We start from the raw sequence: 72,089 nt of genomic DNA, 5'->3' as shown, positions 1-72,089 counted from the left end.
GAAATATTTTGATCAAGGTTTCTATACGTTTTGTCTGTTGCTAGTATGTAAAGTTTTCATATTCTAAGACAAAGCTTTTTAAATGTGGCAAGTGAAGTACTTAGTTAATCCGTGAATATTGGAAACTAGTTTCCAGTCACCCATGCTTTTCTGGGCCCTTAGTATGTGGGGTGCCAGCCGTCAGCTCCCTCTCCCTGTTCTGGATTGTGAACAGCCTATGGAAAGGAAGTTGCTCCCCTTTGGAATTTTTTTCACACTAATCCCAACCATCCTATCCTGCAGATGCAGATCCTTTCCCCTAAACATACTCGGCGATTAGTTTTCAATTTCAGTCCCAACAAAAGACTAACACTGTCCGAAGTTCACAGCTAATCTGACACTTGAGTTAGATCCAAAAACCTTTCCATGGAAATGAACCATTCTGTAGGGAATAGCCCTGACCTGCGGCAAAAAAAGAGAAAAGCAATAAAAATTATTAGAGATTGTTGATTATAACAATGCTACAGAGTAGAAAGCAAGAAGTACAAAATCTAAAGAATAAGACGTTACCCTGATTCCAAATCCACCGATAAGTGCCAGTAACATCTCAAATACAGCTGATAAACCCCAGTTTTCCTGAATGATAGAAGAAAAACTGAAGTGGAATTGAGGAAAATATTAAGCGTCACACAGAGCCTTCTTCATGAGCCATATTAGTTCCCCCCAAAATACCCCTAAGTGAAAAGGAGGGTCTAAAAACACTAACAGACTAGGAATGTAAGAGGAAAATCTTTCGTTTGATTATGATCTGTGTGCTTTTGAAGTTTAAGTGTCCAGGTAGTGACATCTAGACTCCAGTCTTGTAAGAATTAGAGAATATTTCTAAACAGACGACAAGCCTATTTTTGAATAAATTTAAAAGAAGAACATTTAAAGCTATCTCCACTTTCAGGGAGATGCTCCGGAACATGTCCCTAGAGGTGTGGCCCTGGGCATGGCCCCTCCTGTAGAACTTCGTCCCTAACCTCTGATCACGGCCCTGTGGGTGCAAGTCTAGGAGAGAACCTGCTTTCATCCTACACAGCAAAAATGTGCAGGCCAGCATCTGTCCACACAGGGCAGCAGATGCAGAGCTGTGGTTCCAGATCCCAGGAAGTGGTGACCTAGCTCCTAGGGCCTTGGGAAGCCTGTGTCATGAAAAAGGCCAGTGAAAAGACTCTCCTCCCGAATCACCGATGTCAGAACTGCTGCAGCCCTCTGGGACCATTGATTCTAACTTGCACAGGGGAAGTCTGGGACCTGGGGACGTTTGAGCAGGGTAGGGAGAAAGCTGGTAGGAAAGCCAGAAGTCAAAGCACCAGGACCTTCCCATCTTTTTTTACATCTTTTTTTACAAGGATGTAGGAGATAGGGCTCAGGAGAGGAGAAGGTTCCACAGCTACTAGTTACAGACTGTCCTAGCCTCCGGAGTGCCACCTCCCAGATCCCATAAAATTACAGAACAACCACGAACACAGAAGCCCCGCTCCCCTCAGGCTTCCCTGTGGCCATAAATGTCACCACCACCCGCCCAGGCGCTCTGCTCAGTGACGGGCACGTCGTCCTTGACTCCTCTTTGCTCTCGTCCCCCATCCAGTCCACCTGCAGGCCCTGCTACCTCTGTGTCCAAACTTACCCGAACCTGGCGAGCCACGCGACAGGCTCACTGAACTCAGAATAAAGCCCAAACCCCTGCCCAGGGCCCACGAGGCCCCGCCCCCTCTCCTCACTCACCTCTTTCCCACAACAAGCTCAGCTAGTTATGCCTCAGGCCCCGGAACAGGTGTCCACAGCCCAGACCCTCTTCCCCAGACCTTTCCCTGCCTTTCCCCTCATCCGGTTTCAGCTCCAGGAACACCGCCTCAGAGAGACATTATCTTTAATGGGAATTTTCAATAATACACAAAAGTAGCAGAAATCGTATAATGCCCTTGAAGCAGTCTTCCCCTACTTTCAGGAATTACCAATCCTGGCCAATCTGGTTTTGCTGGTACTCTCACCATTGATTATTGTGAAGCAAATCCCACACATCCCATCATGTCCTGTATAAATATTTCATTTTCTCTTAAAGAGAAATTGAGTCTCTAAAGGACAGGACAGGTCACCTGCTCCTAAGCAGCTGTCTCTTCCCCTCCCTTCTCTATCCTGTCCCTTACTTATTGATGTCACTGCACTTTTCACTCCGGCACGAATTTTGTTCATTGTTTGTTACTTTATTGTCTGTCTCCCTCTCCAGTGCCAGAAATGTCAGGTCCTTGAGAGCAGGGCCTCTGCGTGCCTTGTTCCCACTAAACGCCAGAGCCCTGACAGTGCCTGGTGCACAGTAGGTGTCAGAAGAAGGCAGAGAAGAGAAGCTGCTTCTGCCAAAGTGGTAGCTCTGCTTCCAAGGGCAGGCAGAAGGGGAGGGGCGGATGGGTGGACAAGTCCACTGACATTCTTCTCATGTGATTGTCTTTCAGATATAAAAGCCAAGTCTGTGAAAGATAACAGGATAACATGCCCAGGAGTAAGGATAGAGAAGCCAGATCAGTAAGTGCCCAGCCCAGGGGCCAAGTGGGCAGTTTTTGCCACCATGAGGTGTAAAACATTTAGGAAGCCACCTCTACTGGGGCAGCACATGTCTGTCTCCAGGAGGACTGAGGGCATCCTTCACACCTGCCCTGGTTGGTGGTCCCCGGAGGTGCTCAGTGATCTGCTGTGGCCCAGGCTCTGCTGAGGAGCGTAGGATGCAGGAGATGATGTGCCCCAGGGATGGTACCTTTGCTCCAGGCAGCCTTTTGGAGCTAAATGCACATACTCTGTACATACAGAGGAGTCGGGATGGTGACATCATACCGCCATCCCCGGTCACTTCGCTCATGGCCACGAGAACATCTGACCCCGCACAGGGATCCTCACTGCCTGGTCAGCCTTCACTGCAGAAGCTGTCCTCGTAGTACTTTGTGATGAGCTCCCCTTACCCCTGCTATCTGCTCTGTGGTAGCCCTGTATACCTGAAGTTCAAAGTCATTACAGTCAGGAGATATTATAAGCTACAATTGGAGCCAAGTTTAAGAACTCTGTCTGTCTGGCCTGGTGGTCACTGTCTGCCCCTTCTGTGCCTTAGGGAGGTCTTTGCTGAAATTAGCCTGAACCATGGTGTCAGCTTCATCAGCAACAATGTTAGCATCACCAGCAGGAACTGTGCGAGTACCAGGGTAAGGCTCTAGCATCTAAGGCTGTCCTGACACCCTGCACCCTGGGGAGGCAAGTGAAGGGAACAACACCCCAGGCAGGCCCAAAAGGTAACCTGTGCACACAGGCCCCTGAGCAGCATCTCACAGGTAGCTCGGAGCCCTTAGCCCAACCTCCAGGAGCTGAACCCCCATGAGGCTTGGGTAGTGCCTTGAGAGTGCTACTAAAAAGAGCACCAGGGGGTCACCTTACTGTCCAGGCCTTGCAAACCTTTGCTCTCTCTGTGAACCAAGTGTCACTGAAGGCACATGGAAGAGACCAATTAGAGCCCTAAGCAGAGTCCAGGAACAGTGCTGAGGCTCTGCCCACACTGGACCCACCTTGCCACCTCCCCTGGCCCCAGCCTTGTGGTGGGGAGCTCAAGGCTCCATCCTGGATTCCAGCCAGGGTGAGCAGGAGAGGCTGGGGCACTGTATACTAGGGGAGAGGGTCCAGGGCCTCTAGGAACCCTGGGCCCTCCAAGTCGGTATCCCCGGCACAGCGGTCAGGAGGGTGGGAGCAGCTGTGACCGTGCTTAGTCAGCTTGGCCCGAGGATGCAGAGTGGGGAAGTAGGGGAGGGAGGCTACGGGGAGGTGAGCGGGGTGTCCTGCCTCTGCTCTTGCACCCACACCTCTGTGGGGCCCCAAAGCCCCTCCCTCACCCATCTGTGTGTCGTAGCATTTTGTGGTCCTTACAAAACCCCTGTATGTCATACTAGGCAGGGAGTGAGGGTTGGATTGTCACTGCATGGAGGATTGGGCTTCCTTGACAGGGCTCAGCGGAGAGTCTCTGATCAGGGCCAGCGGTGGGGTCTGTGGCCCAGGGCCCCACAGTGGCTCTCTGGGTACCAGTCCCGACCTCTTAGAATCTGTCTCCTCAGGTGGGGCAACCAAGTAGAAAGCGGACTGAGAGGACAGGGTGGGCTGGTATGGGATCCAAGTAGCAGGCGCCTGGTCCATGCCGGGACTCTGCTGTGTGTTTTTTCTGTAGGAAGCAGGACCAGATGGCAAGAATGCTCCACCAGCTGGCCCACTAGATGCCCAGCAGCCTCCCGAGGAGCCTCCCTCATCACCATCCCCACAGTTCACCCTCTATGTCAAACCTGTCTACTTATATGCCCTCATCCCAGCCCTGCTCCTGTTCCCCCTGATGCTCTGGTGCATCTGGTGTCTGTGCCGCAGGAAGGTGAGTGACCCCTGCCTGCACAGCCTGCATCCAGCCCTCAACAAGCCCCAAGGGACCATGCCCATGCCTGCCCCACGATCCTGCCTGCGGGCGGGTTCCCATCAGCCCCAGGGCCAACACACAAACAAACAAGTCACAGACTCTGTCCTCCTGTCCCGGGCATAGACACAGCCTGGGCTTCTAGGGGGCCACCGGCTTCATGCTTTCACCTTCACAGGGAGGTGGCCTATGGGCTGTCCTGGCCCCTGGGGCAAAAGGACCCCAGACCTCCTGAGACCAGGGCTGCCCCACAGCAGTCAGGCTTCTGAAGGACTCAGGTGGACCAAGGCCCCAAGGGTCTCTGCTGTTGGGGGACGAAGGGGGATCTGCAAGGGCACTGATGGCCCAAAGGGAGAAGGATGCTGGCCGGGAGGATGCTAACCCCGGGGGCAGCTGTGCCTTTGAAAACAGCATGGATCCCTGCCCATCTCTGGTGCCTTCGGTCATTCCTTCATCAGTCATCACTAAGTCACCAGAATGTGCAGGGCCCCGTGCTGGGCACAGAGGGGCAGAAATGAAGCAGCCGCCTCCCTTGCCCACAGGCATTCACCATCTGGTGTCTGGTATGGTATTGGTAGCTGGGGAGCATTGAGGGTAAATGTCACCTTCAGAGGGTGTGGCAGGTGCCCTGATAATGCTAAAGGACAGAGACTGGCCCTGGGTGGGAGGGAAGGCAGAGGTGCTGGCCGGCTAGGTTTGCAAGGACACAGGCCAGAGGTGGGTGAAGAGGAGGAACAAGCAGAGCTGAGAAAGGACAAGCAAAGCAGCATAGAAGCCAGCAGGTCAAATTTCTGCAAAGGGCGAGAAGTGAGGAGAGAAAGCCGGGTCGGGGAGAGGGAGGTGGACTGTCATCCCTGAGGGCTGGGAGGCAGGGAGGGCTGCAGGGGGAGGGAGGGAAGGGGAGAGGAGAAGGGGTGTGGCGAGTGTTCTCTTGTCTTCATAGGATGTCAGGGCTGCTGCTGAAAACTCGACCAGGGACCAGGGGCCTTAGTCTGCCTCTCTCCCCCTTGACCCTCCACCGAGATACCGATTCCCCTTTCATGACTGAGGAGCCTGAGGCTCAGGGAGGTGGAGCCTGTTGGCCACAGACCCTCAGCCTCTGGGCACCTAGGTTTACACCCCAAAGCCCATGTTTTGATTCCTTACTGTTTCCGAGCGGGGTCCCCTTCTGTCTGCATAGCTGAGCCAGAGCTCTCCATGCCCCTTCCAGCCTGTGTTTATGTCTCTTTAACATCCTAGATCGTCAAGGAGCCACCACCAGCCCAGAAACCAGAAAAAGTAAGTGGTGTGTTTCGTAGTGATATTGTCAGCATACTTGATGCCCACACTGACCTGCACAGAGAGGCCCTCTGACGTGTATGGGGAGATGCCGTCCCCCACCCCTCCCGCTCCCACCTACCTGGGCAGAGAGAGGTGGCAGAAAGAAGAGGGTGACAGAGGGCAGGGAGGGACCCCAGAGAGGACCTGAGACTCACAAAATGTCACCCAGACAACACGGTAACCCACCTCCGAAGACAGCCTGCACCAGGGCCTTTATCACTGAATCAGCAACATGGGGTAACCTATTTCAGAAACAGCTATGGTCCCTCCTGATATAAATGGGCCTTTGCTCAATTCCCAAAAGACTCTTTGTAGACTGATCCTTCCCAGGACTCGCGCGAGCATTTGGAAAAGGATCCTCAGGTTTCAGGGACCTGGTCTACCTCCCCGGGCTCTGAAGTATGCTGGGCTCCATTTACTTGGTCTTCATCCCTGGCTCTTGTCAGGATGAGGGTTAGCCTTTAGGGACTGGGGACTGGGGACGGTGGAGGGAGTCCTAACCTGAATTTGAGCTGCCGGGGCATAGCGCAGGTGAGCACAGGGAACAAGGGTCAGGTGAGGAGGCTGGGGCTGACCCGGGGTAGGGACCAAGCCAGGTCCCATAAGAAGTAGTTAGAAGAGGGGTGCTGTGTCCCGAGGCAGGGGGAGCTGGGCCTGAGATCTGGTGGGAAACAGGGTCACTGCCCGGGCTGACGTCTACACTGGCTGCAGTGTGGCCTGGGGAGGCTGGATCTGCCAGAGTCAGGTGAATACAGCCCTGTCACCTACTAATGCCCGCACCCCTGCCAGCCTCTGTCACATGGCACAGCCTCACGCCCAGCTTCTCCTGCAAGGGTGGCCGCCAGGAACCAAGGGGACAGGATAGAGTTTGTTGATATTTGGAAAAGAGCCATCTTTGTAAACCAAAAGGAGTTGGTGTGTTTTTCACATGGAGGCCACTCTCTTACGTGCCGGGTGCTTTTCATTTGTCCTTGATTCTCCAACAAACATTTGCTGAGTGGCCAGTACTTGACAGGTGCCGGGGCAACAGATGTCATTTATCTGCACCCAGGAGCTGCCAGACAAGGACGCAGACGATGTTTTCTCTTCCTCGGAGCCAGAGGAGACATGTGAAGTGTCATGCCCCACAGTGACTGTCCATGGTGGGTTCCAGGGAGACAGGATGGAACAAATGGAGGTGAGAAAGTCCCTTGGGAAGGAGTGATGACCCCAAGGCTGGGGAGCAGGAGGTGAGGGTAGCCGGTTCGTGCACAGGTCTGGACCCATAAGGCATGGCAATGAGCTCTGGGTACTGGACTACAGTCACTTGGTGCCAGAGAAAAGCCAAAGCCCTCCCGACCCTAGTGGCCCAGGGGAGGCCAAAAATTACGAGGGCTCATGTTCCCATCACCACCAGAGTTTCCCCTTGGGATGGGCCCAAGTTTCTGGATGTTGGCGGATGGCCCCAAAGGGTAGCTGCAGTGCTGTCTCAGGGAATTGGTGGGGACAGAGCCCTGACAGACCATCTCAAGTCAGAGGGGACACTACCCCTCTAGAGGCAGCATCTATGCCTGTAGCTTCCTCACAACCACATCTGCTTTTCAGAGAAAACTGGATACCACGTATGACTTTGTCCAGCGCTGCAACCAGATGTCATTGATGTGGTGTCCACACAGGGACATGGTAAGCAGGGCACAGGGATGCTCCCCATGTCTGGGGTCTTGCTTTTGCCCTTGACAGTTGCCCCCGGGACTGTGGGTCAGAGAGCCCTCTCCGGGCATCTGCCGAGAGGAACGCCCAAGGTGTGGAGACCTGGAGCTCATGAGCTTCCAGACGATACTCAACATGGTGTCCGTGCATTTCCCCTGAGTCCTCGTCTCAAGGATGTCAGGACCTTTCTTCTCCAGAGCAATGCCCAGCAATTGCAATCTTAAGCGAAAAGGGCTGGAGAGGCCTATTGGATTCCCGTCCATCGTCCCTCCCCACTGCCTACCCGACCCTGTGGGACTGCTGGCTGCACCCCATCCATGAGACCCTCCTGGGCTGCTCACTCAGCTGCAGCAGTGGCGGAGGACATGGTGACACCCCCCTCCCAATATTGTCTGGCCAACACTGACTGGTTTTACCAGGTAGAAAAGATGCCCCACTTGTGTCAGTGCCTGTGACAATGTGGAGAAGCCCAATTTCTCCACTTGTCATCCTTGTTATTTAATAATAATAATGATAGATAATTTTATTGCATCCTTTCTGTGGGTCAGTTGCTCAAGAAGTTTACATGTTCTCACTGCTTTAATCCTCCCAGTGAATGTACAGGTAGATACTACTGTACTGGTAGATCCCAGCTTTATGGAGCTGGGTGTGACCCACAGAGAGGCTGAGTGGCTTGTCCCAGCTCACCAAGGATGGGAGCAGCAGAGCGGGACTTGAATTCGGAGCCTGGCTCCACCCTTCTCACCGCTCTGTCCCCCATTCGGTTCAGCACTCATGGTCTCATGATGGTTACCCCCAAACCGTCAGAGAGCTGCCCTTCTCAGGCCTCCAGATCCGAGGAGGGCCTTGCTCCTGGTTCTCTTGGGAAGCACCTGCCTGGGCATCATATTCCTGGTTTCCCCATTATCAGACCTTTTGTACAGACCGGGCCAGGGGCCTGGAGGATGTTGTAGTCCGAAGATCTGCAGTGAGGTGTGCACTGACCACATTCCCTGAATCAGGAAAACACTGGCTCTTGGTGGCTGGACAGGTGGGCATTTAGAAGCTCTGGATAGGCCTGAAAGTCTCTTGGACACTGCTGATGACACACCTGAGGCATGCTCATATCCAGCAGAGACACTGTCTGGTGACAGTGGTGTCGGGGCTCCTTCTGCAGCTTGGCTCCCGGCTCTGGGTCTGAATCGAGCTCTGAGTCCCAGCCTTGCTTGCACAGAAGCCCCATTCTCCACCTGTCTCTAGACAGCTCTCTAGACACTTGAAAGTCATGAATATCTCAGTGAGTGCCTGTTTGGCCAGATCAGAATCTGTGAGAGAGTGACAGTTAAGCTGAGAAATAACTGATAAAAATAAATCCAGAGAGGTCCTTCCAAACGGAGGAAACAGCCAGTGCATATGCCCTGGGGCTGTAGGGCTTGGTGAATTGAAAGGCTGGAAATCAAGTACTGTCCTCATCAATCCAATGGTCAAGATGTTCACAGGATACCCAGTGTCACCCAATAGGGTGTGGGGGACAGAGGCACACCAGTCCTGCAGGTCAGAGTGTTGCGAGGGCACGAAATCCAGTTGTTCTGATGCACGTGGTCCACACAAACTGAGCCCTCTGATGATGAATGATTGAATGGGCACTTCTAGTTACACGTGCTCCTGTGTAGAGGCTTTAGGTCATTTCTGTGACACAAGGAGGCATTTTGGATCTGACAATATAGGGCACAGAAATCTGCTTTGCGGGGCACTGTGCAGGGATGGGGAAAGGTTCCTTTGGCATTTTCAGGAATGATTGTAGGAAAGTACTGACTTCAACCTGTTACTAAATCTGCGAAGTTAGTCTACTTTCTGAAACGCTCCAAGCCTTACCTTTTTTTTAAAACAAAACCAGGGGTAAAATAATAAAATGCCACTGAACAAATAATGCAGTTATGAAGAATGCTAGGTCAGTTTTTGGTGAGGCTAAGAAAGTGTCCAGGTGAGTCCGAATAACCCAAAGTCCAGAGGTCCTGGAGTCCCATTGACAGATCCAGTCCAGGGCTGCCCATAGATGCTGTCAGCGGGTCCGTGTGCTCACCACCCTCCCTGTCATGCTGCAGACAGATTATGGTGTCCCAAAGGGTCCGCATCAATCTCTACCCAAACCAAGGGCTCTGTATGTGCTGTTGCCTCCAGAGCCCATCACCCATCTGAGGGCACCGTCACCTGCCCTTGCACTTTGGACTCAACCCCAGCCTGAGGGTTGCAGTGAGAATCCATCCCTTCGGCACATACTCATCAAGAGAGCCTGGGCAATGCTGGGGCTACAGTGGCAATAAGCCCTTGTCCTTGCTAACCAGCCTCCCAGTGCAGAGGGGAGCAGGCAAGTTCCACACCAGAGCAAAGGGAGTCCAGAGTCACAACAACGGGGCTCCATAGGGAAGGGAGGGCATATGTCCAATATCTGAACAGAGTCTAGAATTAGAAGCGCAGGCTGGAGCCCAGGACCTAGGAAGAGGAAGGGCATCAACAAAGGCTCACCCTGGGGATCCTGACAGGTACTGAGCCTAATCCCCTTGAGCCAAGGAAAGCACAGCCTTCTGCTCCCAATTCCAATGGCTTCTCAGTGACCTTCTCTCTCTACTCTTCTTCACACAGGGGAGGTGCATCAACTTATGGAATCCCCACTGCACACAAATGTTCTGCAGCCCAAATATCTGCCTTCAACACGGCCAGGAGTGCTTCCCCCTCAGGAACGGCTGTTCACATTGTCAAGATCTCCCACCCATATGCTCTCAGTCACTCTCCAGGATGCTGCCGCTGATCCCTCCTACTGCCCAGTACCTCTGCAGAAGTACTTTGTCACGCCCACCCCCATATGCTCTCAGTCACTGTCCAGGATGCTGCCGCTGATCCCTCCTACTGCCCAGTACCTCTGCAGAAGTACTTTGTCACCCCCACCCCCAAAGCCGAACATCTAAAGCACCAAAAACACAAAATTGTTAAGAGCCCCTTTAGTACTGAATTGGACACATATACTGTGTTTTGGTTTACAGTCAAAAGGAGTTGGGATTTGTTGTTGATGAGCAAGAGAGTTTGTTACCTGGTGAGCACTGTTCCACTGTATGAGATGCAGCTCTACTGCTCCTGCCAGGACAAAGCACCCTGGTATCCTGTGGATGTAGACATGATGAGTCCCATTCCCCACAGACAGGCCTTCATCTGTCACTATGGGTTGAGATACATGGGGTTTTAGCCAAAATATGCTCTTTCCAAAAAGCGCCAAATATCTTTGATGTATGAATACAGTCTGGTGTCCATTACTCACTTGCCGTTACTTAATCTCCTGGGCAAGTTACTTAACCTCCCTGTGCTTCAATTTCTCACTGAAAAGATGGATAATGGTGTCGCCTCTACAGGGTGCCAAGAGGGTGATAGTAACTGCTGCCGTATGCTCAGAACAGTGCCAGGTCACTTGTAAAGACTCAGGGGCCCAGTAGTTAATGTCTTCCTCCTCTGCCCCAGGGAGGGAGAGGATGATGAGCTCAGAGACATCAAGAACTGTGTGGTGAGGACCAAGGTGTTAGAAGAAATCATGACTGGGCCTTTCAGCTCTGGACAGCAGGACTTGGGGTTGCCACACTTGAGAATTCTCTGTAAACTGCTGACCACGTGTAGGTTAACATCCGAGGCCACCACCCATGTAATCTCCAAGACACTGTCAAAAACAGGTCCTCAAACCTACCACCTCCTTCAGAAGTGTAAGTTCCCTTCCTGTACCTTAATATTTCTCATAATATTAACGTAACTGCAGGGTCCCAATTTCCCATCAGCTCCTCTGATGACACAGACAGACCTCCCAATTTATCAGATCCCTCCTAAAGAATACTTTGAAAACATGATCAGGCTTCCTTCCACACTTACATGCTAGACGACTATCAATAGGCAAGAATTCACTGTGAAAATCACAGAATATATATGTGAAGATGAAGCAACACATGGACCACAGAGTCCAAGAAGGGAAGAAGAGACTGCTTACTCAAATACCAGTGCACATACCAATGCAACAAATCAGGGACCATGAAGAATCAAGGAAACATGAGATGATGAAAAGAATAAACTCTCTAAAGAAACAGAGATCTATGGACTCTTGTAGAGAGAATTCAAAATAATCTTCTTGAAATAGTTTAGTGAAATACAAGAAACACACATAGACACACAACTTCATAAAATTCAGGAAGAAAATGTATCAACAAAATGAGATGTTCAACAAAGTAATAGAAACCCTCCAAAGAACAACTGGAAACTAGAGCTGAAGAATACTATGACTGTACTGAAGAATATAATAAAGAGATTCAACAACAAACTCGAGCAAGCAGAAGAAAGAATCAGTGAACTAAAAGATAGGTCCCTTGAAGTTATCCTGCCACAGGAGTGAAAAGAAAAATTAATTTAAGAGTAAAGAAACACTAGTGGACATTACAAACAGAAACAAGAGTGAATTATGGGAGTCCCCTATGAGAAGAGGAAGAGAAAAAGTATGTTTGAAACAAAAGACTTGAACACTTACCAAACATGGAATGAGAGATGTACATCCAAATTGATGAAGCACAAAGAATCCCAAATAAGTTGAATCTGCAATGGCTATGGGAAATCACATTGTACGTAAATTGTCTATGGTCAAAGACACAGGGAATTTTGAAAGCAACAAGAGAAAAATGAGTCACCACATGTAAGTCACCACCATAAGAATTTAGAGGGACTTCCCAATACAAACTTTGTAGTCCAGGAGAGAGAGGGGTGATGTATTCAAGTATAGAAAGAATAAAAAAATTCTGTTGAAGAATAGTGTACCCCGCACATCTGTTCTTCAGAAATGAAGAAAGAGATTGAAAATATATCTAAACAAAGAAAACTGAAAGAGTTCATCACCAGAAGACCTGCTATAAAAGAATTTCGACAGGAATTTCATCAAGCAGAAATAAATGAATAATAGTTAGCATTGTGAAAACATAAGAAGTTGGTAAAACTCACCGCTAATGACACATATTGTCAAAACCAGACCCTGTAATGTTGTAATTTTGGTGTGTAATTCACTTAGAACACTAGTTAAGATTTTAAAATGTATTAAACAACCATAACTACAATAATATCTTACTGGATACGAAACATTAAAATATATAAATTGCCATATTGATAACCTAACACGTGTAGGATGGAGAAATAAAGGGAAAATCTATGTATGCTATCAATGTTGTTATCAGCTTAGAATAGGATGTTATAAATATAGTTTAGGTAGGCTTCATGATAACCGTAAAGAGAAAACCTCTGGTACATATAAAAAAGATGATAAAAGAGGAATCTAAGCATACCCGCTTCAAAGAGTCATCAATTAGCAAAAGACAGGAAGGTAAGAAGCTAGGGAAAATGGACCTATTAAACACTTGAAAAAATTAACAAAATGGCAATTGTAAGTATTTACATATCAATACTTACTTTAAACATAAAAAAAATTAAATTCAATAGAAACACATAAAATAGCTGAATGGATCAAAAACAAAAGAGACGTTCAGAAATATGCTCCCCACTATAGAATTACTTTAGTTTTAAAGACACCCAAAGACTAACAGTCATGGAATGGAAAAAGATACTCAAGCAAATGGTAACCAGAAGACAGCATTGATATCTATACTTACATCAGATGACATAGACTTTGAGCTAAAAATGCTCCTTGGACAAAGAAGGTCATTATATAATGATAAAAAAAAAGACAACCCATCAAGAAAACATTGCAATTGCACGTATATATATGCACTCAATATCAGAGCACCTAAGTATATACAGCAATTATTAACAGAACAAAAGGCAAAAAAATAACACAAAAATAAGTGAGGACTTTAATAACCACTCTAAACAATGGAAGGATCATCCAGATAGAAAAATGATAAGGAAGCAGCAGACCTGAACAAAATTATAGACCAAAAGATACCTAAAAGATATACACATTTCATTTCATACAACAGCAGCAGAATATACAATTTTCTCAAGCACCTATGGACTATTTTCTACGATATGTCATATTTTAGGCCACAGGCAAGTCTCGATAAATTTAAGAAGACTGATATCATGCCATGCATTTTCTCCAACTACAACTGTATGAAAGTAGGAATGGATATCGTGAGGAAAGCTGGAAGATGCTAAATTACATGAAAATTAAACAACGCATGCCTGAGCAACCAGTGGACCAGAGAAGACATTTTTAAAAACAAACAAATATCTTGAAAAGGCAAACACAGTATGTAAACCAGATCGTGCAGTATGCAACAAAAACATTTCTAAGGAGGAAATTTATAGAAGTAAATGCATATTTTAAGGAAAATAATATTTCAACCTAAGGAACTATTAAAAAAAGCACAAAGTTAGTAGAAGGAAGAAACTAATAAAGATTGGAGCAGAAATAAATGAAATACAAAGCAAGACAACAATATAAAAGAGTAACAAAATGAAGAGTTAGTTTTCTGGAGAACATAAACAAAATTGACAATAGTTTAGACTAAGCAAGTAAAAGAAAGAGAAACCAAATTGATAAAATTATAAATGAAGGAGAAGACATGAAAACTGATATTACCAAAATTAATTATAAAACTCTACTATTTAACAACTGTACATCAACAAATCGGACAATATTGAAGAAATGGGGAAAGTCCTAGAAAGTACAATCCACCAAGACTAACTCCTGAAGAAACAGAAGATCTGAACAGACCAATAATGAGTAAGGAGATTCAATTAGTAATCAAAAACATTCCAACAAAGAAAAGCTCAGAACCAGATGGTTATACTAGTACATTCTACAAATGTTTAAAGAAGAATGAACAACAACCTTTCTCAAGCTTTTCTGCAAAAAATGAAGAGGAAGAAACACTACCAAAGACACTTTACAAGGCCAGCACTACCCTGAATCCAAAGCCAGAAAAGGACACTTAAGAAAGGAAAACGAGAGACCAATATCCCTGGTGAATATAATGGACAAAATCTCAACAAAGTTCTAGTGAACCATTTAAAGGATCATACATCATAATCAAGTGGGATTCTACCCTGGAATGCAAGCATGGTTCAACATACACAAAACAATAAATGTGATAGATTAATACATTAAAGGATGTTCAACATCCTACTCATTAGGAAAATGCAAATCAAAACCACAATGAGATATCACCTCACACCTTTTGGAATTCCTAGCCAGGTGCACTGATGGGTGGAGATGCTTGGAGGGATCCATGTCAAAAGCCCATGTCCTCACTGCAAGGGGTCTATAAAATGTACATTTAGCTTTTCCACCACTACAGTGCAGGAAAGCCAAGTAGAAGGGATGACATACACAGGTTGATTGAACCAACAGACAGAACCTGTCACTGTGGCATTGAGTACAGCTCACCACATGAAGAGGCTCAGGGGACACATACATGCAACTCTGTCCCCCAAAAGTGTCCTCTCTCCCCTCAACTCTCTTTGAGTAAACAGTTTTTTGGTGGCATGTGGCCAGTGGTCGGTCAGAGCCAGCTCATAGTGCCTTGGGAGATTTTCAGGAATTTTGTGAGCTAGCTGTTTTAACACAGGCATTATCAAAAACCACATTAAGTAAACTATTAATAAATTATATAAACACAATAAGTATCCCAAACTCACCACTTCCTAATTCTTTTACTAGTTTTCACTATTGAATATCTTGCTGCCGATGGTACCACAACTGTTGGGCCTGTATGTGGGCTGTGGTGCCCTGCTCCTGTGCATTTCTCCCCCACTCCACATCTAATGACATCAAGTCAGCCATGATGGGGGCATCTATGGCATATGCTATAAATCGGGGCTTCATTTCTTGGTTCATTGTTTACCTGGACTTAAGAATGTGAGGGTGAAAAGTTAATTCCGTTTAAACTAAACATTATGTCCTGTCTGAATTCTTTCCATTGTGATTAGTGCAAAAATTTGAAAGAATATTCTTCAACTGTTAAACTATTCTCTATTTTGAAAAAGACATCACTCAAAGCACTGAGAAACAAGTGAAAATTAGACAGCTGTCTTCATTGTTTCATTTTCATGTTAACTTTACCACAAATGAAAATACCGTCTGACATTCCTGTTGTAACTACATGCTGAGAGCCAATTATTAAACATTTACCAGCACACCACCCATGAGACCCAAATAATTTGGAATTCTGGGTACTGGAATACCAGAGACACCCTCCTGGTATTAGAAAGGGGGCAGGAAATCCTCCAAAGGGCAGGAAGAAAATAGAATACAAAAAGAGAAGTCAGAGGGAACTGCAAAAGCAGGTGCAAGGCAGTTAAAAAAGTAAGAATTCAATCATGAGTGTTTTGCAAGGACTGTTTATGAGCAAGGCATATGGTCCAGACACAGAAACCCATTCCATATCTCTTAGGGGTGATTTTCATTCATTTATTCAACAAATACAAATCTCTGCTCAGCCTGTAGATAAAAAGATGAATACAGTGGAGTCACTACTGCACATTCAGTAAGAGGAAGAAAGCCTAGTTATAGTAGGATCTACTGAAGCCTGTGTTAACGGTGTGAGGAAACTGTTGTAGGATCAGGGATGAATAGTCACTAATAATGTGCTACCTAAGAAATGCCCCATCAAGGAGGTGACATTAGCTCTGGAGTTTGACGGATGAATAGGAGTTTTCCAAGAAGCAATGGTGAAAATAGCACAGGCAAAGAAGGTCTAGGCATCCTCCAGTCATGAGGAAAATGTTGAAGGACACAAGTTTAGTAGGACACAGAGCCACCCCTAAATGATACCCTTTTATTCATACTAAGCCATCCAGACCCAGCTGTGACTCCATCCCCACTGAGTGCATCAGGGGAGGGAAAAGGAAGAGAGTCACAGTAAGAGCCATCAACTTGCACAGCTTTCTCTACAGACCTCAGAACAGCTTACCTTCATTAACCCTCATGTCCTCAGGCTCCCCTGGGAGGTGGGAGCAGGCATCCACCCCCCCATCTGATGCCCTGCCCGGGTCACAGTCCAGATGGCGGGCTGAAGGTACTCATAATCGCCTGCCAGATAGAGCAGGTAGAGCAGGGGCGCAAGTCAGGAGTCCTGATCCCCAGTGCAGAGACTCACAAAAGTTCTGCCCACACTCCAGGGGCCAGTACCTAAACTGAAGGCTGAGAGAGGACTACTTTTATCCCCAGTAGAAATTATTAGAATCCAGTGCTATACCCTCCCACAGCTAGCAAATTGATCCTGTGTGAGAACTGCCAGGTTTGCTGTCAGGGTTGCAGAACCAAAGCTCAGGGTGTGTGGAGCCTGCTGGGGCCCCAACACTGTCCTTGCTATTACCCAGCCTGATCCTCTCCTTCTGGAGAAAGACTGCGTGTCTGTTTATCTGTGTACCCACAGGGCTTCATGAGGTGGCAAGTAGCACACTCTCAGGAAGTGTTGGCTGCAGCGGACTTAAGGGCACTCTTTTGTACCCAGGTTCTCAAACCAGCAAATGGGAAGGCAGGATTACATGCTAACTCTGAGAGTAAAGCAGACATCCGATGGTTTGGTTTGAATTTATGCTGCCATCATCCTTCCTAAGAACACCTAATTTCAGTTTGAGGGGATTACCAGACTCTCTGAAGCAGCTCGATCCCTGTATTTTTCCAAGATTAGTTCTCCAGTCCTCCCTTTGATGCTGAGATCTATTCTCTCCTCTCCCATCGCTTCTCACCCTCACCAAAACCTTCTAACTCATCTTCTTGACTAAGGTGGCCAGAGTCGGTCTTTGTTGTTGGTATCTAAAGAACCCAGACTGCTATAGATGCAGCAACTCACCCTGACTCAGAGCGCAATGCCACCTGCTCTCACCTTCAGGATTCCATCACAGAGGAGGGACCACACCGCACAACTCTGCCACCCAGAGGCCAGGCTCAGTACTGCCCCACATCTGTCAGCATCCAGGCAGCAGCTGCTGTACTTACACAAGGCTTCCACCAGTCAGTAGGGACTTGGTTGACACCTCTAATATGCTTGCACCCTGATTCACAGCAGATGATTTTCCTTGCTGCTCTGCATGCCACCTTTCCTCACAAATCATCAGATGTGCTTGGACACTTTAAAGCCCTGGACACAGGAGCTGCGGCAGCACAGGTGACCAGAGGGGAAAAGCTGGACGGTAACATCCAGACATGGAGGGTTGGGTCTGGAGCTGTTCCTGTTGCCTGCTCCCACACCTGGGGGCAGCCATCTATCCACCAGGCCCTGCCCCTGCACCAAGTGTGGGTCTCCCTCTCTACTCTCCTGAAGTGACCACAACTGTTCTTCACGTGTTCATACACTTGCTTCTGCTCTGCTCACCTGTCAACTGTCAAATGCCCTCTTGGGACAACCTGTTGGGCACTAACAGGTGAATCAGCTTCTGCTTTGCCCTTGAGGCACTCACGGCTGCAGGGGAGACACACAATGGTCATAAGTGAGGGTGGCACCCAGGAGGAAAGGGAGCCATCAGCCCTTCTGGGAAGACATTCATCCCTGCCCTTCCCTGATCTGCTCCACCAGCAAGTTCTTGAGGCTTGCAAACCCATCTTCAAGCGCCCCCTCAGCTTGTGAGAGGTTTGCTGGACCACATTCAGCAGAGTGTCCTGAGTTTTCATCATTAACAAATACGTCTCCTGAGCCCGGGAGGACCGTGAGGAGGGGACAGCTCCGCTCCCTCCTCACAAGAACATCACTTGAGTCCAACTTAGCTCCTTCCTCTCGCCCCGCCTCCTGCCCCACCTGTAAAAGGAAGCACAGGGGCCTGCCCTCCTTCTCACTATCTTGGCAACAGGAGTCTGTGACACATGTTTTGCATATGTCACCTCCTTCCATCTTCAACACACCTGGAGGGTCATCACCCTCTTTCACAGATGAAGAGGACCCAAGTCCTGCAATACTAAGCATCTTGCCCCATGTCGCCTGCAAGGATGAGGCGCAGCTGGGATTGAAACCCAAGAGTGTGTCCCCAAGCCTGCTTTGGTTGCACTGGTCATGTTGCCCTCCCAGAGCCCCATGTGACCCAAACACCAAATGAGGGCATGTTGAGGCATGTTGAGGGTTTAGGTCTCCTTTTCCTGCCTTCTTTCCAACTTCTCCCAAACTTTTACCCCATCAAAAAGTCACATTCTAGGGCTTCCCTGGCAGCACAGTGGTTGAGAGTCCGCCTGCCGATGCAGGGGACATGGGTTCGTGCCCCGGTCCACGAAGATCCCACATGCCGCGGAGCGGCTGGGCCCGTGAGCCATGGCCACTGGGCCTGCGCGTCCGGAGCCTGTGCCCCGCAACGGAAGAGGCCACAACAGCGAGAGGCCCGCATACCACAAAAGAAAAAAGAAAAAGAAAAAAAGTCAGATTCTATGTCTAACCTCTGAGCTTTCAACAGCTCCTGAGGAAACACATGCCAGTGTTACCCTTCATCCCACTCCTGTGTGACCCTGGGTTTCATTTGCCATTTTATCCTCAAAGGATGTCCAAACTGTGCCACCAGGGACATCTGAGCCTCTCCTAACATCCTTTCCAGACTGATTCCTCAAAGGAGATGCCATTGACATCAGAGATTAATGACAGACAATGTTCTTAGAAGAGACAGAAGTGGCCATATCAATCCAGTGAGTGACCCTGAACTGACTATTCCATCTCTCTCAGCCTCAGTTTCCCATCAATAAACGGGGGTTGGGCTAACTTATCTCCACAGTCCTTTCCAAATCTACCAACGTATGACTCCAGCTGGGATGAAGCTGGAGTAATTACTTTTTTAAAACTCAAAACCAAAAATATAATTAAGAAATCATAAAAGATATTTTTTAAACCCTGATCATAATACTAAGAAATGAAATACAGCAATGTATAAAAAGGGCAATACATCAAGACCAATTAGGGATCAGCCCGGAAATGCAAGTCTGATTCAGGTTTGAAATATCAATAGAATTGACCACATCAGCAAAATGGAGAAGGAAAACATGATTATCTCAATGAATGAAGAAAAAAGTTGTCATAAGTTCAAGTCCAGCATCATAACAGGAGCAGCCTGACAAAAGGCATCCACACACATTCTCTCAGCTAACCTTACCCACAGTGGTTCAATGGGGACAGCTTCTCCCTGAGATCTGGCACTTGACAAGGATGCCCTCTCTCCCACCGAGAAGGTCCCTGTATCCGTGTGGCGAGGATCCTGTGCAGTTGCTTTTCTGATAGAAGCCGACTCTCAGAATCATCAAGAAGTGTCTGATGAGGACAGGGGTGTAAGAAAAGTCATGACTGGGACTTTCAACTCTGGGTACCAAGACATGCGGTTCCTATACACGAACATTCTCTGTAAAAGCCTGCTAACCACATGTAGGTTCACATTCCAAGCTCACCAAGCACATAAACCGCAAGAATTAATTGGAACAGGCCCTGACACCTGTTACCTCCTTCAGAAAGGACCCTAAGTCTCTAGAACAGAAGACCAATCCCATTAGTAATGAGAAGAATGCAAATTAAGACCAAAAAGAGATGCTGAATCGATAGGAAAATATATAAAAATAGGACAATACCAAGTGTCATGAAGAATATGAAGCAAGGAAAACCTAATAGGCTATTGGGAGAAGTACACTAATTAATTGCCTCAATTCCAAAACACCATTTATTTAAAATATCCCATTATTTTAAATGCCACTCCCAAAATGCTTTAGATCACTTCCAATTTATGGTTTACGAATTGAAATAGCTAAGCTTACTAGAGAAGGATTTTAGCATATATCACTCTTCTTTTATGCATATAAAAATGAAGGTAATAAAATCAATTGTTTAAGGTATTCTAAGAAGTTTTACGTTCAGAGTCTTGGCTTTTTAATCACTTTTGACTTAGCGTTGTGTATGCCCACATAGAACAGAGACAAACCATTGCCACTCAGCCTTCTCTGATTTCTGGTCACAGAACCCAGGAGAATAATAAAATAGTTCTTGTTTTATGCGACTTAGTTTGGGGTGATTTGCTACACAGAAGAAGATAACTGCAATGTCTCTCATTCACAAAGGACTTTGACATCGTTACGGGCCTTCCTCCACTTGTAGACCTTTCCATCCACTCGGTCACACGAGTGACACTGCAGCACTCTAGGCTCCCAATTCCTTGACCCAACAGTGATACCCTTATCTAAGCCACCTCAGCTGCCTTCTTTCAGTTGACAGAAAGGCAGGGTTTCCCGAGGAATTTAATGGCCACCTGAGAGGGATTGGGATAAAGAACAAATGGGCGCTTCATCTTACTCCCACCCATGCCTCCCCACTGGGATTGTCAATAGGAGGACACTGAGCAGACCTGCGGCTCACAAAGCCACCATGCCAACCTTCCTGTCCATCATAAGGGACACCACAGAGGAGGATTATGCAGGTAGTGAGGACATCCCCTGAGGCCAGCCTCTTGCCTCTTCTGCCCTGAGGGCAGATACCAGGGGAGGCTTACAGCACAGTGCACCTTAGTGAAAGGGCTGGAGGAGGAGTGGTTCCTGGGAACCAGCGGAGGTAGCACATGCCCCAGCCTGAGATGGCCTGAAGTGGCCAGGGTCCAGTGGGACCACGGGGGCTGGCCAAGAAAATGGGGAATGTTGGGCCCAGGATGCTGGGCTCCATGCTCTTCCTGATGCTGGCGCTACAGCCTCTACAGCTGTGCCCAGGGAGATCCCTGCACCACCTCCCAAACAACAGAAGCTTCCACCTGGGCACCAGCCATCACAGAAACAACTGGGACAAGCTGAAATCCTGCGAGGGTGCCTTTGACCTATACTTCAGAGTGGACGCGTGAGTGGCTCTCCTGCCTGGCCCGGGTGCTCCTCAGGGCACCTCTGTCCACAGGACCACTGATGACAGGAAGTAGTCCAAGGGAACCCAGCCTCTGACAGAGGGGAGACAAGAACAGTCTTGATTAGACCCAAGGAACACACCTCTGTGGCCTCCTTGTTCCTGAGTTAGAATTAGTGCCCCAGCCCTTTGTTCCCGGGAACATTTATATTTGGAAAGTAAACAGAGCACCATAGAGTTTCTGGATGGTTGTCAGTCTCTCCATCAGCTTGACCTGGATCTGTGACCTGCACGTCCCTTAAACAGCTCGAGGGGCAGGTGATTGCTAGAAGCTGTCTTGTCAGCACTTGGAAGAAGCTCACTGGGATTTCTGGGCTTGTTTGGTGTTTGTTTTGTTTTGTTATTTACCTGAATGACTTCTCTTTTTCCTGGGCCCCAGGGAGATTGCTATGTCATCTGTTAGGCATTCTCCTAGTGTCACTGCTTAGACAGTCCTTTGCTTTGCTGGTTCTAAATGTTTTGCTTCTTTCTTTGACAACTCGGAGACCCACGTTGCAGTTTGTGTGCACATGAGGAACAGTTGGGTCTGTCTGCTTGTGGCCTTGGGAAACCTGGGTTGTGCATTTTGTACCTTCTGGCCCTCAAGGAAGGAAAGGGAGGGGCGTGTCCTCAGACTGGACAGATTGCCTAGGTTCCATTTTCAACTCCTCCGTGGGGCTGAGGATACATTTTACTCATTCAGTAGTAACAGTGGTATGGCTCCCAATATCACTGAAGCACTTTACGGTCCCCAGAGCCCCTTACTGCACATCTGTCATCCTCAAAACATTCTGGGAGGTAGAGTAGGGAAGGTATTTGCTTATGCAATCAACTGGAAAGGGGGAAAGCTCCTAGACATTGGATGAAGTAGCCCAGAGGCTAGTGGGTGTGACAGGACTGAGCCTTGCTGGATTCTGCAAAGGGGAAGAGGAGCTGACGGTTTCCAAGGATGGGCCCTAGGCACCCATTTCCCATCCCCAGGCCATCAGTGAGGAGTAAGCCTAGAGCATGGCTACAGTGGGATAGGCCAGGCTTATCTGAAAGCACAGCACACTCCTCACCCTCACCCCCTTCAGGCTCCTCAGTCTCCATCCTGGCACTAAAGTTAAAGACAATGGGAGCAAAAAACTTGAAGGAGACCAGGAAGGGCCTGCAGTTTTCCCTGCTGGTGGGTATCATGATGTCAGGACAGCAGTGTCCCAGGCCTAGTTTGCAGGCTGATGAGAAAAAAAACGGTAATAAAACAGTCTGAGTAACACATGCTCCCTGGCCTGAGGCCAGGGTACCTGTTGGGTGTCCATACGTGAGGGACAACGAGAGCCAACGTGTCAGAAGCACTAGAGGCGTTCCTAACCAATGAATTCTCCCTCTTTCCTTGTCTTAAAGCCCCAAGTAAAATGATCAACCATCCTGGTTTGCCACCCAAAGACCCTCATCCCCCTGCACATGGGTCTGGTTGTTTACCCTCCCCAGCACTCACAGTGATGAAAGTCACCACCAGGGTGACCCACTGAGGTCACTGAGGGAGTGTGGCAGCCTTTCGGTACCTGGGATGGGGAGGATTTGCCAAAGTGTCTGCTGGGAGCTCGAGAGGCAGAAACACTGCCCACTGGATGGATGCGCCTCATCACTCCGACTCAGGTCTTCTTGGTTTTCAGGTCACAGAAGGCGAACGATATTTGGAAGGACATTTACATAGTAGTGGATGAAATATTGGAGAAGTACACAAAGTACGCCTAGTGTTTTCTTCTGCCGGGCAGGGTACATAGCTCTTTAGACTTGGTGGTCACAGAAGACCCTTTGTTGGGGAGCACAGAGTCCAGGGGGGTGTTCTGAAGCAGAAAGGACAGATCACGCTGGTTCCATCAGGTCTCAGCAGCTTTCTTGGCTCCTGCCTGGGGTCAGGCCACATTGTAGGGGACACAGTCTGCCCTTGAGGACCGCACAGATTAATAAACAGGCAAACCAGTAACCAAACACCCAGTTAAATTGTGCCAAGGGCTAAAAGAAAAGTGAAAAGGAATTTCTCGTAACTTCAAGGAAAAAGCAAGTATTCTTATCTTTTGAAAGTCAAGTATGACTTTCTAGGGGATGTGGAATTTTGAACGAGATCCTAAAGAATGGGGAAAAGAGGGTAGAAGAATGATCAAGGAGATTTCTTGTGGAGCGAGTGGTCTATTTGACTGGAGAGTAGCGTTAACTCAGGGAAGGCTGAGAGATGAGTCTAGACAGAGCACTGTGGAGCCAAAACCACTGAGGCTCATAATGCCAGGCCAAGGGGCTTAGAATTCCGCTGTAACTGGGCGCTCTAGATGATTCTTGAGCAAGTGTCTGATATGATACATAAGGTCCTCCAGGTAGTAAAGTCTGATGAGAGTGCTTAAAATGATTTGCAACAAGAGCCAAGAGCAGTAGAGAGCACAGCTAGGGACGTATGGTAGCCACTGAGAGAAAAAATAATGAGGGTCAATGGGGCAGAAGACAGTGGAGGGAGAGAAAAGGGAGGGATGTGTGAAAGGCTGAAAAGAGGTAGAATGACTTCTTTGAGATGGGCAGGACATGGGGAGGTGGGCAAGGAGAGAAAAGGGGTGAGGCTCAGAGAATTTTACACTAGAAAAGAGGCCAGTTGGGAGGCTCATGCAGAAGTACATGAGTATCTATCTTCTTGTGCATGCCTCTCTGTGTGTGTGTGTGTGTGTGAGACAGAGAGAGAGACAGAGAGAGAGACAGAGACAGAGAGACAGAGAGATTTTGGGGGGTTGGGAGTATAAGGGGGGAGCAGGAAGGCCCCACACCTCGACAGGCCTCAGAATCCTTTACTAAGTTATAGGAACTTCCAGTGTTCAGGAAATGAGTCCCCAGAGTAAAACACTTGGAATGGGAGCTGGGAAATTCACATGCAACCCTTTGCTGGTTGCTTGTTGACTTTGTCTTCATACTTCTCCAGCCCTAACCTGCGGGTGTCCTTCATCACCTACTCCACACTGGGTCACACCCTCAGGAAGCTCACCTCAGACAGGTAAGTACTGCTTGAATCCCCCAAAGCAGGCCTGGTGGGAGTGCTCACAGGGAAAAACAGGGAACTGAGGGGTTCCCTGAGACCTCATGTGGACCCACTGGGAGCAGGCTGGGCCGTCCTGGGCTCCGCTCAGGGTCCACTCTGACCCCCAGCCCCGGCTCCATGGCTCCCAATGACCCCTGGCTGTGCTGGCCCTGGCAGACCCCGTGTTGCTAGACCATCTCCGCCCCCTCTAAGCCCCGCCCTCCGCCTGTCCTGTGTCCTCTCAGCGCTCTTCCCTTTTCTGAGAACTGGTTCACTGCAAGGACGCCCGGGACCTAGTCGAGCAGACGTGTGGGCCCTTTGTGAACACTGGCCTGTGTTGGGCACCTGCTCTGTGTGTCACTCTCTGCTCTGGGCCAGTGGGGGAAGAGGGGAGGCACAGTCAGAACCAGGAGGCAGGGGTGGGCAGTGCTGAAGTGCTGGAGCTTCAGTGGAGGGGAGCTTGGTCCCTTGGTGGGTCTGAGACAAGGGAGCCCATGAGTGTGGGCTGGGGTGCAGGAGGGAAGCATGACACAGCAGCATCCTAGGTGGGCCATTAGGAGGGCCCAGCGATGTGCCCAAAGCCCTGGAGGTGGGAAGATATGGAGCTCCTGAGTAGCCGGGACGTTAAGATGCTCATGATGCAAATGATCGGAACCCAGGGAGTGTGTTGGTGCCAGTGCGTGGACACAGCACTCCCCATGCCTGGCTTCCAGGAGAATCAGGGGCTGTGCTTCCTGTTAGGTGAGCTAGGGGAAGGCGTGGTTCTGTGTGTCCCTGTCTTCTGCATTTCAGAGAGACCTGAGTGGGGTTGAGGTGGAAGACACCAAGTCAGTGGGGCCTGTCAGGCAGGTGGCAGAAAAGGAGGCGGGGGCTGAGCGGAGGCCTTTTGGGGAGGAGCTGCCCGTGGGGGACAGGAGGACCACTGCATCCTCCGAGGCAGGGTTTCAGAGCCTGAACCAAGGGAGCTGTGGGGAGGCTCTTGAGGATCTCCGGGGTCCTCTTTAGAAGTGGAGGTGACGACGTCTTCCTCAAGGGAAGGTGTCAGAAGTGGGAGTGGACTCAGGGGAGTGAAAAATGGGGTGGAATCTTAAGAAGCGAAGGGCCTGATGAGGGCATAAGCAGCCTAGTGCACAGAGCTGGGAGTAAGGATGGGGTGGGGGGGCTGCCCAAGAAAAAGGCCCGCTCAGGCAGGAGTGAAGCCTGGCCAAGCTCAGTCCTGGACCGAAGGCTGGGGAGAGATGAGAGCTCCAGCATATTTGGGGGTGCTGTCAACAAAACAGAAATCTTCCCAAAATTGTCAGGAAGAGGGGAGGGTGTTTGTGCTCGGGTGGGCAGGGCCTGGTTTGGCCTCCACTGGACCTGGGTCACAGCCTCCTCAGCTCCTGGGCTGGGCCAGGCAGGGCAGGACCTGGGGCTCTCAGATCGCACCTCACGGCAGAATCCCTTCTGCACAAGGCAAGAGCCAGACTTCAGGGACCACGTTCTCCTTAGACTTTCTGTGACAGCTCAGCCCATCACAATGCATTAGCCTGAGCCTAAGCCCCACCCCTGGTGTGTCCCAGTCCCATCAGCTCCTATCTGCTTTAACAGAGGCCGACAGCCCACCCCCATGGCAGCCTGGGGTCACTGCTCTTCCGCCTGCATGGACAGGCCTCAGGCCTCTTTTCCAGCTTACGGTCTATTTCTTCAGGAGCACATGAAGCCCAGGAGCCCTACACTCTAATGCAGCAGCTTGACTACTTGCTTTAGTACGGATCCAGAGGGGGAAGTGGCTTGGAGGGTCCAAGTCCACCTCAGGGGTCTGTGGTAGGGGAGGAGGGGACAGGGCAGGGGTATCAGCACAGTGACCCTTCCACGCTCAGGCTTGCCTGTTGGAAGGTGATGTGCCCTCACCAGGGACCCCTTAGGTGCCAGCAGTACCGCCAGTCACACTGGGGGTGCTGAATTCACAGGTGCGTATCCATGGGTGCTCCTCCCTCACCACGGAAGGTCAAGGCAGGGCCCTTGCTGAGTCCCCTGAGGTCTGCATGCCTGAGACAGGGATGAGCACATTGAAAGCCAGGCCCTACCCATGGGACCAGCAAAGCAGCATCCTCCACACCCGCTGAATGGGGGACAGAGAAGCGTTGACCAAGGCCTGTCAGTGTCAAAGACACAGGCAGAGAGGTCACCACAAGGCCACTTGTGTCCTCTCTGGTCCGGGCAGGTCTCCACAGGGCAGAATGGCACCAGGTCAAGTGGTCTGTTTTGTAACAGTCAACCCTCATTCCTCCTCAACCCCCTTTACTGTTTTTTTTCAGAAATGAAATTCGTGATGGTCTCAGCAGACTTCAGAATATAGTACCTACAGGAACCACACACATGCAGGAAGGATTTAAAAAGGTACGGATCCTACAGCTCTGAGACTTTCTTCTGCTTTATCAAGTTCTTAGAGTATTTTTGGGTCATCTCACTGCCCTCCACCAATTTCCTTCATTTTGTTGCAGGCAAATGAGCAGATTGAAAGAGTTTACTCCAAAAGTAAGCTGCCTGCTGACATGACTGTGCTCAGGTGGGACAGGGCCAGGCGCGGGCCTCAGCGAGGGCTGGTGCAGACCCCCCTCGGCCAATTCCTAGCGCTGACCTTGGAGCGAGTCCCTTGTCCTCTCTGGGCTACAGGTTCCTCCTCTGCACAGTGAGGAGGAAAACCACCCCCAGGGATGCTTCTGAGAACCACATGGGATCATGCATTACATTCCTGGTTCTTACTAGATATCAAGTGCTTGACCTATGGTTGGGCTGCATGAAAAAGAAAAGAGAACTTCCAAGGATGCCGAGCAGACGGGGTTCAGTTTAGGGAACAGAGACCTTGGTGTCCCCCTGGCTGCCCACACTTTGTCCACCACAGTTCTGGCTCTTCCTCCTTTCCCTTAAGCCTCTTCCCTCCGGTTGACTCTCATCCTGTGACTGTGCCTCCGACTGTGGAAATGGCGGTACTTTGCCCAGACCAGCTGCATCGAGACTGTAGGGTTGCAGCCCTTGTCAGGAAGGATGCATGGGCTGCTGGGGAAAGGCGGGGAGCTGGGCGGGGGCTGCTGTCCAAGCACCTTGACCTCGAGTTCTGAATAGCAGGACCCACAGAGCCAGCAGGATTGCCTGCCGGCGCCACCCAGGACAGAGCCCACTGCCCCCCGGACACAGGGGGATGTCTTGTGCAGTCTGTCAGCTGTTTCACCCTGTGCTCCCCTGAGAGGCTTGTCCTCGTCCAGTGAAGTAGCTGCAGTTGCCTTTCACGGCAAAGGCTATGCCACCTGCCCATAGTGAAGGTCCACTAGGAAGGGCTCTGATCCGTACTCAGGCTCCTCGTCTGTCAAGTGGGTCCTGGGCTGAGGCCCCTTCTCCTTTCCGGTGCTCTGGGTGGTGGGTACTCAGGTCAGGGTGGCCTCTCCGCAGGAGGAGGAGGTGTGGGAGCAGTGCTGTGTGTCTGGCAGCCTGAGGCAAGTCACTCCAGGTGCCTTGCTGACCAGGCCACTCCCTGCTTCTTCTGCAGATAGCAGTCCTTCCAGCCTGAATTATCACTCTGACCACTGGACCACTGCTGCCAACGACATTACAGGAAACTATGAGTGAAGTGAGTCCTGTCCATCATTACCAGCTTTGTGCTCCATGTATTGGGGTATTTTTATTCCAACCTTTTTTTCCCTCTTAGGCTGAAAAAGCTTGGGATATGGGGGCCAAAGTTTACTGTCTGGGTGTGAAAGACTATAAGAAATACCAGGTAATTCAGAACAGCTAACCAGGTTTTCAGCTAACGAGGTGCCACTCTTGAGCCCAGATGGGGAAAGCTTTCAAAGGCAGCCAGCTGTCCCAGAGACCCCCAGAGGATGGCCCTCTACCCACCCCGACTGTCTGGAGAACAGATAGCCACAGCCAATGAATAGCAAGTGCTGTGGAAACCTACACACCAGAGGTGTGGATGGAGGAGCTTTCCACTCGCTAAGGCTGGGCTGCTGGCAGACACCAGGATGTGGCCCTTGGAGTCTAACACAGCAGAAAGCAAGAGCCTGTCTCCTGAGACAGGATCTGCTGTGTCCTCAAGCCCTGGCTGTGTGCCCACCATCTCCAATTCCCTTGTAGCTGCATGATATTGTAGAAAGAAAAGACCAAATGTATGGGATAGACGAATTCAAGTCCCTGGAAAAGCTTGTTACCTCGGTGAGTGTGGGCTAACCGTGAGAGGGGAGATGGGGTGTCTTCTCCCTATGCCTCTGTCATCAGTCTCCCTGACCCTGCCACCCCACTGTCTGTTCCAGCTGGTGGAAAATTCCTGTATGGAACTGATGGCTGGGGACACTTACTTTGCCTGTGTAGGAGGTAGGAGCCAGAGTCCCATATCTATACAGAAGTGTGTGGCTCTATGTGTGTGTATGTGACACATTTGGGTGTGTGTGGGTGTTGTGACTGGGGGTTGTGTGTACATGGTGTGATTTACTTGGTTATACAGCAGAAACTAACACAACATTGTAAAGCAATTATACTCCAATAAAAATGTTAAAAACAAACAAGGAAGGGAGAATAGACAAATCTCCCAGAAATACAGAATTTTAAATAATGTACATAGGTACACCTCCCCCAAGAAGATAGAGCATAATTCCCACCCCTTAACTGTGGGTTTGCATAGCAACTTTCTTTCAAAATGTATAGTATGAAAAGGAGGGAAAAAACTAACTCACAGTGGAAAAAACTGACAAAACTACCTCAGCCAGTTAATATCAATGTTAACATCATCAGTGGTGTCCTGTTGATAGCATGTACCCCTAAAACGATGTGATGAGATTGGCACCTTACCTCTAGGGTTTACCTCTCAAAACCACACAACTCCAGTCCAACCATGAGAAAAACATTGGACAAACAAAAATTGAGACCCTTTGTACAAAATACAAAAATTGAGGCAGGTTCTCCTCAAAACTGTCAAGATGATCAAAAACAAGGAATGTTTGAGAAACTATTGCAGTTTAGAGGAGCCTAAGGAAACATGACGACTAAAGGTAATACACCATCTAGATGGGTTCCTGGAACAGCAAAGGAACATTAGGTAAAAACTGAGGAATCTAAATAAAGTATAGGCTTTGTGCAGTACACAAGCCTCTCACTATCGTGGCCTCTCCCGTTGCGGAGCACAGGATCCGGACGCGCAGGCTCAGCGGCCATGGCTCACGGGCCCAACCGCTCCGCGACATGTGGGATCTTCCCAGACCGGGGCACAGAACCCGTGTCCCCTGCATCGGCAGGCGGACTCTCAACCACTGCACCACCAGGGAAGCCCAAAGGATAGGCTTTGATTAATAATCTATCAACGTTGGTTCGTGGTCACAAACCTACCACAATAAGATGTTAACCAATAAGGGAACTGGTGCAAAGGTATCTGGGAACTCTCTGTACTATCTTTGCAACTTTTCTGTAAATCTAAAATGATTCTAAAATTAGGCCTTTATTAAAATTTAAAAAGTAGATTGAGAAAATTTAACCCTATTTTTTGTCTGTCCCTTATAGGTGAAGAGCTCTTTTTTTTCTTTCCTTTCTTCTGTGGTCTCTCTCCTGACCTCGTGAAGAGCTCTTACTGAAGCAACTAAAACCAGCTTCACACCTCTTCAGCTTGAGTGCTTCTCCACTTTTTGCAACTGAAATATGATTGGTATGTTTAATCACAATCAATGGGGTAAAAAAAATTGAACTTTGATTTATTTTAAAGGAATGTTGTCCCTTAGTTTTGCTAAATGGTCCAGCTTAGTTTCTCCTTGTTATTAAATTTTCTGGCTTATAAATTTTGTATTACATTTAAAATATAAACCAAATAAAAGATTTTACTAACATGAATCTTTATGCTTCTTTGCTCTCAATAAAATGTCCTTACATCATTAGTCAATTTCGGGGGGGTCAATCTCACAATTTGGTTCTGGTAGTTTCCTAACAGGAGATTTGGGTCCACAGCTACTCAGCTCTCTTTCCTCTAAGAAGTTTAAGAGATAGAGAAAACGGCTACAGACAACTATGCTAAGACACTTATGGTGCCTTTAGCCAACACTTTTGCTCCTTTTCACGTTATCTATAAGCATTATCAATGCTGACAGAGCAACAATGCACTATGCTCTGCTTCCCAACTGCATACCTGATGGTTTCATTGTTGTGTTATTGATTTTCTTTCTCTTTTGGATATGAAGTATCAGAGCAAGTAATAAAAATTCAATTATCAATTCAATATGATTCAATTTTGGTTAAATATTGATGGATACATGTGTGAAGAAACTATTTTTTTCACATTTCTCAAACTGTTTGATACTCTGCAACATTGTACCCTGATGAAAATCTCACTGCCTAATTTCCTTTCGTTCTCCTCCTACACTTCTGAGTCCATTTCATTTGTTGGGGTGGGGGGTTGAGGGAGGCCAAACTATCTACTATAAGGAGATATTTCACTATAAGTATATTGTGAAATGTCAGTGAGATAAAATGTAAAAGCACCTGGAACTTAAGAGGCATTCCACAAACTGGAGTGTTTTGCCCTTCTTTACTTGCCTTATAGATGCAGGTGCTTTGCAAGGTTCCCTCCTGGGTCCACTCCTGTTACAACTCATGTTCTTCTTAGAGTCCTCTACTCCCGTGTCTTCAAACGCTTCCTATACACCAAGGAGGACTGTGTTCGTAGTTTCTCCCTTACTGTTGATCTTCAGAATGTCTCTTCAGCTGCGTACTAAACAAGTCCATCTGGATGTGCCCTACCCCTACTCTACACAACAGGTCAAAAGATATTACCACTCAGTTGTTTAAGGTGAGAAATCTAGATATCAGTGAAACCTGAACTGTCTCAGCATACCATTCTCCCTTCTCCTCACATCTAATCCGACACCAACTTCTGTCACTTAAACGCCACTTAATACCCCCAGTGGATGATCTCTTTTGTTTGTTGCTGTATCTGTGGTGCCTAGAAGAATGCCTGACACCTAGTAGATACATACTGAAATCATTTATTGAATGAATTCATCTGTCCTCTCTTCTCTGTCTGCACTGCCATGGATGGAGTCCAAGCCCTAATTATGTCTTTGGAGACTCATATTCATAGCTCCTGAACTAGTTTCTCTGCCTCTAGTAACTCCAGCTCCCATTGCCTTCTTTCCAATCCATCCTATACACAGCTTGCCATGAGTAAACTGTAAACATCCTAAAAAAATGTGCCTGGTGCTTCACAATATAACCTCAATCTACCTTGTTAGCCTATTCTCCCACTATTTTTTCACTCTACAAATGCCCTATTTTCCCTACTTTCAACACACATACTTTTTTCAAATTTCAAGTTCCAGCTCTTCATTGTTATATATATAGGAAAGAAACTGACTTTTGTATATTAACCTTGTATCCAGCAACTTTGCTATAAGTCCTTATTAGTTGCTGGAAATTTTTTTTTTGATTCCTTGGGATTTTCTACATAATCATGTCAACTTTGAATATAGTTTTATTTCTTCCTTCCCAGTCTGTATTTAAGTTTAATTGCCTTTTCTGGAGTTATTGCATTACCTAGGACTTCCAGTACAAAGTTTAATAGGAGTGGTGAGGGAATTCCCAGTGGTTAGGACTCCGCACTTTCACTGCCAAGGGTGTGGGTCGGGGAATTAAGATCCGAAAAGCCATGAGGTACGGCCAAAAAACAAAGTGTGGTGAGAGCAAACAACTTCACTTTGTTCCTGATCTTAGGGGGAAAGAATCTAGCAATCTAGTTTCTCACCATTATGATGTTAGCTATAGGTGTTTTATACATGTTCCTTATTAAATTGAGGAAGTTTCCCCTGTATTCCTAGTTTGCTGAAAGCTTTTATCATGAGTAGGTGTTGGATTTTAGAAAATGCTTTTTCTGTACCTATTGATGTGATCAAATGATTTTTCTTCTTTAGCTTGTAGATGTGATGGATTACATTAACTGATTTTTGAATGCTGAGCCAATTTACACACCTGGAATAAATCCCACTTGGTCATGGTGTATAAGTCTTTTTCTGTACTGCTGGATTTGATTCGCTAATATTTTGTTAAGAATTTTTGCATCTATTTTCATGATAGATATTGGACTGCAGTTTTCCTTTCTTGTAATGTCTTTATCTGCTTTTGCTGGAAGGGTGATGCTTGCCTCATAGAATGGATTAAGAAGTGTTCTCTGCTTCTATTTTCTGAAAGAGATTATAGAGAGTTGGTGTGATTTCTTCCTTATATGTTTCATAGAATTCACCAGTAAACCCATCTGGGCCTGGTGCTTTCTGTCATGGAAGGTTATTAATTATTGATTAAAAATTTTAATAGATATAGGCCTATTTAGATTATTTCTTCTTGTGAGGCTTTTGGTAATTATGTCTCTCAAAGAAATTGGTCCATTTCATCTAGGTTACCAAATCTGTCAGCACAGAGTTGTTCATATTATTCCTTAATTATCCTTCTATTCTTCATAGGATCTGTAGTGATGGCCCCCTTCATTCCTGATATTAGTAATTTGCCTTCTCTTTTTATCTTACTCTGGCTAGAGTTACCAATTCTATTGATCTTGTCAAAGAACCAGACTTGGGTTTCATTGATATTCTTTATCAAATTCCTGTTTTCAAGTTTCACTGATTTACACTCTACTATAATTTTTATTATTTCTTCCCTTCTGCTTACTTTGGATTTAATTTGCTTTTTTTCTAGTTTCCTAATGTGGAAGCTTAAATTATTGATCTTAGATCTTTATGCTTTCCTAAGATATGCACTGCTTTCATTGCAACCCACAAATTTTGATAAGTTGTATTTTCATTTTCATTTAGTTCAAAATATTTTAAAATTTCTCCTGAGATTTCTTTTTTTTTTTTTTTTTTTTGCGGTATGCGGGCCTCTCACTGTTGTGGCCTCTCCCGTTGCGGAGAACAGGCTCCAGAGGCACAGGCTCAGCAGCCATGGCTCACAGGCCCAGCCGCTCCGCGGCACGTGGGATCTTCCCGGACCGGGGCACGAACCCAGGTCCCCTGCATCGGCAGGCGGACTCTCAACCACTGCGCCACCAGGGAAGCCCGAGATTTCTTCTTTAATCCATGTGTTATTTAGAAGTATGTTTTTATTATTTATTTATTTATTTATTGGCTGCGTCAGGTCTTAGTTGCAGCATGTGGGATCTTCGTTGCAGTATGGAGGATCTTTCGTTGCGGCACGAGGGCTCTTCACTGTGGCTCACAGGCATCTCTCAAGTTGTGGCGCACAGGCTCCAGGGTTTGTGGGCTCTGTAGTTTGTGGCATGCGGACTCTCTAGTTGAGGCACATGGGCTTAGCTGCCCCACAGCATGTGGGATCTTAGTTCCCTGACCAGGGATCAAACCCACGTCCCCTGCATTGGAAGGCAGATTCTTTACCACTGGACCACCAGGGAAGTCCCGAAGTATGTTGTTTAATCTCCAAGTTTTGAGGGAATTTCCAGGTATCTTTCTGTTATTGATTTTCAGTTTCATTTCATTGTGGTCTGAAAGCATGCATTTTAGGATATCTATTCTTTTTAACTTGTTAAGGTGTGTTTTATGGCCCAGGATGTGGTCTACCTTGGTGAGTGTTCTATGTGAGCTTGAGTGTACTCTGCTGTTGTTGGATGAAGTGGTTTAGAAATAACAATTAGATCCAATCGATTGATGGTGCTGTTGAGTTCAACTATGTCCTTACAACTTTTCTGCCTGCAGAATCTGTCCATTGCTGATAGAGGGTATTGAAGTCTCCAAATATAGTAGTGGACTTGTCTACTTCTCCTTGCAGTTCTATCAGTTTTTGCCACATGTATTTTGACACTCTATTGTTGACGCTCTGATTTTAACTGAGCAGTTTATGATTACGTTTTCTCCATCCTCTTAGCTATCAACTATATTTTTTAAAATTTTACAGTTCTGAAACTTCAATCTGTCTGCTTACATTACCCATCTGTCCTTGCACGTTGTCTACTTTTTCCATGAGAGCCCTTAGCAAATTAAACATAAATGTTTTAAATTTCTGTTCTGTTCGGAGAATTTCAACATCCCTGCCATATCTGAGTCTGGTTCTCATGCTTGATTTGTCTCTTCAAATTGTGCTTTTTCTTGCCATTTATCATCCTTTGTAATTGTTTGGTTGGAGGCCAGACATGATGTATCAGGAAAGAGGAACTGAGGCTATTAGGCTTTTAGTATAAGGTTTTATGTGAATCTAGACAGGAGCTAGGCAGTACTTAACGTTTTCTGTAGCTCTAAGTGGCAGAGGCTTGTTTCCTCTATTTTCCTTGTTGTTTTGTCTTCTTCCCTGTTGTGTTTTTTCCCTAAGAATTCTTTGTTGAAGAGTCTGTCTTGGAGCTCTAAGTCATACTCCACAGATACTACACTGGAACTCTGTTATCATGGTGGAAGGGTATTTCGGAAGCATTCAATAATCTTATATCTCTGTCTTTTATTTGGCCTGGGTCCCTGGGCTGTGACCTTCAGAAGTATTTCTTAGACATTTTTTTCTCTTCTCCCATGATATAAGAAGGCTAAAGGGGGCTGAAATTGTCTAACTTGCTTTTCCCCAGGTGAGATAAGGCTCTGGTAGAGTAATTTCCTTCAGAGGGCAGGCCTTTGTCATGGAAAATGATATGGATGTATTTCAAAATAGTTACTTTCTCCTCCCCTGAAACACAAGGGGATCCCTGATCTTAATCATGAGAACTTGGTGGGGTTTCTGGGGATAAATCCTATAAAGTGTGGAGGTTCTCCTAAGAGTGGGGTTTTTGTTTTGTTCTGTTTTGTTTTGTGGTTCGCGGGCCTCTCACTGTTGCGGCCTCTCCCGTTGCAGATCACAGGCTCCGGACGTGCAGGCTCAGCGGCCATGGCTCACGGGCCTAGCTGCTCCGCGGTATGTGGGATCCTCCCAGACCGGGGCATGAACCCGTGTCCTCTGCATTGGCAGGCGGGCTCTCAACCACTGCGCCACCAGGGAAGCCCAAGAGTGGGGATTTTAACTGTCAAGCCAGTTAGCATCCAGTAACTTGTCAAAGTTACCATTTCACTGTTCATATCAGTTACTGGCCCAAGCAGCTCTGCTCCTGGTAAGCTGATCTCTAATGTGATTCTATCTGGCTGTTTCTCCAGTTTGGGAGTGATGGTTTGCCCTATGACCTCAATTCTCCTTCGGATCTAAGAAAAGGCATTGATTTTTCCACCTGTTCAGCCTTTTTCTTATGATTCCATTTTCTCCATCCTCTCTTAGCATATCAACTATATTTTTTAAACTTTTATAGTTCTGAAATGTCAATCTGTCTGCTTACATTATCCATCTGTCCTTGCACGTTGTGGCATGTGTCTTGCTGTGAGGATGGAGTGATGACTTCAGCGCCTGATATGCTGGAGCTGAAACTGGTAATTGCCTACAAACTCTTTTTTATTTATTTTATTTTCTTGCGGTACACGGGCCTCTCACTGTTGTGGCCTCTCCCATGTGACGCACAGGCTCCGGACGCGCAGGCTCAGTGGCCATGACTCACAGGCCCAGTGGCTCCATGGCATGTGGGATCCTCCCGGACGGGGGCATAAGCCCGCATACCCTGCGTCGGCAGACAGACTCTCAACCACTGCGCCACCAAGGAAGCCCCCAAACTCCTTTTTAAAAGTTCTTCCCCATTTTCACTGTAAAGCAAGGCTGAAATAATCCTGAGGAGTCTTCCCTGATCTCTCTCTGCTAAATGAAAAGCTCCTGCCTGTGTACTCTAGTACTTGGTACAACTACAAGTATTTCATATATTGACTCTTAGCTCTGTGACTCTGTGAATGCCTGGAGAACAGGCTTTTTGGCTTATCTTTGCATTTCTTGCATATGGTATAAATAATTGTCTGCTTAATTGAAAGGAAAAAGGAACAAAACACTGTTCACTAATTAAAAACAAAGTACTACTTTTATTTGGCTCACTTCTCCATTTATTAGATAACCACATGTGGAGAGGCACCAAGCACTTAAGTTTTACATAACTACAAAGTTATCACAAATCCCAAACGTTTTAGCCACAGATACTTCACCTACTCTGTTTAAAGAAAAAGCTTTCAAAACATCTGACTTAGCCTGATACAGAGACCCTGAATAAATGGGAACTACATATTTTTAAATGCTTGTACTTCCTGTTCTAATAATGTCTTCTTTAAATTGAATCCAGCATAAAAGGGATGGAAATATGTAAGGTCATGATGCAAACGCTTTTGAGAGATAGTGAAATTAATCTGTACAACATGGAAAAAGATGTAATGTGCACAGAAGGTCTGCAAGGATTCACTGAGCCATCTGGGCTTCCGTGGCTTGTGCTGTCCATTCTGGTGCTGTCTGACTGATTTTCTCCAAAAGGTTATTCACTTGGAAACAAAGCGATTGGATCTGTTTGTCCCACGTTGGCAGGGCTTCTCGTGCTAAAGAAAAAAGGAATAATGTACAAAGTTGAAATTACTCCTTTGCAACCACAGTGAATGTTGAGTTAGAAGATAAATACAGTAACATTGATTTTTAGAAGTTTACTCCAAAAATCTTAGTTAATGAAATTAAGCTAATTAAGAAATAGTTAAGAAAAGTACCCCAATCACTGGCACAAAGTATAAACAAAACAAAACAAAACAAAAAAACACAAAATAAAACCAAACCACCTCAACTGCAGCAGTCAGACAGACAACTTCACTGAGGCCACCTGTTCCCTCACCAATGTCTACTGCTTCGTAAGACACTGCCACCCACTGGAGAAAGTGAAACTTGAAAACACTACGTTCAGTGAAAGAAGCTAAAAGGTCACATATTGTAGGGTTTCATTCATATCAAATATCCAGAACAGGTAAATCCATAGAGACAGAATAGAAATTGGTTGCCAGGGGTTGGGGAGACAGGTATGAGGAGTAATTGCTTAAGGGGCATGGGATTTCCTTTTGGGAAGATGAAAATGTTCTGGAACTAGGTAGAGGTGGTGGTTGCATAACACTGTAAACATACTAAATGTTACTGAATTTTTCGCTTTTAAATGATTAATTTCATGTTATGTGAATTTCAACTCAATTAAAAAGTAGTAGTGGAGGAATAGGTATTGCTTTACTAACAGTAAAATTTACTATAAATTTATTACCTAATATTGTTACAGATCAATGGAACCAAATAGAGTACAGAAATAGATCCGAACATTTATGTGGAACCTAATATACGCCAAAGATCAGAAAGCATGTTTTATTTAATAAAAGATATTTGTATAATTGGCAATCCATCTTTAAAAAAAAACAACTAGACCATGCCTTAAAATTATTCACAAAAAATGAACTGCAGACCGATTGAATTTCTAAATATAAAACAATAAATAAAATATTAGAAGACATTTTAGGAAAATATTAATTTTATCCCAAAATGAGGGAGACTTTCTTTTTTATTTTAACATCTTTATTGGAGTATAATTACTTTACAATGGTGTGTTAGTTTCTGCTTTATAACAAAGTGAATCAGCTATACATATACATATATCCCCATATCCCCTCCCTCTTGCGTCTCCCTCCCACCCTCCCTATCCCACCCCTCTAGGTGGGAGGGAGACTTTCTTAACCAATACAGAAAACACAAAAGCCATAAAATTAAAAATGGACATATTTGGCTACAAAAGAGCTTTTAAATGTGTTTATGGTATGCATTGCGTTACAGAAACACAACCAACAGAAAGAGAAAAATATCTGTAACACAGATAGGAAAGGTGTGGAGGGGGAAGGAAGGAAATAGACAAGAAAAACTAACATGAATTCACAGAAAAGGAAATACTAATGGCCAATACATGGAAAGATATTCAACTTCACTAGTGCCAAGGAAATGCACAATAAAACAATAACATAGTATTTTCCCCCCAACAATTGGCAAAAGATAAAAAGAAGAAGAATATCCAACTCTTAAAGATTCATTCTCTCATACTGGTGGAAGTGTAAATGGCTACACCTTTCTGGAAAGCAAACTGGCAGTAGCTCTTAAGAATCAAAACATGTATATCCTCTCATGCAAAGTATGCAACTTCTGAGACTCTGTTCTACAGAACTAAGTGTCCCAGTATATAAAGATATACACAAGGAAACCGCCTGAATGTCCATCAACAGGTGAATAGTTGAACTCCACGAAATATTATGCAGCTATTAAAACAAATAAATTAGTTTTATATCTAGTGACTCGCAAATATATTCACGGTACATTAACTTAAAAAAAAAAACAAAACCACTTTGGGACTTCCCTGGTGGTCCAGTGGCTAAGACTCTGAGCTTCCACTGCAGGGGGTATGGGCTAGATCCCTGGTCGGGGAAGTTCCACGTGTCAAGCAGTGTGGCCAAAAAAATCCCCAAACAAACAAACAAAAACAAACAAAAAACACTTCATAGAACACTATGTACATTAAAGTATAATGCCACTTTAAAAAATCCCTACATGTTTTTACTTATCTATATAAACATGTAGAAAGGCACACGAGACTTTAGACTGACATTAGTTATGCCAGGCAGCTGGGATCAGAGGAATGCAGGTGAAAGTGGAAAGACATTACGGACTCTTCCTTTATTCATCCTTGTAATGTTTTACTTCTCATTATGAGCAGATTTACCATTGTAGTTTTTAAATCTAAGAAAATTAGAAAGTAAAATATCCCATATTCTATCAAGTTGGTATATGTTAATTTAAACTGTGTTTACTTGGTGATGCCTCTGCTATACTCTTCATCATACATTGTGTTTGCTCATTCAATAATTATTTATTTCCCACTTACAACGTGCAGGGCACTGGAAAAGATGTTGGATATACCATGGAGAACAAGAGACACTTAATATCTATCACTAGGAAGTTGAGATTGGTTAACAGAAACAGACATTTAGACAAATTCAGAAATTCAGGGTGACAAGAATGTATAACTTAAAGCCATACCTAACGTGGGATGTCAGGAAAATCATTATTGATTAACATTGTTCAAACTAAGACATGGGGACAAATAGAAGATGGCTGGAGAGGCTGCTTGTGGAGAGGGATGACTATTCTGGAATGTTTAAAGTGGGAAAGAATTTACAATGCTGGAAAAAACAAAAAGTCCTGTGAGCTGGATTGGAAAGAAGAAGCCATAAAGAATCACGTAGGACCTTTTGGAGACTTTGTAGAATCTTAGTCTACAAGCAGTGGGGAAGCCATTCATCAGCATGTCAAGGAAGAGAGTAACATTTAATAATTTGTTTTTTATTTCTTTTTTCTGTTTGTTCGCATTTTTAAAAGATCACAATCCCTCTGGCTCTACTAGGGCAATGGGACTAGAAAGGAGCTATTGTAGATGTGAGAAGAAAAGCTAAAAGGCTATTTCTTAAGCCCAGAAGGGGTTTTGGGGGTTCAGAACAGGCTGGTGACAGTAAGAAATGAAGAAAAGTACATGGATTCCAGATACACTATGAGGTAAAATTCAAAGGATTCTGGGCAGTGAAGAAGAGAAGGGGTCAAGGATAAGGAATGCTGGAGAAAGTGAACAGTGTAGTTTCTGGCTGGCTGGCTGGCTGTTCTGGGAGGCAGGCAGTGGAGGAGATAGTGAATTCAGTTTTGGGTATATTCATTCTGAGAAGTCCACGAAGCAATCAGGTGGGAAACACCTATTAGTCAATTAGAGCCGCTGAACCTGGGACTCAGAAGGGAGATTTACACTAGAAGTCTAAGCGCTGTCTGCATAGAGATGGTAACTGAACCAATGGGAATAGGTGAGATTACCTAGGGTAACAGTAGAGTGAGGAGAAAAAGGCCGAGGAGTATGTCCCAAGCAACCCCAATATTTAAATTTAAAGCACTATAGAATCTACAAAGACAACTGGGAAGAATACCTGGAGAAATAGGAGGGAAAACAGGAGAATAGGGTGAAGGAGATGACAGAAGTCAAGAAGGGGCGGGGGCACTCAAAACGGAGTGAGTGATCAACCCTATTCAATATTCGGAAAAGTCAGGGTGAAGCCTGAAAGATAAAAGGATTTTTGTTAAACCGGAAGAGACCTGACCATGTTTAAATATCGATAAAAAGGAGCCAACAGAGAAAAACAGGATGAAAATAGACAAAATAATTGCTAAGCTCAGGTTCCTAAAAAAGATTTCTTTTTTGGAGCAGGGAGTGGCAGAGTTCAGAGAAGGGATCCAAAGTGCAAGAGGAAGAACTGGCGAGAGAGATGGAAACCATCTCCCATATAACACGAAAGAAGAAAGAGACAGAATGAGATCTATATTGAACAGAGAGTGAAGGAGGAGAAAAGTCAGAGGTTTAGGAAAATGAAATTTGAAATCGTCATTGCAGAGTACGGAAAAAGTGGACTAGAGAAATGTATCAGGAATCCCGGGCAGCGTCGAGAATCCAGGACCTTGAATTTTGCAGTGGTATCAATCTGTCTGCTGCTCTGACTCTTCTCCAGCAACATTAGTTACTCACGTACAGGCATGGGAAAGATGGAGAATGGGTTCATTCAAGGTGAAGTTTTGCTGGACAGCAGGAACAAAAGTTCACAAGCAAGTGTTCTGGGGTATCTATAAAAGAAGTAACTGAATCATGAAAATGATTGAAATCCTGATTTCATGATTCACGATGAATCATGAAACCTAAGCTGGATAGGAAGAACAGTAAAGGTTAAAAAAGGGCTGAGCTGGGCTTCCCTGGTGGTGCAGTGGTTGAGAGTCAGCCTGCCCATGCAGGGGACAAGGGTTCGTGCCTCGGTCCGGGAAGATCCAACATGCTGCGGAGCGGCTGGGCCCGTGAGCCAAGGCCGCTGAGCCTGCGCATCCGGAGCCTGTGCTCCGCAGTGGGAGAGGCCACAACAGTGAGAGGCCCATGAACCACAAAAAAAAAAAAAAAAAAAAAAAATGGGTGAGCTGACTGAAAGAAAGTGAAAGTCAATTGACCAGAGGCTCCAATGCAGTCAAGGAAGAGGTGAGGTTGAAGTACCTGAGAAAGACCACTTGAAAGGCTGGGAAAAGATCATGGTCAGAGTGGGATACTTCAAATTAAAAGTGTACAAGTGGAATGGTTCTGGGTAAGGTCCAGGGTATAAGTGAGGTGGGAAGAGGGCTGAGGAGGTATTAGACAATGAGAAAGACAAGAGATCTACTTACCTGTCTGCCTTCATCAGTTTAGTGAGCTGCTGAACAGGATATGCAACTGTCTTTTCTACATGCCCAATACACGGTATGTGGTCAATAAATGTTTGGTGAGTAATTCATGAGTCAACTAATATAACAATTCCAGTTTCAAATTTTTCCATGGCATAGAAAATGCTGCATTAATCAGATTCATGAATATAAGTTCATAAAAATTATTTTAAATTATTTCTTTGGGAAATAAGCTCATTCCATAGGAAGATTCTGGGTCAAAGGAAATTGCTCAACATGTTTTAATCACAAATGTACAACACTTCACTGCCATTTCATTATGATACAAACAAGCAAAACTTCTTACATTCAAAATGAACTATTCCATCAATCTGATCAATAAATCCATTCATACGTCCTTCTGTTATCATTTGCAATGCTATCTTTTCTGCCTGTTTAAAAAAAAACAATAAATTCTTAGACACTTTAATAATCATTTCTAGTTATTCACATATTCTCACCAAGAGAACTGAAAGCTCTTGGTTTAGCTCCCCATCACTAAGCTTTACCTATGTGTTCATCTGCCATTCATTACAAGAGTAAACCTTGTAAATCTGCCTGTTATATCCCCCCAATTCTTTCTGGGTACAATCCATTATTTTAAGTTAATTGGGATCTGTTTTTCTTGTTGTAAGATTTTAAGCAAGAATCTAGCCTTCTAACCAACTTTTCTCTCTGCTCAAAATCAAACTAACAATTTTTCCTCTCACTGGGATCCACATCTCAAAAAAATCCTTAGCTTTTCTTATTTTATTTCATTTCAGTTTTCACAGTATTTATCACCCCCAAAACTCTCTAAGACAGTAATATGTTTGAAGAAAATATTGAAAGGAGGAATAACGTTCAAATTTAAAAGGGAAACGAAAGGATTTAAAAGACCATTAAAGGGGAGCAAAAGGTTCTCTACCTAATTCCTAAAGAAATACTTCATGTTTACTGTCTGTTTAGCAAACTGGGTTGTGATAGTTGTTTTAGTAACTCTGACCATCTTCACAATCAACCCTAAATCAATCTTGAACAGACTGTGACTAGCATTTATTGTTAAAAATATATTCACTTCCCTTAGTCTCAGCAAGGGATCATACCTCAAAGCCTAAGAAGGAAGCATCTTTTAATGGTAACTGAAGCCTTGGTTCCGAAATTGTTCCACTTCCTTTACTGTGTGTTGAATGTGTATACGTAAAGGAATTGTATTAGAAAATGCTAACTTAAAATTTCACTAACAGATAAAAGGGGATGTGACCATAACTACATGACTCTAAGCTCTACAAGTGTTGTAGTGAGATGGATGGACCTAGAGTCTGTCATACAGAGTGAAGTAAGTCACAAAAAGAAAAACAAATACCATATGCTAACACGTATATATGAAATCTTAAAAAAAAATTGTTCTGAAGAACCTAGGGGCAGGACAGGAATAATGACACAGACGTGGAGAATGGACTTGAGGACACAGGGAGGGGGAAGGGTAAGCTGGGATGAAGTGAGAGAGTGGCATTGACATATACACACTACCAAATGTAAAATAGATAGCTAGTGGGAAGCAGCCGCATAGCATAGGGAGCTGAGCTTAGGTAGATCAGCTCGGTGCTTCGTGACCACTTAGAGGGTGAAATAGGGAGGGGATATGGGGATATATGTATACATATAGCTGATTCACTTTGTTTTACAGCAGAATCTAACACAACAATATAAAGCAATTATACTCCAATAAAGATGTTAAAAAACAAAGTTCTACAAGTTAGGTAAAAGTAAGGTTGGTTGCTTGCTTTTACTGTTATTTAAAATTAAGAGAATGTTTTATAGATGTTACCTGAAATACTCTCTAAATACGACCGGTACTTTTTTGGAATTTATACATAGCCAACCAAACGCTATCACGACTAAGAATAAAATTAACTCCCTAATAACTCAGTCAACTTCTTAAGTTAAATCAAGCACAGAAGTTACAGTAGAATAGCCTAGAATATTACCATAGTCATTCTCTCAAAGAGATGAACTTTTTAAACTATGAGTCAATCTAGGGCAGAAAAAAGAATTAAGGCATAGATCAAATGTTAGTTAAAAATCAGAAACCACTATGAAGTGGATTTAAACAGATACTAAACAAAGATATTCTTACAAAATGGGTATCATAACCTGGAACCCCTTTAAGATTTCCATTCTAGGTCACTTTACCATAAAATACAACTTAAAAAAAAATAAAAGACAATTCCATTACAGTACTATTTTGACATTCAAATAATTTATTTCCATTTACCTTAGGCTTTTAATGTATATTTTTGTTGCAACTGCCAATATTTATCAATTACAGTCATCTCTCAGTATCCATGGGGGATTGGTTCCAGTAGCCCCCATGAATACCCAAATCCACGGATGCTCAAGACCCTTATATAAAATGTAGTAGTACAATGAATACAGTTGGCCCTCCAAAATATTCCTCCAAAATATCCACAAGTTTTGTATCCGCAGATATGGAGGTCCAACTGTATATATTTTATTTTCTCTTTATGTCAATAATTTACTCTCTTAACTTCCTTTTATGTATTGGAAATAAGAAAATACCTTAGCTGCAGGAATCTCTAAAAGGGCTCCAAGTTCCTCAAAGGTAATATTATTATATAATTTGCTTGCAGACAATAAATTGTGTTCAATAACAGCTCTGTCCAAGATGCTGGAACCTTAAATATAAATAAGAATGTTATAATTTTGAAACTAGTTTTACACTCTTAAAAGATGCATCTTGTTAAAAATTTTCTAGGCATGTACTAACTCATAATCATTGCCTTTATTCCTATCAAAATTTTAAAAGTAACCAAAATCCCTTGATACATTTTGAATAACATGCAGTTAAACACAAATAACATTTAGAAAATGATTGGCAAGTATTTATTAACTAGTTGGACAGATTTAATCCTCTGGTTTTGGGGTTTTGCTTCCTTGGACTAGCTATCAACTTCACTAACTTTTCTTGCTATAAGCACATACTTTTATTAGCAAGCAGCAGCAAAACAATCATGCAAACAATCCTGCTGTTTGTAAGCTTGATAAGTCAAAAAATACTGCTCAGTGGAAAGGTCTCTATTCCCCTGGGCACTTCACAAGCACTTTACTCTGAGGCAAACATGAGAAATGTTTGGAAGGCAGGATCCCTTCATGAGATATCAGGCATAGGATCCTCCCTTAAGTAAGATAATACAGGGCCTGACAAAGTTATGGACCTCAGGCCCCATCCTGAAGATGTGGCTCACCCACCTTTTTTTTCCTTTCCAGTTATATTGAGATATAATTGACATATAACATTGCATTCATTTAAGGTGTACAACATAATGAGTTGATATATGTATATATTGTGAAATGATTACCACTAGAAGTTTAGTTAATTAACATCATCACCTCACACAGTTACAGTTTTTTTTCTTGTGACAACTTTTAAGATCTACTTTTTTAGCAACTTTCCAATATAAAGACCTAAATAAACAGGGAAATATGTAAGACTTAATATTGCTAAGATGGCAGTACTCCCCAAATTGATCTACAAATTCAGTGCAATCCCAGCTGGCTTCTTTGCAGAAATTGACAAGCTGATCTTAAAATCTTTATGGAAATTCAAAGGACCCATAGAAGCCAACACAACTTTGAAAAAGAACAAAGTTGGAAGACTCAAATTTTCTGATTTCAAAACTTACTACAAGGGACTTCTCTGGTGGCACAGTGGTTAAGAATCTGCCTGCCAATGCAGAGGACGTGGGTTCGATCCCTGGGCCAGGAAGATCCCACATGCCACAGAGCAACTAAGTCCGTGTGCCACAGCTACTGAGCCTACGCTCTACAGCCTGCAAGCCACAACTACTGAGCCCACATGCCGCAACTACTGAAGCCCGCGTGCTGCAACTACTAAAGCCTGTGCACCTAGAGCCCGTGCTCTGCAACAAGAAGCCACTGCAATGAGAAGCCCGCATGCCACAATGAAGAGTAGCCCCCGCTCACGGCAACAAGAGAAAGTCCGCATGCAGCAATGAAGACCCAACACAGCCAAAATTTAAAAATTAAAAAAAAAAAAAACTTACTACAAAGATAGAGCAACCAAGACAGTGTGGTACTGGCATGAGGACAGGCATACAGAATAATGGAATAGAATTTAGAGTCCAGAAATAAACTCACATTTACAGTCAACTGATTGTCAACAAAGATGCCAAGGCAATTCAGTGGGGAAATAAGAGTCTTTCCAACAAATGGTGCTGGGACAACTGGATATTCACATGCAAAATAATTAAGTTGGACCCCTACTTTACACCATATACAAAGATTAACTCAAAATGAATCAAAGACCTAAATGTAAGAGCTACAATTATAAAAGTTACAGAAGAAAATAGAACAACTTTTCATAACCTTGGATTAGGCAATGGTTTCTTAGATACAACACTGTAAACACAAGCCACAAAAGAAAAAACATAAACTGGACTTCATCAAAATTAATAACTTTTGTGTTTCAAAAGATACCATCAACAAAGTGAAGAAACAACACACAGAATGGGAGAAAATATTTGCCAATCATTTATCTGATAATAAGATCTAGAATATATAAAGAATTCTTACAATTCAATAATCAAAGCACAAATAACCCAATTTAAAAGTGGCCAATAAGCATATGAAAAGGTGCTTAACACCATTAGCCCCCAAGGAAATACAAATCAAAACCACAGTAAGATACCACACTTCATACCCACTAGGATGACTAAATCAAAAAGACAGATAATATAACAAGTGTGGGAGAAAATATGGAGAAAATGGAACCCTCACACACAGCTGGCAGGAATGTAAAATGGTGCAGCCACTTTGGAAAACAGTCTGGCAGCTCCTCGAAAGACTAAATATAGAGTTACCACATGACCCGGTACTTCCACTCCTAGATATACATCCAAGACAATTAAAAGCTTATGTCCACACAAAAAACTTTTACATGAATGTTCACAGCAGTATTATTAATAGCCAAATAGTGAAAATAACCTAAATGTCCACTAACTGATGAAGAAATAAAATGTGGTTAACAGAATGTTATTTGGCAATAAAAGTGAATGAAGTACTGATGCACACTACAACATGGATGAACCTTGAAAACATCACGTTAAGTGAAAGAAGTCAGTCACAAAAGATCATATATTGTGTGATTCCATTTATATGAAATGTCCAGAACAGGCAAATCTATAGAGCAGAAAGTAGACTAGTTGTTACATTGTAAAACTCAGAATATACTGAAACCACTGAATTGTAATAACAACAACAAAGCTATGTCTCAAGATTGCTAGCCTAGGGTTGTAATGACAATAAACAAAGATGTCCAAGAAAGATAAATAACGAAGGCAAGAAAGTCTAAAATGAAAGAGGAAGAAGACAAAATGCCTGTTCTATATACTGATACATAGTCTCCTATGAGAAATTTGAAAATCATTTGCATTCTCAGAGATCCTAGTGAGTAGCCCTCATTTGAGAAAAGAATTATCTGATGTTATCTTTTCTTTTTTCACGGCCAGAAAGCTCAAAGTCAAATGTGAAGCTCAACTACATCAATTCTGGAAACTCTTTCATATTTATCTAGCTTTTGTTTGTCAGACATCTTCTTGCAAAAGAATTTATTTAAAGCTGCTCAGGATACACAGAAGACAAGAAAATTTAAAAGTTAAAAAGGAAAAGAATAACAACAGTCGAAACACACACACTACAGGTGGGCTATAAGTTTAATTTTTTAAACTTTCTAGCAGCCCATCAAATTAAGAAAGCCAGGACTTCTCTGGTGGCGCAGTGGCTAAGAATCCGCCCGCCAATTCAGGGGACACGTGTTCGAGCACTGGTCCGGAAAGATCCCACATGCCGCGGAGCAACTAAGCCCGTGCGCCACAACTAGTGAGCCTGTGCTCTAGAGCCTGTGAGCCACAACTACTGAGCCTGCGCTCTAGAGCCCACAAGCCACAACTACTGAGCCCACTTGCCACAACTACTGAAGCCCGTGTGCCTAGAGCCCATGCTCCGCAACAAGAGAAGCCACCACAATGAGAAGCCCACGCACCCACACCGCAACGAAGAGTAGCCTCCGCTCACTGCAACTAGAGAAAGCCTGCACGCAGCAACAAAGACACAGAGCAGCAGAAAATAAAAATAAATAAATATTTTTTTTTTAAAAATTAAGAAAACCAACCAGTTTATCAACTCACAGTGTTTAAATAAGATAAAAATCAATTGCTCTGGAGAATCACAACTAATCCTAAGGCTGAAAAGGAATTTTTCTGAGGATCTGCATAAAGAATATCCTATAGAATAAATATCTCCTTTAGACAGAAAGATAATAATCAATTGATTTGTTTCTTAAAGTACAATTAAATAAAAGAAATTCTATGGGTCAATATAATTGCTTCAATGATCTGGTTTAACTCAGGGCAGTAAGACTGGTGAGGTATATACCTTTCAGCCAAATCTGACATAAATAATTCTTTACAGTTAGATTCTCTTCAATATGGGATGACAGTGAATCCAAGGCGATGAGTCTGACAGATCTGCATGTTTGTCTTGACCTTTTCCTTGTTTCTGGTGGCCTACATCTATATTTTTATTATCATGTGTGTTACTGTTATAAGCTACTTTAAAACCTCTGTAGATAAACATACGTAAAATAATTGACGTTATGAACAAGCATCTATTACAAAATTCTTTCCCAGCAAAGGCAGTCTGACTTAAGCAAATACTAGGAAACATGACACCAAGTTCTATTCTTATTGGAAACATTTTCCCCTCAGTAACCTTGGGCAAGCTATTGTGCCAAATTTTGCTCTGTCTAAAATAGGACTGGATAATTATGCTCTGTTACAAATTGATGTTTAAGATTAATTAAGGTACTTATTAAATGGTTTGAGTCTTAAAAAAAAGGCGCTATAAGCCTAGCCTATAATTCTTCTGCTCTTACAGTTTCCAAAAAATGCTTTATTCCACCAAATGCTTTCCAATAGAGCTACTCTTATACTTCAGACTCGTATCTGTGTATAATATTCATCTTCAGTCAATACTCCTTCTTTTACCAAGTGTTACATAAAAATATTACAGAAAGATATCAAGATGCTTCAAATTTAACATATGTTCTACTAATGTGACCTCAATATTTACTACCACATACTTATAAGAAGTAATCATTACCATCAGCTGTAGTTGCTTTTTCGTTAGGCATCAGCACGGCAGCAAATTCTTGAAGTTGATTTCCTCTGATGATCCTATCTAGGTACATTTTCTCGAGGATTCCATAAGCAGCAAGTTGCTGGCACCTTCCATCCTTAAAAAGAGTAGCAAGCATCCGAGAACGCTGCTGTCCTAAGGGGAACAAATGAGCATCACATATTCTCACAATCTGTTTTTTCAATGAAAAGCAATCTTTTTTATGACCCCATATTTGCCTACCAAAATATGCAGGTTGATTCTCGTTATTTCTGGTAGTTATGTTCTATAAATTTGCTGCCAACAGCGTATTAGTGAATACTCAACTCCTGCTCCTAGGGGATATATGGGGTTAGGTTCCATGAGCCTCTGGTCACAACATTTTTGTCAGCTGGTCAATATGTAACCTTGTTTTGTGTATTTCTGTTTAAAGGCACCACATTCAATACATGTTGTTGATTCAGTAACACTGAATTCATGGCTTACACTATGACTCATGCCTGAATTAAGCTTACCTAAATTAACACACGTAGTTTCTCCAAAAGGCACATCACAGACTTCTCACACTTAAGTACAAAACATAGTACTTCAGCACTATGCTAGGGGCCATTTTAGACAGCAAAACCAACAACAAAATGCATGAAAATGTGGAGAATGTGGTATTAAATAGACCACAAATACAACACTTGTTCATAGTATGAGAGCTGAAACAAGGTAGAGCATTGCCTTGTTCGATCCCAGCTAGAAACATAAACAAGGGGACTCAAATTTTTTGCTGCTCTGCACATGTCTGCAAATGACTGTGAAAGCATCGTACTTGGAGTACTGATTTGGGGGTGACAAATTTTAGGAAGTAGGCAAAGTCACTAATGTGGAATCTGTGAATAATGAGGATCAACTGTATATTCGTTTGTGAAGACTATGATATACAATCATTCCCTCAGTATCCAATGGGGATTGGTTCCAAGACCACCCCCCCAATAAATACCAAAATCTGCAGGTGCAAAAGTCACTTATGTAAAGTGATGTTGTATTTGCATTACCTTCATACATCCTCCCCTATACTTTAGATCATCTCTAGATTATGTAGAATACCTAGAGATGATCTATCTATGTAAATGCTATGTAAATCATTGCTGGCACATGGCAAATTCAAGTTTTCCTTTTGGGACTTCCTAGAATTTTTTTTCCCCAAATATTTTCAATCCACAGTTGGTTGAATCTGCGGATGAGGAACCCGTGGATATGGAGAGCCAACTAAAGGCCAAAATGTTACACATGATTCCAGTTATAGTTGTTATTTTCTTCTTCTTGCTTATCTGTACTTCTACAATGAACATGCATTCTTCCCCTAATAATAAAAAATTTATAAAAGATGAGCAAACATTTCTCAGATGGGAAACTTGATTTTCATAGTTTCCATTTATACCTTCAAGGACCTTTAAATGGTGAAAAAATACATGACAACTGATGACATTAAAAACTGAACTAGAGGGAGCTGGGGGAAGATGGCGGAAGAGTAAGACGCGGAGATCACCTTCCTCCCCACAGATACATCAGAAATTCGTCTACACGTGGAACAACTCCTACAGAAAACCTACTGAAGGCTGACAGAAGACCTCAGACCCCGCAAAAGGCAAGAAACTCCCCACGTACCTGGGTAGGGCAAAAGAAACAAGAATAAACAGAGACAAAAGGACAGGGATGGGACCTGCACCAGTGAGAGGGAGCCACGGAGGAAAGGTTTCCACACACTAGGAAGCCCCTTCACGGGCAGAGACTGCGGGTGGTGGAGGGGGAAAGCTTCGGAGTCGCGGAGGAGAGCACAGCAACAGGGGTGCGGAGGACAAAGCGGAGAGATTCCCGCACAGAGGATCGGGGTCGACCAGCACTCACCAGCCCGACAGGCTTGTCTGCTCGGCTGCCGGGACGGGCGGGGCTGGGAGCTGAGGCTCGGTTTCGGGTTTCAGTCGGAGCGCGGGGAGAGGACTGGAGTTGGCGGCGGGAAGAGAGCCTGAAGGGGTCAGTGCACCACGGCTAGCCGGGAGGGAGTCCGGGAAAAAGTCTGGAGCTGCCGAAGAGGCAACAGACTTTTTCTTCGCTCTTTGTTTCCTGGTGCGCGAGGAGAGGGGATTAAGAGCGCTGCTTAAAGGAGCTCCAGAGACGGGTGTGAGCCGCGGCTAAAAGCGCGGACCCCAGAGACACGCGTGGGACGCTGGGGCTGCTGCTGCGGCCGCCAAGAGGCCTGTGTGCGAGCGCAGGTCACTGTCCACGCCCCCTTTCCGGAGAGCCTGTGTAGCCCGCCACTGCCGGGGTCCCGTGGTCCAGGGACGGCTTCCCCGGGAGAGCGCTCGGCGCGCCTCGGGCTGGTGCAACGTCACCCAGGCCTCTGCCGCCGCAGGCTCGCCCCGCACTCCGTACCCCTCCCTCCCCCCCGGCCTGAGTGAGCCAGAGTCCCCAAAGCAGCTGCTCCTTTAACCCCGTCCTGTCTGAGTGAAGAACAGACGCCCCCCGGCGACCTACATGCAGAGGCGGGGCCAAATCCAAAGCTGAGACCCGGGAGCTGTGAGAATAAAGAAGAGAACGGGAAATGTCTCCCAGCAGCCTCAGAAGCAGTGGATTAAAGCTCCACAATCAACTTGATGTACCCTGCATCTGTGGAATACATGAATAGACAACGAATCATCCCAAATTGAGGAGGTGGACTTTGAGAGCAACATTTATGATTTTTTTCCCCTTGTTCTCTTTTTGTGAAAGTATATGTGTATGCTTCTGTGTGAGATTTTGTCTATATAGATTTGCTTCCACCATTTGTCCCAGGGTTCTATCCGTCCATTTTTTTCTTTCTTCTTTGTTTGTTTATTTGTTTGTTTTGTTTTTTTAATTTTTAATTTTTTAAATAATTAATTTTTAACTTTAATAACACTATTATATTTTATCATACTTTATCTATTTTACTTTAGCTTCTCTTTTTCCTACCTTGCCTCCTTTCCCCCTCCCTCCCTCCACCCTCCCTCCTTTCTTTCTTTTCATTCCTCCCTCCCTCCTTTCTTCCCTCCCATCTTTCTTCCTTTCTTTGTTTGTTTGTTTCTTTCTTTCTTTCTTCTACTAGTTCTTTCTTTCTACTTTTTCTCCCTTTTATTCTGAGCAGGGTGGATGAAAGGCTCTTGGTGCTGCAGCCAGGAGTCAGTGCTGTGCCTCTGAGGTGGGATAGCCAACTTCAGGACACGGATCCACAAGAGACCTCCCAGCTCCACATAATATCAAATGGCGAAAATCTCCGAGAGATCTCCATCTCAACGCCAGCACCCAGCTTCACTCAATGACCAGCAAGCTACAGTGCTGGCCACCCTATGCAAAGCAACTAGCAAGACAGGAACACAACCCCACCCATTAGCAGAGAGGCTGCCTAAAAACATAATAAGGCCACAGACACCCCAAAACACACCACCAGACGTCCACCAGAAAGACAAGATCGAGCCTCATCCACCAGAACACAGGCACTAGTCCCCTCCACCAGGAAGCCTACACAACCCACTGAACCAACCTTAGCCACTGGGGACAGACACCAAAAACAATGGGAACTGCGAACCTGCAGCCTGCAAAAAGGAGACCCCAAACACAGTAAGATAAGCAAAATGAGAAGACAGGAAAACACACAGCAGGTGAAGGAGCAAGATAAAAACCCACCAGACTTAACAAATGAAGAGCAAACAGTCTACCTGAAAAAGAATTCAGAATAATGACAGTAAAGATGATGCAAAATCGTGGAAATAGAATAGACAAAATGCAAGAAACAGTTAACAAGGACCTAGAAGAACTAAAGATGAATCAAGCATCAATTAAAAACACAATAAATGAAATGAAAAACACTCTAGATGGGAACAGTAGCGGAATAACTGAGGCAGAAGAACGTATAAGTGACGTGGAAGATAAAATAGCGGAAATAACTGCTGCAGAGCAGAATAAAGAAAAAAGAATGAAAAGAACTGAGGACAGTCTCAGAGACCTCTGGGACAACATTAAACGCACCAACATTCGAATTATAGGGCTTCCAGAAGAAGAAGAGAAAAAGAAAGGGACTGAGAAAGTATTTGAAGGGATCATAGTTGAAAACGTCCCTAATATGGGAAAGGAAAGAGTTAATCAAGGCCAGGAGGCACAGAGAGTCCCATACAGAAAAAATCCAAGGAGAAATACGCCAAGACACATATTAATCAAACTGTCAAAAATTAAACACAAAGAAAACATATTAAAAGCAGCAAGGCAAAAACAACAAATAACACACAAGGGAATCCCCATCAGGTTAACAGCTGATCTCTCAGCAGAAACTTGACAAGCCAGAAGGGAGAGGCAGGACATATTTAAAGTGATGAAGCAGAAAAACCTGCAACCAAGATTACTCTACCCAGCAAGGATCTCATTCAGATTTGATGGAGAAATTAAAACCTTTACAGACAAGCAAAAGCTGAGAGAGTTCAGCACCACCAAACCAGCGTTACAACAAATACTAAAGGAACTTCTCTAGGCAAGAAACACAACATAAGGAAAATACCTACAAGAGTGAACCCAAAACAATTAAGGAAATGGGAATTGGAACATACATATCGATAATTACCTTAAATGTAAATAGACTAAATGCTCCCACCAAAAGACACAGATTGGCTGAATGGATACAAAAACAAGACCCATATATATGCTGTCTACAAGAGACCCACTTCAGACCTAGAGACACATACAGATTGAAAGTAAGGGGATGGAAAAAGATATTCCATGCAAATGGAAATCAAAAGAAAGCTGGAGTAGCAATTCTTATATCAGACGAAATAGACTTTAAAATAAACACTATTAGAAGAGACAAAGAAGGACACTACATAATGATCAAGGGATCGATCCAAGAAGAAGATATAAAAATTGTAAATATTTATGTACCCAACATAGGAGCACCTCAATACATTAGGCAAATACTAACAGCCATAAAAGGGGAAATCGACAGTAACACACTCATAGTAGGGGACTTCAACACCCCACTTTCACCAATGGACAGATCATCCAAAATGAAAATAAATGAGGAAACACAAGCTTTAAATGATACATTAAACAAGATGGACTTAATTGATATTTCTAGGACATTCCATCCAAAAACAACAGAATACACATTGTTCTCAACTGCTCATGGAACATTCTCCAGGATAGATCATATCTTGGGTCACAAATCAAGCCTTGGTAAATTTAAGAAAATTGAAATTGTATCAAGTATCTTTTCCGACCACAATGCTATGAGACTAGACATCAATTACAGGAAAAGATCTGTAAAAAATACAAACACATGGAGGCTAAACAATACACTACTTAATAACGAAGTGATCACTGAAGAAATCAAAGAGGAAATCAAAAAATATCTAGAAACAAATGACAATGGAGACACGACAAACCAAAACCTATGGGATACAGCAAAATCAGTTCCAAGGGGGAGGTTTATAGCAATACAATCCCACCTTAAGAAACAGGAAACATCTCGAGTAAACAACCTGACCCTGCACCTAAAGCAATTAGAGAAAGAAGAACAAAAATCCCCCAAAGTTAGCAGAAGGAAAGAAATCATAAAGATCTGATCAGAAATAAATGAAAAAGAAATGAAGGAAACGATAGCAAAGATCAATAAAACTAAAAGCTGGTTCTTTGAGAAGATAAACAAAATTGATAAACCATTAGCCAGACTCATCAAGAAAAAAGGGAGAAGACTCAAGTCAGTAGAAATAGAACTGAAAAAGGAGAAGTAACAACGGACACTGCAGAAATACAAAAGATCATGAGAGATTACTACAAGCAACTCTATGCCAATAAAATGGACAACCTGGAAGAAATGGACAAATTTTTAGAAATGCACAACCTGCGAAGACTGAATCAGGAAGAAATAGAAAGTATGAATAGACCAATCACAAGTACTGAAATTGAAACTGTGATTAAAAATCTTCCAACAAACAAAAGCCCAGGACCAGATGGCTTCACAGGTGAATTCTATCAAATATTTAGAGAAGAGCTAACACCTATCTTCTCAAACTCTTCCAAAATATACCAGATGGAGGAACACTCCCAAACTCATTCTACGAGGCCACCATCACCTTGATACCAAAACTAGGCAAGGATGTCACAACAAAAGAAAACTACAGGCCAATATCACTGATGAACATAGATGCAAAAATCCTCAACAAAATACTAGCAAACAGAATCCAACAGCACATTAAAAGGATCATACACCATGATCAACTGGGGTTTATTCCAGGAATGCAAGGATTCTTCAATATATGCAAATCAATCAACGTGATACACCATATTAACAAACTGAAAGAGAAAAACCATATGATCATCTCAATAGATGCAGAGAAAGCTTTCGACAAAATTCAACACCCATTTATGATAAAAACCCTGCAGAAAGTAGGCACAGAGGGAACTTTCCTCAACATAATAAAGGCCATATATGACACACCCACAGCCAACATTGTCCTCAATGGTGAAAAACTGAAACCATTTCCACTAAGATCAGGAACAAGACAAGGCTGCCCACACTCACCACTCTTATTCAACATAGTTTTGGAAGTTTTAGCCACAGCAATCATAGAAGAAAAGGAAATAAAAGGAATCCACATTGGAAAAGAGGAAGTAAAGCTGTCACTGTTTGCAGATGACATGATACTATACATAGAGAATCCTAAAGATGCTACCAGAAAACTACTAGAGCTAATCAATGAATTTGGTAAAGTAGCAGGATACAAAATGAATGCACAGAAATCTCTGGCATTCCTGTACACTAATAATGAAAAATCTGAAAGTGAAATCAAGAAAACACTCCCATTTACCACTAAAACAAAAAGAATAAAATATCTAGGAATAAAACTACCTAAGGAGACAAAAGACCTGTATGCAGAAAATTATAAGACACTGATGAAAGAAATTAAAGATGATACAACTAGATGGAGAGATATACCATGTTCCTGGATTGGAAGAATCAATATTGTGAAAATGACTCTACTACCCAAAGCAATCTACAAATTCAATGCAATCCCTATCAAACGACCAGTGGCATTTTTCACAGAACTAGAACAAAAAATTTGAAAATTGTTTGGAAAAACAAAAGACCCCGAATAGCCAAAGCAAGCTTGAGAACGAAAAGCAGGGCTGGAGGAATCAGGCTCCCTGACTTCAGACTATACTACAAAGCCACAGTAATCAAGACAGTGTGGTACTGGCACAAAAACAGAAAGATAGATAAATGGAACAGGATAGAAAGCCCAGAGATATACCCACGCACATATGGTCACCTTATCTTTGCTAAAGGAGGCAGGAATGTACAGTGGAGAAAGGACAGCCTCTTCACTAAGTGGTGCTGGGGAAACCGGACAGGGACATGTAAAAGTATGAGATTACATCATTCCCTAACACCATACACAAAAATAAGCTCAAAATGGATTAAAGACTTAAATGTAAGGCCAGAAACTATCAAACTCTTAGAGGAAAACATAGGCAGAACACTCTATTAAATAAAATACAGCAAGATCCTTTTGGACCCACCTCCTAGAGAAATGGAAATAAAAACAAAACTAAACAAATGGGACCTAATGAAACTTCAAAGCTTTCGCACAGCAAAGGAAACCATAAACAAGACCAAAAGACAACCCTCAGAATGGGAGAAAATATTTGCAAATGAATCAACTGACAAAGGATTAACCTTCAAAATTTATAAGCAGCTCATGCAGCTCAACAACAAAAAACCCAATCCAAAAATGGGCAGAAGACCTAAATAGACATTTCTCCAAAGAAGATATACAGACTGCCAACAAACACATGAAAGAATGCTCAACATCATTATTCATTAGAGAAATGCAAATCAAAACTACAATGAGATATCATCTCACACCAGTCAGAATGGCCATCATCAAAAAATCTAGAAACAATAAATGCTGGAGAGGGTGTGGAGAAAAGGGAACACTCTTGCACTGCTAGTGGGAATGTGAATTGGTGCAGACTCTATGGAGAACAGTATGGAGGTTCCTTAAAAAACTACAAATAGAACTACCATATGACCCAGCAATCCCACTACTAGGCATATACCCTGAGAAAACCATAATTCAAAAAGAGACATGTACCAAAATGTTCATTGCAGCTCTATTCACAATAGCCCAGAGATGGAAACAACCTAAGTGTCCATCATCGGATGAATGGATACAGAAGATGTGGCACATATATACAATGGAATATTACTCAGCCATATAAGAAACGAAATTGAGCTATTTGTAATGAGGTGGATAGACCTAGCGTCTGTCATACAGAGTGAAGTCAGAAAGAGAAAGACAAATACCGTATGCTAACACATATATATGGAATTTAAGGAAAAAAATGTCATTAAGAACCTAGGGGTAAAACAGGAATTAAGACACAGACCTACTTGAGAATGGACTTGTGGATATGGGGAGGGGGAAGGGTAAGCTGTGACAAAGCGAGAGAGAGGCATGGACATATATACACTACCAACCGTAAGGTAGATAGATAGTGGGAAGCAGCCGCATAGCACAGGGTGATCAGCTCGGTGCTTTGTGACCGCCTGGAGGGGTGGGATAGGGAGGGTGGAAGGGAGGGAGAGGCAAGAGGGAAGGGATATGGGAACAGATGTATATGTATGACTGATTCACTTTGTTATAAAGCAGAAACTAATAAAAAAATCACTAAAATAAATAAAATCTTGGGTTTAAAAAAAACTGAACTAATGGAAATAATATTATGAACAAACCTTTCCTTTTAAATTTATTTTTAGCTCTGTATACTGAAAGAGCCTAATAACAATGATACCCAGCATCAATGAGCATATCTAGTAACCTGATCTCACTATCCTCATTAAAAGGAACTAGAGATCCTCAAAAAATAGCAGATTTCATGTCTGGAACAGGGAAAATACAAAAGGGGCCTGAAGCATCTTTTTATGCTATTGATACATTTCAGGCAAGTACTCAAAGACTAATGGGGCTGTGTCAAAAAGACATAACTTGGTCATATTTGGGACAAGTTGAGCATCAAAAAGAATAACAACTATAATTTATTGTGACACACTGAATAAATAAAAAACAGAGTCAAATATACAAGAACGTTCACAGCAGTACTATTACTAATAGCTAATAAGAAGGCAATAGGATAAACAAATTGTGGTATATTCACATAATGGGATACCACATAACAATGAAAATGAAGAAACTGAATGTAACAATGTGGATAAATTTCATAAAGTTGAGCAAAAGAGGCAAGACAAGAGAATATGATTTCATTTATATAAATATAAGAAGCAGGCAAAGCTAATATATATTAACAATTGCTCTTGGGGGATAGGGGCTGGGGCCAGGGGTTAGGAGAAAGCAGGACAGAATATTTCAGGGTGCTGGTAATATTTTGTTTCTTGTTCTGGACGTTGATTACGTGATGGTGTTCATTTGTGACAATTCATCAAATTGTACACTTCTGATATGTACAGTTTTCTGTGTGTATATTATACATGCAGAAAAATAAGCTAAGAAAAAATCCACAGTGATATTTGGGGGAAAAAAAAAAGGAGAAAAAAGGAAAGCTCCTGAAGAACACTATCTAATAAATACAGAAGAAAAGAAGTAGTAAATCAACATTTTTCATTTTCATTTTATATTATGCATATAATGAGTGATCCAGGCAAGGATTATTAATAGATATTAAATTATGGAAAGGAATATGTGAAAGGAATTTGGAGAACAGGATTTTTGTACTGTCGAAGCAGCACCCCATGAATTATTTACAAAATACAAAGAGGACAATGTACCTTTACAATGGAAGTTCTACCTTCATCAAATGAACAAACTCAGCATCACTAACAGTGGGACCAACCTGACAGTGTGTGCTCTCTGACGTGATTCAACAGCAAGTACATAGCATCATTATAAGGTATTCTTGCTAGAAAAAAAATAACCTGAATCTAATCTCACCTCTGGCTAACTTCCATTTTACAGGAAATATAGGGGATTAAGGAATAAAAAGCAATATATATATATCAAAAAATCTACGATGAAGGACATTTTACCTAACAACTTCAAAGCCAGTATTTTTTCTTTTTTTAAGTGAGGCAACTATACAGTGTTGTATGTCAATTATATCACAATAAAGTTGGCAGGAAAAATAAGGAAACTACTCTAGACTAAAAGAATCTAAAGACTAAAGAGCCATAATCACCAAATGCCACACATGAAGTTGCTCCTTGTTCAAGGGGAAAAAGGCAGGTATAAAAGATATTCTTGAGCTAACTGGGGCAGTGATAATATGGACCAGCTGCTAAATTCTACAGTGGAATCACTGTTAATTTTTTTAGGGATGATGATGGTATTGCAGTTATGCAGAAAAATGTTCCTGTTCTACGGAGATACATGATGATATATAAAGAAGGAGTGTCATGATGGCCTACAACTTACTTTAAAATGACACATCCAAAAATATGTGTGTGTGCGTAAGAGACAGAGTGAGAGAGAAAGCAAATATGACAAAAAGCCAGGAAAATTTAGAAAAAGAGTAATGAAGGGTAAGTAGATCTGCAAGATAATAAAACACTATAAAGCTATAATAATTTGAAGAGCATAGTACAAGTATATTCATAAATAGACAGGCTCATTAACAGAACAGAATACTATGTCCAGAAATCTACTACAGTGTGCTTCAAATCAATAGGGAAAAAAAAGATGGATTATTCAATAAAGAATGCCAGGTCAAATAACTAGCCATTTAGAAAAACAAACAAATAAGCGTTAATTTCCTATCTCATTTCTTACACTAAAATAAATCCAACTGGATTAGGATTTATAGGTAAATTTAAGTAGGCGAAACTAATCTATACTAATGATTACTCTTGGCGGGCAGGGTTTAGAGATCGTGACTAGGAGGAAGCATGAAGGTAAAAAATGAAACCCTAAAGCAGCGATTCTCAAAGGCGGTCCCCATGACCTTTTCAAGGGGTCAGCGGTTGACACTCAATTTAGAATAACAAAGACATCCTGTGCCTTGTTCACTGAGTTGACATTTGCACTGCTGGTGCAAAAGCAATGGTGGCAAAGACTACTGGCACCATAGCACAAATCAAGGCAGTGGCGCTGGCAACAAACTATATCATGCCACACACTCAACAGTCAAAAGAGGTAGTTTCACTTAAGAAGGTCATAGCAGCAGTAAAAAATTATTTTCATTAAATCTTGACACTTGAGAACATAGCTTTTTTATATTTTGTGTGACAAAATGGGAAATGTACTTACAGCACTTTTGCTATAAACCAAAGTATAATGGTTGTCCCAAGGAAACAGTGCAAGCTGAACTAGTCTCTTTTTCATGGAACACATTCACTTAAAATAACAACTGACAAATTATGGTTTCCAGACTTAGGTATTTGGCAGACATTTTCTTAAAAATGAGCAAAGTGAGCCTGTTACCACCAATCAACAGCATTTGCTGCCCTTGATAAAATTTGAGTTTTAAAGAAAAAAATTAAAATTTCTGAAAACTTGTATCTGCCACTATGAGGCTGACAACCTCCCAATACTTAAAGGTTTTTCTGATGAGATCAGTGGTAATACATTGGATATTGGATATTGGATAATAAAGTACATCAATATTTGGAAGCTCTGCAAAAATCAGCAAACCAACATTTTCCAAACAACCAATACATGATGATACAAAATCTTACATGGGTAAAAGATCCATCGACGTTGAAGACAGACCAAGATTTTAACATTATAGAGTGCAAAATGTTCACTGATACGGTTTCAGATGCCACATTCCAATTAACCCATAAGAAACTACACTACTTGTCAAGTTATAGTATCAAAGATGAATACCCACGATTATCTGAAAAAGTCACTAAACATGCCTCCTTTTTCCAACTACGTATCTGTGTGAGGCTGGGTTTTCTTCATATACTCCCACCAAAACATATCAAAACAGGCTAAGCACAGAAGTACATTTAAGAATTCAATTTCTGTCTATTAAGCTAGACAATGAAAAGACTTGTAAAGTCCAAAGTAAAACAATTCCAATTCTCTAACTTTTTTTGTTTTAGAAAAAACAGCTATTTTATAAAAATGTCAGGAATTCCCTGGCAGTCCAGTGGTTAGAGCTGTGCGCTCCCACTGCCCAGGGCCTGGGTTCGATCCCCGGTCGGAGAACTAAGATCCTACAAGCCGTGTGGTGCGACCAAAAAACAAATTAAATTAAATTAAAATGTCATTTACGTTTATACCTAATAGATCTATTATTGTTACTTTTAAATGAATTAATAAATATTTTAAAATTTCTCACTTTAATTTCTAATTCAATAATCAACAGATATACCCTACATAAACAAAAGCTCTCTAGGGTTCTCAATTATTCAGAGTCTAAGGGGGTCCTGAGACCAGAGAATTTGAAAACTTAAAATACTGGAAGAAAACATGAAGGAATTTAAAATATGTAATTTCACAATAGAGAAGACCTTTCTAAGCAAGTCAACAAAACCCAGAAGCCATAAAAAACTAAAATATTTAACTATATAAAAATTTTAAGTTTCTGCATCGCAAAAATATCATAACCAAAGCCAAAAAGGGGACAATAAATTGGGAGGTAAGAAACTGTTAATTTCTTATATACATGAAGAGCTTTTATTAAAAAAAAGATAAAAACACAAAAAAATGGCTAATGGACATAAACAGATAATTCACTCAAAAAAATGGGTTTTTCAATGATTTTTTTAAACACATGAAAAGGTGTCCAAGAGTATTCTTGATAAATGAAATGCAAATTAAAACTAGAATGAAATACTATTTTTCTTCTACCAGGTTAGCAAGGATAAAAAAATTTGGTAATGTGTGTGTGAGTAATCAGGTTCACAAAGATATTCTTGTTTAGACGGTCTAACATTAAAGAGCAACTTATAATTTCTATCAAAATTTTAAATGCATGTACCCTTAGATTCAAGAATTTAACCTATACATATATTCATATATGTGTATAATCACTACAGCATTGTTTATAATTGACTAATTATGATAAAGCCAAACAATAGAAAATCAAAAAGAATGAGCTTTATGTAATGACATATAAAGACCACTGTGATGAATATCCACATTAAAAAAAGAAAGTTGCAAAAGTGTATTTATCATGCTATCATTTGTGTATAAAATAGAGGATACACACTTTTATATTGAAGGAAATAAAAGAATCAGTAATAGTTCTTCAGAGTACAAAGCAGTCCATTTTATGTACTGCCTTTTCAGTAACAAAAATAAAATAAGTAAAATGACTGCTTCAAAGAGAATGAAATGTGTAGTCTGAACATGTCATTAGGCTCTCAACTAAACACAGTTCCAAATAGACATTCTAGGGCTTCCCTGGTGGCGCAGTGGTTGGGAGTCCGCCTGCCGATTCAGGGGACACGGGTTTGTGCACTGGGCCGGGAGGATTCCACATGCTGCGGAGTGGCTGGGCCCATAGGGCCGCTGGGCCTGCGCCTCCAGAGCCTGTGCTCCACAATGGGAGAGGCCACAAGAGTGAGAGGCTCGCGCATGGCAAAAAAAAAGACATTCTAAAATGATTTAGAAAAGCCATGGCTTAGAATTATCAGCATTTCCTCTCAATGCCCTTTCCTGCTTTATAAGTTGAATGATTTAATTGCATTTCTGTACACTAATAATACAATGTCAGAAAGTGAATTTAATAAAACAATCCCATTTACAATTGCATCAGAAAGAATAAAATACCTAAGAATAAACTTAACCTAGAAGGTGAAAGACCTATACTTGAAAACTATAAAACATTGATGAAGCAAAGTGAAGAAAATACAAATAAATGGAAAGAAAGGTCTTGTTCATGGATTGGAAGAGTTGATATTGTTAAAATGTCCATACTACTGAAAGCAATCTACAAATTTAATACAATTGCTAGGAAAAAAATCCCTGACATTTTTCACAGAAATAGAATAAGTAATCCTAAAATTTGTATGTAACTACAAAAAAACTCTAATAGTCAATGTAATCTTGAGAAAAAAGAACAAAGCTAGAGGTATTGTGTTCCTTGTGTTCAGACAATACCACAAAGCTACAGTAATCAAAACAGCAGAGTAATGACCCAAAAATGGACATATAGCATCAATGGAAGAGTAGAGAGATCCCAGAAATAAACTCATGCACATATGGTCAATTAATCTATGACAAAGGAGGCAAAAATATACAATAGAGAAAAGTCAGTCTCTTCAATATGTGGTGCTGGGAAAATTGGACACCCTGCACATAAAAGAATGAGATTAGAACATTTCCTCACACCATATACCAAAAAATCTAAAATTGCATTAAAACAATAGATACTGGAGAGGGTGTAGAGAAAAGAGAACCCTCTTACACTGTTGGTGGGAATGTAAACTGATACAGCCACTATAGAGAACAGTATGGAGGTTCCTTAAAAAACTAAAAATAGAACTACCATATGACCTAGCAATTCCACTCCTGGGCATATACCTGGAGAAAACCATAAGTCAGAAAATACATGCATGGGCTTCCCTGGTGGTGCAGTGGTTGAGAGTCCGCCTGCCAATGCAGGGGACACGGGTTCGTGCCCCGGTCTGGGAGGATCCCACATGCCGTGGAGCAGCTGGGCCCGTGAGCCATGGCCGCTGGGCCTGCGCATCCAGAGCCTGTGCTCCACAATGGGAGAGGCCACAACAGTGAGAGGCCTGCGTACCGCCAAAAAACAAAAACAAAAACAAAAACAAAAACAAAACATGCACCCCAATGTTCATTGCAGCACTATTTACAATAGACAGGAGAAGGAAGCAACCTAAATGTCCATCAACAGAGGAGTGGATAAAGAAGATGTGGTACATATAAACAATGGAATATTACTCAGCCATAAAAGGGAACAAAATTGTGCCATTTGCAGAGACGTGGATGGACGCAGAGACTGTCATACAGAGTGCGGTAAGTCAGAAAGACAAAACCAAATTTTGTATATTAACACATATATGTGGAATCTAGAATAATGGTATAGATGAACTTATCTGCAAAGCAGAAATAGAGACACAGATGTAGAGAACAAACGTATGGGTACCAAGGGGTGAAGGGGCAGGGTGGGATGGATTGGGAGATTGGGATTGACATATATACACTACACTGTATAAAATTGATAACTAATGAGAACTGGCTGTATAGCACAGGGAGTTTTACTCAGTGCTCTGTGGTGACCTAAATGGGAAGGAAATACACAAAAGGGCAGATGTATGTATACAGATAGCTGATTCACCTTGCTATACAGCAGAAACTAACACAACACTGTAAAGCAACTATACTCCAATTAAAAAAATGCATTGAAGATGTAAATGTAAGACCTGAAACCATACAACTCCTAGAAGAAAACATAGGCAGAATATTCTTTGACACAAATTGTAGCAATACCTTTTTGGACCTGTTGCCTAAGGCAAAGGAAACAAAATCAAAGATAAACAAATGGGATCAAATTAACCTTATAACCTTTTGCACACCAAAAGAAACTATTGACTAAATGAAAAGATAACCTACTGAATGGGAGGAAATATTTGCAAATGATATGACTGATGAGTCAATATCCAAAATATATAAATAGCTCAAACACTTCAGTGTCAAAAAAAATGGTTAAAACAAGGGCAGACGACCGGAATAGACATTTTTCCATAGAAGATATACAGATAGCCGACAGGTATGTAAAAAGATGCTCAACATCACTAATCATGCAAGTCAAAACCGCAATAAGATATCATCTCACACTTGTCAAAATGGCTCTCATCAAATGTTGGCCAGGATGTGGAGAAAAGGGAACCCCAGTATACCGTTGGTGGGAATGTATTGCACCAAAAATTGGTGCAGCCACTAGAGAAAACAGTATGGAGATTCCTCAAAAATATAAAAATAGAATTACCATATGATCCAGCAATTCCACTACTGGATATACATCTGAAGAAAAAAACCCATTAATTTGAAAAGATACATGAACCCCAACATTCACAGCAGCATTATTTATAATAGACAAGATATGGAAGCAACATAAGTGTCCATCACAGATGAAGAGGTACAAAAGATGTGGTATATATTGCTCAGGAAATATTACTCAGCCATAAAAAAGAATGAAATTCCATAATTTGCAACAACAAGGATGGACTTACAGGGTATTTATGCTAAGGGAAATAAGTCAGACAGAGAAAGAAAATACTGTTGTGTTATCACTTACACATGGAATCTAAAAAATAAAACAAGTGATTGAATATCACAAAACAGAAACAGACTCATAGATGTAGAGAACAAACAGGTGTTTGCCAGCGGGAAGAGGGAAGCAGGGAGGAGCAAGATCTAGGGGTAGGGGATTAAGAGGTTAAAAACTGCTATGCGTAAAATAAATAAGCTACAGTTTATATTGCACAGCACAAGGAATAAAGCCAATATTTTATAATAACTTTAAATGCAGTATAATCTATTAAATTTTAAATCACTATGCTATACCCCTGAAACTAGTATAATATTATAAAACAAAAACTATACTTCAATTAAAAGAAAAAAAAGAAAGCTCCTCTGCAGCCAACCATGCCTTCCTTGGCACTCAGTATACGAGGGGCCTACATCACCTCAATCTCTCTGCTCTGTGAATACTATGGAAATTACACCACATTTCCTTGTGATTTTTTTTCACACTAATTCCAATCACCCTACCCCTCAGACACAAATCATTCCCCCTAAACATAACTGGTGATTAGTTTCTATGTCAGCACCAATGAGGGGAAAACAGTTCAGAAGTTCCAAGTTAATCTGACAACTCATTTATGGCTGATAGCTGATCAACTGGAAGAGGACCATCTGTGCGGAACAGGCCTGACCTGTGGCCACTGTCAGCGTGTGAGAAGATTTAGGGTTCAGGAGAGAGAAGGTTCCACAGCTACTAGTTACGGACTGTCTGAGCCTCCGGAGTGCCACCTCCCAGATCCCATAAAATTACAGAACAAGCACGAACACAGAAGCCCTGCTCCCCTCAGGCTTCCCTGTGTCTATAAATGTCACCAGCACCCGCCCAGGTGCTCTGCTCACTGACGGGCACGTCGTCCTTGACTCCTCTTTGCTCTCATCCCGTATCCAGTCCACCTGCAGGCCCTGCTACCTCTGTGTTCAAACTTACCCGAACCTGGCGAGCCACGCGACAGGCTCACTGAACTCAGAATAAAGCCCAAAGCCCTGCCCAGGGCCCACGAGGCCCCGCCCCCTCTCCTCACTCACCTCTTTCCCACAACAAGCTCAGCTAGTTATGCCTGAGGCCCCGGAACAGGTGTCCACAGCCCAGACCCTCTTCCCCAGACCTTTCCCTGCCTTTCCCTGCCTTTCCCCTCATCCGGTTTCAGCTCCAGGAACACCGCCTCAGAGAGACCTTATCTTTAATGGGAATTTTCAATAATACACAAAAGTAGCAAAAATCGTATAATGCCCTTGAAGCAGCCTCCCCCTACTTTCAGTAATTACCAATCCTGGCCAATCTGGTTTTGCTGATACTCTCACCATTGATTATTGTGAAGCAAATCCCAGACATCCCATCATGTCCTGTATAAATATTTCACTTTTTCTTAAAGAAAACTTGAGTCTCTAATGGACAGGACAGGTCACCTGCTCCTAAGAAGCTGTCTCTTCTCCTCCCTTCTCTATCCTGTCCCTTGCTTATTGATGTCACTGCACTTTTCACTCCGGCACGTATTTTGTTCATTGTTTGTTACTTTATTGTCTGTCTCCTTCTCCAGTCCCGCAAATGTCAGGTCCTTGAGAGCAGGGCCTTTGCGTGCCTTGTTCCCATTAAATACCAGGGCCTTTTATAACAACTATAAATGGAGTACAACTTTTAAAAAGTGTGAATCACACTATTGTACACTTGTAATTTAGGGAATATTGTATATCAACTGTACTTAAATAAATAAAGTTTAAAAAACCAAAATACCAGAGCTCTGCACACACTTGACACATGGTACATGTCAGAAGAAGGCAGAGAAGAGAAGCTGCTTCTGCCAAAGTGGCAGGTCTGCTTCCAAGGCAGGCAGAAGGGGAGGGGTGGATGGGTGGACAAGTCCACTGACATTCCTCTCACGTGGTTTTCTTCTAGATAAAACACCCACTTTTATGAATCAAAAAAATTAATTTGCCCAGGACATATATTTGACAAGGCTGGACAGTAAGTATTAGGCTTGGGGGCCATCTGAGCCAAGAATATCAGAAGCCACCTCTGCTGGGGCAGCACATGTCGGTCTCTGGGAGGGCTCAGGGCATCCTCCGCACCTGCCCTGGTTGACAATCCCCCGAGGAGCTCAGGGATCCACGGTGGCCCAGGCTCTGCTGAGGAGGGCAGGATGTGGGAGATGGTGTGCCCCAGGGCTGGTACCTTTGCTCCAGGCAGCTTTTCCGAGTGAAGCCAACATACCGTGTACATACAGAGGAATCGGCATGGTGCCACCAAAAAGCCATCCCTGGTCACTTTGCTCCTGGTCTTGAGGGCATCTGACCCCATGCAGGGTTCCTCACTGCCTGGTCAGCCCTCATTGCAGAGGTCAATCTCATGGTGCTTGGGGATGACCGCCCCCTACCCCTACTGTCTACTCTCTGGTAGCCCTGAATGGCTGACGTTCAAAGTCATTTCCATGAGGAGAGCTGTGTGCTAAGGACTGAGCCAAGTGCAAGAACTGTGTCTATTTGATCTGGTGTTTACCCTCTGCCTTTCTGTGCTTTAGGGAGGTCTTCATTGATTACACCCTGGACAATGGTGTCCCCTTCGAGGCGAAGACCTGAAAATTGCCAGCAAGGACTGTGTGAATGACAGGGTAAGCCTGAGCCTCCCTCAGTGGATGGAGGCAGAGACATCCTGGGGAGATGAGGCGAGGGGAGCAAAGTCCCTGCAGAAGGCAGAGCACGTAGCTTATGAGACAGGCATCTCGGGCAGCACCTCACAGACAGACAGGTGCCCTTAGCCCTTCATCACGTTGGTAAAATTCATTGCAAATTCTTCTACAAGAGCACCAAGGTTGCAGGCAGCTGTCCAGGTCTTGCAGAATCTCTGCTCTCTCTGTAAACCAAGTGTCACTGAAGGCACATGGAAGAGACCAATTCGAGCCCTAAGCAGACTCCAGAAAGAGTGCTGAGGCTCTGCCCACCCTGGACCCACCTAGCCACCTCCCCTGGCCCCAGCCTTGTGGTGGGGAGCTCAAGGCTCCATCCTGGATTCCAGCCGGGGTGAGTTGGAGAGGCTGGGGCACTGTGTGCTAGGGCACAGGGTCCAGGGCCTCTAGGAACCCTGGGCCTTCCAAGTCGGGGTCCCCGGCACAGAGGTCAGGAGGGTGGAAGCAGCTGTGGCCGTGCACAGTCAGGGTGTGTTTGCACTGTGCTGGTGTAGCAGCGGGCAGGGTTCTGGACCCTCTCGTGACCGTCACAGCCCTGGCCTCCCACACCCATTTGGGGAACACCGGCTGTCACTTTGCACATGTCATCAACCTCACTGAGGCCACTCCTCCTTTCTCATGCTCCACAGTTACCCCTCTCCCCTAACTGGCTCTGACCTCTGCACGGGGACTCTCCCCTCTGTTGCTGGGAAGCTGGCAGGGTTGGTGGGAAGGGCAGGGCTCAGCTCAGGGAGAGGAAGCTGGGAACAAAGTGCTGCTCCCAGGGGCCCTCTTTTCCCAGCTCCACAGCCTCCAGGCCCCTTAGCCTGGGGCAGCCCGCCATGGGGGACAGAGCGTGTGAGCCTGGAGTGAGGTTCCCCTGGGAGGAGGGACGCGTGTGCCTAATGCCACCAAACTTGTGTCCAGTCCCAGCTAGTGAGGATTCCCACAGCGTGACGGTCCCCTGTGTGTCTGTCTCCGCTGGTCCCTGCACATCCACCTCTGGACCTGAGATTCACCTCCACGTTTACCAGCAGGAGTCCCACCACCGGATGGCCCCCGTCCACAGGCACATTGAGAACTCGAGAGCCACCCATGGCTCCGGGCCCAGAACAGGGTCACCCTCAGCCCCACTCGGCCTCTGCTTTTGGCCTCCCTGTTTCCTGGGCATAGCTTCTCTCTGCCCCCTTCACCCCCTGCTTCTCTCAAGCAGAGGCTCGATGTAGGGAAGGGCTGGGCAGCGCGGGTCCACAGATGCAGCACACGTGCCCTTGGTTATGCACAAAACAAGAGAACACAGCCCGTTCCTTAATCCCCCACTTGGACCGGGTCTGTGCATGGGCTTTCTATAGCCGCTCTCTAACGCTCTCAAGTAACTGCTCTCTTCCTCACTCCCGATGTGCAGACGGAGGCTCCGAGAGACGGAGTAGCTCGGCCCGAGGATGCAGAGTGGGGAAGTAGGGGAGGGAGGCTACGGGGAGGTGAGCAGGGTGTCCTGCCTCTGCTCTTGCACCCACACCTCTCTGGGGCCCCGAAGCCCCTCCCTCACCAATCTGTGTATCGTAGCATTTTGTGGTCCTCACAAAAGCCCTGTGCTCTCAGCCAAGAGAGGCAGTGAAGGCTGTGTTGTCACTCCTTAGAGGACTGGGCTTCCTTGACAGGGCCCTGAAGAGAGTCTCGGAACAGGGCCAGTGGTGGGGTCTGTGGCCCAGGGCTCCACACTGGCTCTCTGGGCACCAGCCATGATCTCCTCGCCCATTTCTGATCCCTCTGGATGAGGCAACCTGAGGAGAAGGGGAACTGTGAGGTCTGGTGTGGGAAGTGGATATTGGGTTCACAGGAAGAGATCACCCAGGCCAACCCCAGGACTTTGGCATGTGTGCCCTGTACAGCATGAGACTGTGGAGAGCCCAGCTGTCCCAACTACAACCACAGTGACCACAGTGCCTACGACCGTCAGGACCAGGAGGACGACAACAAGGACGACGACAACAACGATGACAACGAAAACCACGGTGCCTACCACTGTCACCATGACAACAACCACAGTGACTACAGTGGTCACAACAACCACAGTGACTACCATTGTCACAGAGGAGGAGACCACAGTGCCCATGATTGTCACCCAGAGCCCAGGTCCCAACAATCATCTCTTGTACCCGACACTCATCCCGTCCCTGGTCGTGATACCATTGCTGCTTGTCTGCATCTGCTGCTGCAAGAGGCTGAGTGACCCCTGCCCGCACAGCCTGCATCCAGCCCTCACCGACCCCTGAGGGACCAGCCCCATGCCTGCCCCATGATTCTGCCTGTGGCCAGGTTCCATTCAGCTCTGGGGTCCTCACACCAGCAAACAAGGCACAGATTCTGTCCTCCCATCCCGGGCATAGACACAGCCTGGGCTTCTAGGGGGACACCTGCTTCATGCTTTCACCTTCAGAGGGAGGTGGCCTATGCAATGTCCCAGCAACTGGGGAAAAAGGATCCCAGGCCTCCTGAGACCAGGGCTGCCCCACAGCAGTCAGGCTTCTGAAGGACTCAGGTAGACCAGGCCCCGGGATCCTCGGCTGTTTGGGGACAAAGAGGGGTCTGCAAGTGCACTCATGGTACAAAGGGAGAAGGATGCTGGCCGGGAGGATGCTAACCCCGGGGCCAGCTGCGCCTTTGAAAACAGCATGGATCTCTGTTCATCTCTGGTGCCTTCCGTCATTCCTTCATCAGTCATCACTAAGTCACCAGGATGTGCTGGGCACCGTGCTGGGCACAGAGGGGTGGAAATGAAGCAGCCGCCTCCCTTGCCCACAGGAGCTCACCATCTGGTGTCTGGTCTGGTATTGTTAGCTGGGGGGCATTGAGGATAAATGTCACCTTCAGAGGGTGTGACAGGTGCCCTGATAATGATAAAGGACAGGGACTGGCCCTGGGTGGGTTGGAAGGCAGAGGCGCTGGCCGGCTGGGTTTGCAAGGACACAGGCCAGCGGTGGGTGAAGAGGAGGATCAAGCAGAGCTGAGAAAGGACAAGCAAAGCAGCACAGAAGCCAGCAGGTCAAATTTCTGCAAAGGGCGAGAAGTGAGGAGAGAAAGCTGGGTCGCGGAGAGGGTGGTGGACTGTCATCCCTGAGGGCTGGGAGGCAGGGAGGGCTGCAGGGGGAGGGAGGGAAGGGGAGAGGAGGAGGGGTGTGGCGAGTGTTCTCTTGTCTTCATAGGATGTCAGGGCTGCTGCTGAAAACTCTACCAGGGACCAGGGGCCTTAGTCTGCCTCTCTCCCCCTTGACCATCCACGGAGATACCGATTCCCCTTTCATGACTGAAGAGCCTGAGGCTCAGGGAGGTGGAGCCTGTTGGCCACAGACCCTCAGGCTCTGGGCACCTAGGTTGACACCCCAAAGCCCATGTTTTGATCCCTTACTGCTGCCGAGCGGGGTCCCCTTCTGTCTGCATAGCTGAGCCAGAGCCCTCCATGCCCCTTCCAGCCTGTGTTTATGTCTCTTTAACATCCTAGATCGTCAAGGAGCCACCACCAGCCCAGAAACCAGAAAAAGTAAGTGGTGTGTTTCGTAGTGATATTGTCAGCATACTTGATGCCCACACTGACCTGCACAGAGAGGCCCTCTGACGTGTATGGGGAGATGCCGTCCCCCACCCCTCCCGCTCCCACCTACCTGGGCAGAGAGAGGTGGCAGAAAGAAGAGGGTGACAGAGGGCAGGGAGGGACCCCAGAGAGGACCTGAGACTCACAAAATGTCACCCAGACAACACGGTTCCCCACCTCCGAAGACAGCCTGCACCAGGGCCTTTATCACTGAATCAGCAACATGGGGTAGCCTATTTCAGAAAGAGCTATGGTCCCTCCTGATATAAAAGGGCCTTTTCTCAATTCCCAAAAGACTCTTTGTAGACTGATCCTTCCCAGGACTCGCGCGAGCATTTGGAAAAGGATCCTCAGGTTTCAGGGACCTGGTCCCCGTCCCCGGGATCTGAAGTATGCTGGGCTCCATTTCCTTGGTCTTCATCCCTGGCTCATGTCAGGATGAGGGTCGTGGCAGGGTTAGCCTTTAGGGACTGGGGACTGGGGAGGGTGGAGGGAGTCCTAACCTGAATTTGAGCTGTTGGGGCATAGCGCAGGTGAGCACAGGGACCAAGGGTCAGGTGACGAGGCTGGGGCTGACCCGGGGTAGGGGCCAAGCCAGGACCCATAAGAAGTAGTTAGAGGAGGGGTGCCGTGTCCCAAGGCAGGGGGACCTGGGCCTGAGATCTGGTGGGAAACAGGGTCACTGCCCAGGCTGACGTCTACACTGGCTGCAGTGTGGCCTGGGGAGGCTGGATCTGCCAGAGTCGGGTGAATACAGCCCTGTCACCTGCTAATGCCCACACCCCTGCCAGCCTCCGTCACATGGCACAGTCTCACGCCCAGCTTCTACTACAAGG

At 44.3% G+C, this 72,089-nt stretch overlaps 1 long non-coding RNA gene across 1 annotated transcript; it reads right to left on the bottom strand.

Annotated features, from left to right (window-relative positions):
* Positions 1 to 36,250: 36,250 nt before the first annotated feature.
* Positions 36,251 to 44,182, bottom strand: LOC308621570. Its single transcript, XR_014016486.1, has 3 exons — positions 44,078 to 44,182; positions 41,823 to 41,907; positions 36,251 to 36,771 (listed from the first exon to the last, which is right to left on the bottom strand). It is a non-coding gene; the product is annotated as an uncharacterized lncRNA (long non-coding RNA).
* Positions 44,183 to 72,089: the final 27,907 nt, after the last annotated feature.

The sequence above is a fragment of the Mesoplodon bidens genome (genome assembly GCF_964165515.1).
Source record: "Mesoplodon bidens genome assembly, chromosome: 1".
NCBI lineage: Eukaryota > Metazoa > Chordata > Mammalia > Artiodactyla > Ziphiidae > Mesoplodon > Mesoplodon bidens.
This window is presented reverse-complemented; position numbering and strand designations above follow the sequence as displayed.